Genomic DNA, 71844 nt, shown 5'->3' with positions numbered 1-71844 from the left:
GACAGACGTTTTAACTGCTGAGCCACCCAGGTGTCCCTAGAAGCCTTTTCTAATTTTTATTTGTAAAAGCACCCTATACAACTGGACCCCTTGCCTGCCTCGCCAGCCCACCTCCCCACCCCCCACTCTGTGCAAGAGCCACAGAGGCCAGGCTCTCTTTCTTCTCTTCCTTCTTCCCAGAACTCCTCCTCCCTTGGGCAGGTTGGCTCCTACTCCCTTATCCCTCAGGCCTCAGGTGAGGTAATCCTGCCTCCAGGAGTCTTCTCTGACCACCATTCCTCCAGAGCTGTGACCCAGACCTGCCAAGCCTCACAGCATCTGGGCCCACCTTCTGCACAGCCCCACCATTCGGAGACGGAAATGCCTGTTTCTCTGTCTGCTGCTACCAGTCTGTGAACTCCTTGAAGGCAGGGACTGTGCTTTGTAATTCCTACTTCCAAGCACCCAGCTCAGCAGAGGCTCAGCAAGTGTTTCTGGATCAAAGAAGGAATGAATCAACTCCCTACCCACCTTCCAGTAGGGTTTGTTTTACTCTTTGCTTGAAACTCTGCTTTTTCAGCTGTGTACTCTGTCCCTTTGCCTATTCTGAAATTCCAGGGTGGGGAGCACTGTAGTGGGTTGAACTGTGTCCTCCAAAAAGACCTATCCAAATCCTCAGTACTTGGAAGTGTGGCCATATTTGGAAATAGGGTCTTTGCAGACATAACTAAGGATCTCAAGATGAGATCATTTTGGATATAGAGCATGCCCTACATCAGCCATGTGAAGATGGAGAAGGGGTAGGAGGGATGCTGCCATAAACTATTGGAGGCAAAGAATGGATTCTCCCTTAGAACCTTCCATGGGACTGTGGCCCCATCTACATTTTGATTTCAGGGTTTTCGGCCTCCAGACCTGTGTGAGAATAAATTTCTGTTGTTTGAAGCTACCAAGCTTATGGCACTTGTTACAGCAGCCATAGAAACTAGTATTAGCAGTAACTGTGTGTGTCTCTCATGGCTGTGATGTCCCACCCACCCACCTGCCCCAGCATCTTTAGAAACCTCACCATGCAAACAGTAGGGCCCCCATGAAAGCCTTATGAGGTACTGAATCCCAAAGGCCTTGTGTGTATTTTCAGCTGGGTTGCCTATTCTAAAGGTTGACTGAAGCCAGCACAAGGTTGTCTGGACCCCGTAGTCATGTAAATCAGCCCACATGGAATGAACTAGCATCTATGCATGCTCACTGCAAGCTAGGCGCTCCATGCTGGCACCACATTTAGTCACCTTCTACTCAAGACGTGTTCTTATGTTCTCAAGGCCCAACTTAGAGAAGAGGGAATTGAGGCTCAGGGAGGTGGGATAACCTGCTTGAGATCTCATGGTGCTCTCACTTTGGGTACTGGGTCTGGGGCCCAGGGCTCGCATTGCTTTTCTTCAAGTCGCTAGGCTACCACGCTTTGTGACAGGAACAGAATCGGGACAGGAATGAGAAAGGGGAGGGAGAGACCAGTGGAGGAGAGTGGTTCAGTTAGCAGACTTTGTGCTTTTGCTTTCATAGGCTGGGAACAATTAGGCATCATACTTCTAACTTTCCATTTGTTGTGGTGGTGCCAAATTTAAACCTTGAGTGATCCTTATCTATGATCGGTATGCATCTGTATGAGCAAAATTAATCATATTGTAAAGCTGCCACGGGAATTCCAGACAACCCTGCAACTATGGCACGAAACACAAGTGTGAGAGCAGGCGTGTCACTGCCGCACACAAAACAGCACTGGTCCCCGGGGGTGAGTGTGTGAAGGGAGTGGGCCCCTAATCCTCCTCCTTGCTGCTTGTCGCCTTGGTCTGGGTAAGATAAATGCTGATCAGTGAGCCATCCAGGCCTGGAATCACCTGCAGCATCAATGAAGGTTCTTCCCTGACATTTCAGAGAGAGGTCACACATATCCATGCATTCGGCAACTATTTATGTAGTGCCTACTATATGTCGGGCTCTGGGGCCACAGCAGAAAGCAGTCATACGGGAATAACATGGTATGGTGACAAATGGCAACTGCACTTACCATGATGAGCATTTCATAATGTATGTAACTGTAGAATCACTACGTTCTACTCCTGAAACTAATATAACATTGTATGTCAACTATCATTCAATTAAAAAAAAATAGAGAAGGGGGAGGGGGAAAACCAAATGTATTCTTATGAAGCTTACATTCTACTGGGTGGGGGGAGGAGACAATAAAAAGTAAATAAATAAATATATAATATTTCACTGAGAAGTGAAAAGGAAAATAAAATGGAGGACTGGAAGAAGCCGGAGATGCCATTTTATGCAGCTCATCTAGGAAGGCCTTCCTGATAAAGTGACATGTGGGCAGAGTCCTGAGGGGTGACAGTGAAATCTGTGGATACTTGGAGGAGGAGGGAACTGCAAGTATAAAAGACCCAAAGGTAGAATGTGCTTGTAGAGCTCTAATAACAGCCAGGAGACCTTTGAGGCTCTAGCAGAGAGAGCTGAGATAGGGCAGGAGGAAGCCAGTCCAAGAATTTGCCAGAACACAGTCCATACAGAGTCTGCAAGCCATGGTGAGAGCCCTGGACTACTCCAGGTGTGGTGAAAAACCACCAAGGGGGTGGCTTAGAGGGGGTAGTGAGGTCTGGTACAAGGCTCTGGAAAGTTAAACAACAGAAGGCTGGCTGGAGGCAAGGAGGCCAGGGAGAAGGCTACTTTCAGAGTCCAAGGGATGGAGCATCCTTGATGGAGCATCCTTGATGGCCTTGAGTCATGGTGATTGGAGCAGGCTGAAAAAAGACAAAGAAAAGGAAGGGGAACAAAGGTGAGGAGAAGACAGGAAACAAGTGAAAGGGATAAAATACAAATGGAGTATGAGAGAAAAGGCTATTTTACATACCCAACAAGAACTCAGTAATCAATTATTGAATGTCAGACTCCAGGACAGGCAAAAGGGAAATGGATACCTCCTACATGCTAGCCTCTGTACTAGGGCTTCATATTTCCTACATCATCATATCACCATCAATCATTCAAGGGAAGGATTGTGAGCCCCTATTCACAGGAGGAATCTGAGGAACAGAGAAGTTAAGCAATTTCTCCAAGGCACACAGCCAATATGCAAGTGCTAGAATCAGTTGAGAGACTGTCTAAGGCCAAAGCCTATTCTTCCAAACTTATTCGGGCTGGGTGCTGAGAAGATTATCAACATAGTCCTTGCCCTCAAAAACCTCCCTGACTTACAACAACTCCATAAGGTCAGAACTGTTATTGTCTCTATTTTTAGAAATGAGAAAAAGGATGCCCAGAGAGGTTAAGTGACTTGCCCAAGTCACAACATCTGGTATGTGGCAGAGCCAAGATTCAATGCTGGTCTACCTCCTCATATCTTAACCCCAACTCTGTGTCATTATAGAACACCACTGTTTTGAACTTTAGTAAAATATAGTTTTGAATTTTACTTACAGATAGGTGGCAGGTAAGAAAAGAACCAAGTCATTTAAGGTGACCAGTATGCCAAGACTTCTTGAGGAACACACACACACACGCACGCACGCACATTTCTTGACATGCATACATACACATACGGATATGGACACACCCATAAAGTGCAGGCATACACAACATTCCAAAGTCAATTACTTCCTAAATTAACCTCTCTTATCTGGGTCTCGGGGGAAGTTAAGTCATTTGCCCAATTATGATGAACTGCCAAAGCCATCTTGTCCATTCCCAAGAAGTACACGGATATAGTATTCAGATTACGTCTTAAAAAGTCAACTGAAAGGATGCCTGGGTGGCTCAGCGATTAAGCGTCTGCCTTCGACTCAGGGTGTGATCCTGGGGTCCCAGGATCGAGTCCCACATCGGGCTCCCTGCATGGAGCCTGCTTCTCCCTCTGCCTATGTCTCTGCCTCTCTCTCTCTGTCTCTCATGAATAAATAAAATCTTTAAAAAAAAAACTTTGCTTAAGAAAAAAGTCAACTGGAATACTCTTAACATTTCCTTGAGAAGCTCAGCAGATGGATGGTAGTTGGAAGGTTGAAATGGCAACTATACATCCCTCAGCAATAGAGGACCTCACAAAACATGGATTCCTAGTGCTCTGCTCCTTCTCCGGAAATGCCAACTCAACTACTCTGGTAATTGAGTTTGGAGCATCAGAAGGAAAAAGACTCCTGTGGAAAGGTGCTGTGGTGTCGTGTAGGGAAATGAGTGGGAGCTCAGTCCGTTTTCTGATAGTCCTGAGTTCTAAGCCAGTTTCCAGCTCTTCCTGGCTATATGATCCCAAAGAGGTGGCTGGATTTCCCAATAAGCAAAACAAGGAAAATATAGTACTTACTTCTGAGCTATCATGAGGATTATAAAAGATCCCTTAAATAAAGCGTCAAGCACACAGCTGATGTTGATGGAGGCCAAAGTTCGAAGTCTTGACCTCTCCCCTACAAAGTAGAGAGTCACTAACTTCCAACCAATAGAACCTGTAATTACTATCTCTGGCCACCATGGGAAGGAGTTTAAAAGAGAGAAGGGGTGGGGGGGGTGGGGGGGAAGTCAGATGTTTTCACGCAGAAAGGCAGGCCCAGGCATCATTACCATGTTGCTAGGTATTGTTAAGCCACCCACCTAGCCCCAGAGTGGGCAGCAATTAATGTAATTAGTGCAGTGATGAGTGTCCTCTGCAACGATAAACAGCTCAGTCCTGCAGAACTTGACAGACCTGCTGGTCCCATGGGGCTCCTGACCTTGAACGTCCACTTGGGGAGTGGTGTAGTACGGTTTAGTGGAGAGAGGCAGGCTTTGAGTCAGATGGAACCAGGAATAAATTCAGTCTTTGCTAATTCCTAGCTGTGTGTCTTAAGTCAAGTTGTGTCACCTCTCGGAGTCTTTGTCTCCTCATTTATAATATGGGGTTAATAATATTTTCACAGGGTTGTTATAGTTACCTCCATCATCATTATCGTCGTCATGGAAAACCCCAAACCAGGCTGATGTTGAACTGGCAAAAGGGTGGACACACACATTTCTGGTACCTAGAGCTGGAGCAGCCCAATTCTTTTTCTCTGGCTAAAGTCAGAGCAGGCAACGCTGATCTGATTAGCTTTAGGGAAACTACTGGAGTTTGGAATGCAAGGTATATTGAAACCCAGAATAAAAAGGGAGAGAAAGTACCCCCTTGATTTGATCATTTAAGATAAGGTCATAAATAATTACCACTACCATTATCAGCAATATCACCATTTACGTAAAACAAAAGCACAATGACAATCTGGCAGTTGGTAATAAAAGCACAAAACCTGCTTATATCTTTGTATCTAGCAATTCCATCTTCAGGATTAATACCCTCACAAAAGAAGTCAAATAATCCAAAGGTTATTACATGTCAGTAAATGTATGGTGAGGTTCTGATAATCATTAAGAATTCACTAACTTGTTCAATGATTACCAAGTGCCTACTGCTACCAGGATAAAGGCCTTGAGTGCGGGGACACACACACACACACACACACACACATTTAGGATTCATTGAAGTGAAGGTTTTGAAAAGGTCTGTGAAATAGAGTAAATCAACAGAGAGGGTTCTATAGTGAAACAACTAAGCAAAATTGAAGCATAATCCCTGAGACTGATATGGGAGGAGAACCACATGGCTTCTTGGAAACACACATATGAAATGGTGTTAAATGAAGGAGCCAAAGAAAAAAAGAGAAATAATCACGGACTCAGAGAATGTCAAAACTAGGAAGGGCCCCAAAGAACACCCAGTTCAGCAGTTCTCAACCCTTTCCATGGCATCTTTGGGACAGGTGAGGCTCACATATCCTAACAGTTTAGGCAAAGAAAACAATTTCTGGGTAATAATAGACATTTCCAGCTGCTAGCTGTCATGTCACTGTTTTCTCCCCCACTAGAGAAAGCTTTTCAGTATACTAGGGAGTAATCTGAAGCTCTTAAAGGAATAAACTTGAATCCACTCTAATTTGTTTAATAAAATGGAGGTTGGGATTCAACACTGCAGTTGAGAACCAATGATCTGGTCCAGGCCTTCATGCTACTGATGGAGAAGCTGAGGCCCCAAGTGACCCATCTAGCCTGTCATGCTAGCACATACTTCTTACTCAATCAGTATTCGCTGAATGAATATTCGTGAATGAGTAGGCAAATGAGATGACATGACCAAGGTTACCCAAACTGTATGTGGCTAGTAATAACACATACTGATTAAAACTTAGAGATTGGGGATGAATTCATTCATTCATTCATTCATTCATTCATTCATAATATGGAATGCTTCATGAATTTGTGTGTCATCCTTGTGCAGGGGCCAAGCTAAACTTCTCCGTGTTGTTCCAATTTTAGTATACGTGCTGCCAAAGTGAACATGGGGTGAATTTGGAATGTGGTACCTAGAAATGCATATTTATTATATTTCTTTTCTTTATTTTGCTCAAGGGCACCCTGAGAAATAGAACAACTGCCTGATAGACACGGCGGTATAGAGGGAGCTGCAGTAATAGCTCGAAAAGACACGGAGTTCTCGAATCTTCAGATATGGATGATGCTAGAGGCACCTGGGTGGCTCAGTCAGTTAAGAGACTGACTCTTGGGCTGCCTGGGTGGCTCAATTGTTGAGTGTATGCCTTCAGCTCAGGGCGTGATCCCGGGGTCCTGGGATCGAGTTCCACACCAGGCTCCCTGCAGGGAGCCTGTTTCTCCCTCTGCCCATCTCTCTTCCTTTCTCTCTTTGTGTCTCTCATGAATAAATAAATAAAATCTTAAGGAAGAAGAAGAAGAAGAAGAAGAAGAAGAAGAAGAAGAAGAAGAAGAAGGAGGAGGAGGAGGAGGAGGAGGAGGAGGAGGAGGAGGAGGAGGAGGAGGAGGAGACCAACTCTTCATTTTGGCTCAGGTCATGGTCTCAGGGTCATGGGATCAAGCCCTGTGTCAGGCTCTCTGCTCAGCAGGGAGTCTGCTTGAAGTTCTCTTTCTCTCTTTCTGTCTCCGCCCCTCTCAACCCATTGTTTAAATAGATCTTAAAAAAAAGATATGGATGATGCCAGTGTCCAGTCTCCAGTGCTTAAAAGCCACAAGAGAGCTTCCCATACAGTAGACACTTCAACTGACCAATGGAGAACAGAAGATCTTTTAATGGAATTGACCTAGTACAGAGCCCATAGAAAAAGTTCTCAATAACTGATCACTGGTGATGGTTCTTCCCTGCCCTTCCTCTGCCCAGAATGCCCTTCCCAAACCACCCTCTTCTCCCAGTATCAGCATTTATATCCTTTGTATTATAGTCTCTCTTTACAGCAGCCCTTTCTGATCATCCCCTTTAAGAAGACCCTCCATTTTTCTTCTTTAAAACCAGAAGTGTATAGATATCTCCTGGTCTCTATACAGTCTATAGAAGATTGTCTCCCAACTCCTCCATCAGGTATCATTCACATATTCTGCAAGCTACACCACAGGAAAAACATAGTTTCAGGCTACAGGCAATTCCCACCTGCTTGTTTTTTTTTTTTTTTTCACTCATAACACATAACACTTGCTGATTATGGTGAGTTCATATTAATTTAATTACTATCTATATAGAGCCACTACAATACTAGTTGATATTTATTGGGCACATACTGGGTTAGGTACTTATCAATTCATTTAACATCCATAACAAGCCTCTGAAACAGGTTCTATTGTGAACCTTATTTTACAGATGAGGAAACAGATTCAGAGAGGAATTTGACCAAGTTCACATAGCGTGTCAAGGACAGATCCAGATATCAGAGCCAGACAATCTGGCTTCAGAGGTTAAGTGCTTAATCTCTAGGCAATCTAGAAGCACCATGAGGGCAGATTCCATGTCAGTTTTGCCCACCGCTTCATTCCCAAGACCTTGTATAATGGGTGGTATGGGATAGTGCTTCAATCAATATTTGCCAAAAGAATGAAAAGAAGGGAGGGAGGAGGGGGAAAGAGGGAGAGAAGGAGGAGCACTGAGGAAGAAGATATGCCACTAGCCCATACATGTTCTCCCATATGTAAAGTAGGGCTGGGACCCACTGAGGAGTCCTTGCCTCACTTGGGAGCAACAGAGATACTGGAGGTAGAGCTGAATGAGACACTGTCCCTGTCCTGGTAGAGTGCCTGCATCCTCATCTCAAGGTCATTGGTCCCTTGGTTCTGATGCTCTCAGGAGAGCCCAGGAACCGCCTCCATGGGTCCAAGGCCCTTCCATAAAAGGGGATTCAGCTCCAATGCAACCATTCTGCTCCAAGGCTCCTGTGCAGGCCCTCAGAGCTCATCAGTGAATATGACAGATCCCTCTCTCCAGGAGTCACTGGCTAGTGAGGAAGAGGAACCCTAGAACCAAGAAGAGGAGGGGGAAGTACACCAGTCAGACTGGGAAAGGAGGGAAGTCTTCTGCCTCTAGGAGGCTCTGCTTGTTCAGCTCATGAAGTCCAGGACTCGGACAGGCTCTTGGTGGAGAACTGCATTTCTTGCCCTCCACATCAGTGTATGGGGGCTGCCCATACATGATAGAGTGACATGTATGACTTGAAGACAAGCTAAGACTGATCACTAGAAGAATGAGAGTGGTATAACATGGAGAACATATAAGCCTCCTTTCACACTGATTTTTCCCAGGATTCTTAGCATTTTGTTCCAATGAGGAACAGCAGCAGAGCAGAAACTGTCCTACACGGGGGAATGTGATTGCCTCAGAGGCATACAGAACTGGGGGTACTGGGCATAGAGCCCTTTCACCCTCCTGCTGGGCTATTTGCCTATATCCTCTTTCTCAAAGGAGCTTATTGCACGGTATGCTCCCATCTTCAAGCACCTGCCCTTACCGCCATAACTCGGCAGCCTCCTCTCCCCCTCATGCCTTCCATCAAGCAACCTTCACCCATTTAAAATTGGTCAAGTCCTATATTTGCCATATTTGCCTAGTGTGTGGGTGTGTATTTATTTGTTTAGTCAAAATTTAACAGGTCTTTTTAGCTCTATCATTGCTATTAGGATACTTAGCGTTTTATCTTAGCATTGTGGTTACAATACTGCCCAGGTTTTCCATTGTCTGCCTCAACCTTATTTTTGCAAAAAGCCCTGCTATTTTTTAATGTACAATTCTACAGAACACAAAGCTTTGCAGGAACTTAATGCCACACTGTAGCAGAAATGCCCCTAGCAGAGCACCAAAGGCTTTTCTACCTGTTACTATGGCATTCCTTACCCAAGTTCTATAAAGTAGGGGTAAATGGCAATTACCACCCTCATTTTCAGAAGAGAGAACTGAGGCTCAGAGATGTTTAGTGACTCATCCAAAAGTGATGAAACAGTTCTTGAATCCAAGTCTTGAAGTTCATTTACCCAGTTTTCACTGTACCCACAACATTTAGCACATTTCCCAGTGATATGGTAAACAATTGATCAGTAAGCTATTCAGGGAACAATTAATTCTGCCAACTGATCATTCAACTATCCAACAATATAGTCCATGAATGCCATTTTGGGGGGAAAAATGAGGGAAAGAAGAAGGTAGCTAAATTTTTTTGACTTCTACTATGAGCCAGGAATGACATGTGATGCTTTTTTAACATGAACACACATACACACACATTATGAGATAGCTGTTGTCATTCCATCTTATAGACAAGAAACTGATGTTCGACAATTTAAGAAAATTGCCCAAGATCATACTACTGGGAAAGGAATCTGTTGAGATTTGAATCCAAGTCCTCCTAATTCCAAAGCCCATACTTTTCCACTATATCAGTGGAGAACACCTCCTATAGAATAAGAGAATACTTGCAGTGGCACATGGATAAATATATTCATATTAATGACTATGTATTTATTTTTACAGTGGTCTAAATGTTTATGGCAAGGAATATTTGTTATCAACTTCTGATTGTAAGACATCATCTCCTATAAAAATATCTTTAACGTTTAAGAAAATAAATCTCTTTAACGAAAAATATTAAGAAAATTAATTTTAGATCTGTAAGCAGACATAGCAAAATGGAAAAAGCAGTGGGTAAATAACTGAAACTTGAACACAACTCCTAATCCTAACAAAACCCTTAATAAAACATTTTCTTTATGCACTTGATTCCCATGAGCTAGATCAGCAGATATTGTCTAAATTACCTTGAGTAGAAAGGAAATTAAAATAGGTGTGATTCCCTGGCCAGTGTATTCAGGAATTTAACATGGTACTCTTTATTTCAGTGTCTATGCCAATTGGTGTTTTCTTCACAGGACTCAGAGGTAGGTGGTCTAAGAAGTGCCTGGGTTCTCATATGACAGAGGAAGCAGGAGAGAAAGAAGACAATATATATTTTAAAGAGAGTAATGGCAGTTTCAGGGCCAAGTGAATATTCCCAAATGATCCATACACTTGATGTTTGTGTTATACAGAGATAAAAGTAAAAGGCCCCGGGTCCACTCTAGACACCTGGGTTTCAATCCCATCTTAGCCACTAATCTAATATGACACTCAGGTAAGTGACAGCTGAGAGGTCCACTGTCCCCACTGGCTAAATGAAGGAATTTTGATTTCCATAACCACTTTCCAGCAATGTGAGACACACCCAATCAAGAATAACTATAATTGGCAAAAGCAGCTGTCCCTGTAAGTTAGAAGGCACCTGCCTACCACGGGCAGCAGAACCCTTCCTGCTCTAAGAATCTATGATTTCATGATTTAAGCTCCTTGCACTGCAGATGGCCACACAAGTAGCAGGGATGCATACAGAGGGCCATTAAAGTCTCTGAATTATGCTTTGTCTGTCACACCAAAGGCCACATAAGCCAGGTTGGTGTAAACGCCTACCTGTCCTTCTAGGCAATGAGTATCCTGGTTAATTAAATGTCCTTGTTACTATCACTATGCTCATTATAATTGTAAATATAGAGTTTGTATTCTTAAGAAATTCTTAATGCAACTTTGTAATATATTGAACACAATTTAAACTATCCTGGCTAAGAAACTGTGGAAGGAGCCATGATGTCCTTTGACAGAAGAATGGATAAAGAAGATGTGTGTGTGTGTGTGTGTGTGTGTGTGTGTATATATATATATATACACACACACACACACAATAGAATATTACTCAATCATCAGAAAGGATGAATACTACCATTTACATCGATATGGATAGAACTGGAGGGTATTATGCTAAGTGAAATAAGTCAATCAGAGAAAGGCAATTATCATATGGTCTCAATCATTTATGGAATATAACATATAGTGAAAGAGACCATAAGGGAGAGGAGGGCAACTGAGTGGGGAAAAATTAGAGATGAGAGGCTCCTAACTCTTGGAAACAAATAAAGGGTTGCAGAAGGGGAAGAAGGTGGGGGGGATGGAGAACTGGGTGATGGGCATTAAGGAGGGCTCCTGATGGGATAAGCACTGGGTGCTTGCTATACTATATGTTGGCAAATTGAATTTAAGTAAAATTTTTAAAAATAATAAATAAAAATTTTTAAAAAATAAACTATCCTGGCTAAGCACTCTCTTTTCCTCACCTTATTGTTATTTTTATGACTTACAAAGCAACGAATGTGGGTTGTAGTAGATGACTATACAGCAAACTTTCCCCATCTCCTTCCACACCCTCTCGGACCTCCCCACTCCACTGATATTGGACTTGGCCATGTGACTTGCTTTCACTAATAGAAGGTAGGCAAAAATGACAGTATACCGGTTATAAGCCTAGGCTTTAAAAAGCTTCCCACGTTTCCATTTGCCCCAACCTTTGCCATGAGAAGAACAGATCTCTGGTAGATCCTCCCTCTACAGGATGCATTCCAGAAAAAGACACATCAAGTGGACCTGTATTTGACCCTCAACCTTATTTCTTCAGGATGTATATGAACACACGTGACACAGCACTCATGTCAGCAGTTCCAGGAAAAGCCACCATCACCACTCAGAAAACTGCAGGGGAGGCACGTGTGGTGGCAAGAAAAAACCATGACCAGGACCTTAGGAAGTGTATGCTGCCTCAACCAACCTGCAAACCAATAAGCAGAAAAGGCAATACTTAACCTTATATAGCATTCTGATCTTGTGGTAGTTTTTTTTTTTTTTTTTCATGACAAAAGCTGATTAACCCACCTATTGTGCCCAGTAAAAGTTTACAGAAATCACATACTTTTAAAAGTAAGGACAATCTCTTTATCCCACCCCCAATGAAAGTAGCTGATGATAATCATTCAATACGTAACTTTCTACTCCTTTCTCTGGTTTCTCCAAGGATTAAGTGAGCAAATGCATGTAAAAAGCACTTAGCACAGTGATGGGCATATGATGTAGGCACTCATTAAACATTAGGTGTTGTTATTATATTCTAGTGCAAACAAATATACTCAGGTATAGGGTTTTTAAAAACATATGCACAAATGAGACCATGCTATCCACATTACTCTGCAACTTGCTTTCTTCATGTAACATACGTATTTTTTTCTTTATGTCCACTCATCTTTTTAAGGGCATTTAACTTACTTTTTAAATTAGCTATATGATATCCCATGGCTTAACAATACCAGAATATATTTTACCTATTTCCATTTTGTAGATGAAGAAACTAACACTGAGAGAGCTGAAGTGTTTGTCAAAATATTTGCAGCTTCTCCTTGTCAAGCCCTGAGACACACTCTGGCCAATCAAAGGTGAGTGGAAGTGACAGGTGAGTCAAATTTTAAAAGTAATTTCGTGGTATTACCTCTCTCTCTTCCTTATAACACACACACAGCAGCAATATTTCAGACAGGGGAGCTGCTACTTCAGACTGAGTTTCAGAGAAAGAGCTAAGGCCTATATCATGATGAAAATGTAACATGCACATGAAAATTAACTCATTTGTTCTAAGACTCTGAGATTTGGGAGACGGTTTGTTACCACAATATAATTTAGAGAACATTAATACAGTATTTTAAGACTTTCAAGTGTTTGGATGTTCATTGTAAATATTCACCATCCACTGGTTTGGCCAAGCATCAATAAGCTCATTAAACAAGATGTGGGTTGACAGAATAATGGGAAACAATCTCTTCCTTAACTTCATTTTTATTTTATTTTTTTTAAGATTTTATTTATTTATTCATAGAGATGCAGAGAGAGAGAGAGAGAGAGTGAGAGGCAGAGACACAGGCAGAGGGAGAAGCAGGCTCCATGCAGAGAGCCTGACGTGGGACTCGATCCAGGGTCTCCAGATCACGCCCTGGGCTGCAGGCAGCGCTAAACCGCTGCGCCACCGGGGCTGCCCCCAACTTCATTTTTAAAAATTATCAGTAGCCTTCTCCCCTACTGCCAAATCGTTAGGCAAAGAACATGATGGTATCACAGAAAAAACAAGTCTAATGATGTAGTCCAGTAGGTTGAGGACATCCTTTGTGTGTGGGAAGGCTCTTAGGTAGGTCAGCATCATGAAAGCATTGACCCATTTTCTCCAGGTTGCAAACTACATAGACACAAACACGCAACATGGCACTCATGTCAGCAGTTCCAAGAAAAGCCATCATCACTACCTAGTAAACAGCAGGGAAGGCAGGTGCAAGGAAGAGAAAGTAGACTGAATGGGATCTTAAGAAGGCTAATTCCAGACTCCCTGGGTACCAGCTCGGGACCTCTATTTGCTCAGAGGACTACTGTGAGGATCCAATGCGGGATAGCAGATATAGTCACAATGAATAAGGAAAAAAAAGCATTTATTTATTTTTTATTACACGTGTAATATATGTTTATTGTAGAACGTTTTAAATCAAAAAGAGAAACATAAGGAGGAAAATGGAAAATTACCCAAATATCACAACCGTTGGTATCTTGATGGTTAATAGAACATACTTCCTCCTAGGTAAATGTACACACACATAGCACAAGGCCTTCTGTATGCGTTTAAGTGTGTGCGTAATTTATTACAAGTTCTTCTTCTCATGCTCATCCTCTCCATTCTTCCTTTCTAGTTTTCCTTTTGGTCCTTCCAAACATGTCCCACAGTCATACCCCATAGGCAGACCTTTGTTCATGCATTCTCTCGTCCTATAGTGCTCTTTCTCTCTCCACTGACCCCTCTTCTCCTGGCTACTCCTACTCATCGTCCTTCGGGTTTCCAATTTATTCATCACTTCCTTAGAGGACAATTCTCTGGCCACTTCCCTTGTTAGATGTCCCTTCTGTGTGCACCCAGAACATCCTGCTCCTCTTTCTCATAGATCATCGTACTCCACTAGTCTTGTCCCCTTATGGTCTATTTTCCTTGCTTAAACTCCAGCTTGTGGGTAGGTACTGTAGCTTTTGTTCACCAATGTTTACCAGCAGCCAGCTCCTAGTAAATGCTCAAAAACTGATGAATGAGTAACACGGTCAACAAAATGTGCTACCTATATTTCTTCAGAAATCCCCAGAGTACCTGGAATTTCTCAATAAATCTCTAGTGAAAGATTAAATATAGAAGAGGATAGGGCAGCCCAGGTGGCTCAGCAGGTTAGCACCGCCTTCAGTCCAGGGCATGATCCTGGAGACCCAGGATCGAGTCCCACGTCAGGCTCCCTCCATGGAGCCTGTTTCTCCCTTGGCCTGTTTCTCCCTCTGCCTGTCTCTCTCTCTCTCTCTGTCTCTCTCTCTGTGTGTGTGTGTGTGTGTGTGTGTGTGTGCTCTGTGTGTGTGTGTGTCTCATGAGTAAATAAATAAAATCTTAAAACAAAAAAAAAAGAAGAGGCCATAGGACACGGCCTAACTTGAGTTTCACGTTTATTCTCTCACTGAGTATAACCTGCAGCACCAGTTGGAATAAGAAGACACTAGCAACTTGAACATATATGCTCTCAAATCTCAGTGGTTCAACACAATACAGTTGATTTCCCATTCAGGCCAAGTCTAGTGGTCAGTGGGCAATCTTCCATGTGGTCATTCAGAGACCCAGGCTCCTTCCATCTGTGGCTCTATCCTTCTCTATGTCCCTTACACTCAGCCAGGAGATGGAGAGAGATGGTTTTAGGAGCCAGGCCTGTACCTAGCACATGTTACTTTCACCCCCTCTGCATTGGCTAAACCTCAGCCACATAGCTACACTAGTTACAAATGAGGCCAGGAAATGTAATTTAGCTGTCCATACAGAAGGAAAAGGAGTTAGGTGAATGCTTTGCAGTTTTTCTGCCACAAATATTTGTCATATGTCAGAGTACAGAGAGTATCTTAAGTGATCCCAAGTGCAGGTAACTTTGGTTTATGAATACTTGTTGTCTTGACAGAAGAAATGTCCATCTAACCAACCCTGGACATAAGAAAACATTATCTCAGATTTTCACATTTTAAGAGTAATAAAGGGTCAATACCAGAATTGATAAACCACTAAGTTTGGTCACCACCCCCAGACAAATTCTAAAAGAGAATTTTTAAAGATAGTTTTTATGAACTTTGAAACCAAAATGATGATGAGCACAAGTTACTATGAGCTCACTAGGAATTATCGTAAACTAAGCCAGCATAGTGTCTGGCACATAGTAGACAACAAATATGTATTAAATAAATGGCCTTCAATTCTACTTTTAAGATCCAGATCACTAATAAGTATCTGTGACTTCAGAAATTTCTTCCTTAAATATTGCAGTTTTCCTCTCTCACTTCTAAACATTACCCTCGTTCTGACCTATAAATCTATAGAATAGGTCAACTCTCCCATGTGACATTTGCACAACCACTTGAAGACTTCTGTATATGCTCTCACAGCCACTTATTTTCTCCCTGGGTAAATAAATATGCCTGGTTCCTTCAACTCTTCTCCATAGGACATAGTTTTGGGCTTCTCAGTGTCTGACCCTCTCTGAGATTTGATGGGCCAAAACCACGTTCTACATTTTCATGTCCACACTGCTCCTACTGAGGTCCAACCAACAGCATTCAGAACCATTGCCCAGCCCTGAGCATCACTAGTACACAAGTAGTGAAGATGCTGCCAAAGGGATTCCTGCACTGGGAAAGAGGCAGGACTTGAAGATGTCTTCCACTTTATGATCCTGGAAGTTCTGAATGCTGAGAAGACAACACTATAAGGATGATGGTGTGCACAACAATTACACAGTCCTCCTTGATCAAAACCTAGTCTGCGCATACTCTCCAATGACTCAGTTCACTTACTTATATTACAGTTTTCTTCATTTCTGCCTCTTGACTCCAGCTGTGATATGAATGCATATATCCAAGCTGACAATCTGGAGCAGGGAGGGGAAGCAGGTGGAGGGTGAGGAAGAGAGTGAAACATTCCAAAACTGGAAACCAGTCTTAAGCATATAAGAACAAATTTTGTGTGGAGAATTGATCCAAAAGAAGGACTTCCAAAAAAAAAAAAAAAAAGGAGGAGGACTTGCATGGCGGCTCGGATGTGTAACAAAGATTTAATGGGCAGCCTCTATGTGCCAAGTTCTGTACTAAATGGTGTGGATACAGTGAAGACCAAAGGATGCCTATCCTGCCCCTGGTGGGCAAAACAGATCTTCAGATAACACTTACACAAAGAAATATGGAATAGCAAATTTAGGTAAATTCTGTTGTTCACAAGGAAATCTCCATGTCCCTGCCTTCAGCTTTCCAGGAGGGACATTTGCTGGAGTACTTTCTTGTCCACTTTCTCCATGCCTTATTTCTTCCCCATGGGAAAGTTGAGGTTATTTGATTGCTCAAGTCAGAAGAAAGACCCAGCATGCCCACCCCAGCTATTGTTCTGTCTTTTAGAATCAATTTGTCCAGAGGATGTACATACTCACTGTCTATTTGGAAACAGCTTGCAAGGGCTCACCTTTGGCAGGGACCAGCAGATAAGTTCAATTCCAGGTAAAGCATTGGGAAGCCCATTGTGGTCTTGTGACTGCCATACCATGCCATCTACCCTCTATCAGAACAACCCTGTGATCTCCATTCATCTGACTCCTATATCTAACTTCCAGCTGGTTCTGAGCTCAAGAGGGAAAGAAAGGAGTGTTACTTACTACATTTCTGAGTTCCCAACTGCTAGAAAGAAAAAAACGGACTTATGAGAAAGTGTAAGAGGGGAATCTAATTTCGATGGGGGAAGGGAGCAGTATGAAAGAAAGCCTCTTCAAGTGTTATGAAAGCCAACATCCAAAGGAAATAGAAATTGACCAAGGAACAGGGAAGAAGTAGGAGGGTGAGTATAAAGGTTCTTAGGCAAGAAATAGTTTCTCTTGTTCGAGGAGCGAACAAAGTCCAGTGTGGGAGTCATTAGGGCTGGTTGTCACCAAATACTTGTAGCTCTCTGCCTTCCAAGCAAATAAGATTGCACTTTCTGGTCTCCTAGTGGCTGGGGGGTGGGAAGCGGGAGGCAGGAGGGGATGGACGGGACATGAGACTAGTTTGAACCAATGAATTGTGAGAAATGACATGTTACATTCTCTGGCAAAGGTACTTAACTGCCTGGCCAAGACCCTTCAAACTTTGCTTTCTGTCTACCACGAGATCTGTAATGTTCCTGAAAGTAGGTGCTACATTAGGCTGGGTCCCAGAGAAGGCAATGTGATCAGAGTCCCTGCCAACCCTTGATGGATATGGAACAGGAACAAGAAATAATTCTTTTTTTTTTTTTTTTTTTTGTCTTAAGTCACCAAGATTTTTGTTTGTTTCTTTTTACTGTAGTATAACCCAGGCTACCCTGATAGACCAGTATGACTACAAAAGACTTGCTGAGGTATGATAATGTGAGATCTTTTGGCCAAATAAAGAATTTGGGTTTTATCCCAAATCCAATAGGATGCTCTTAAGGAGGCTTCAGGAAAGGAGTCTGACATGTTCCAATTTTTATGTTTTAAAACAAAGTACTATTACTATTTGACTATTAAAATACCCCCTTGAGGGGCAGCCTGGGTGGCTCAGCGGTTTAGCGCCGCCTTCAGCCCAGGACCTGATCCTGGAGACCCAGGATCGAGTTCCACGTCAGGCTCCCTGCATGGAGCCTGCTTCTCCCTCTGCTTGTGTCTCTGCCTCTCTCTCTCTCTCTCTCTCTCTCTCTGTGTGTGTATGTGTCTCATGAATAAATAAAATCCTTTTAAAAATAAATAAAATAAAATAAAATAAAATAAAATAAAATACTCCCTTGGGACACCTGGGTGGCTCAGCAGTTGAGCATCTGCCTTTGGCTCAGGGTGTGATTCCAGGGTCCCGGGATCGAGTCCCACATCAGGCTCCCTTGCATGGAGCCTGCTTCTCCCTCTGTCTCTGCCTTTCTCTGTGTTTCTCATGAATAAATAAATAAAATCTTTAAAAATAAAATGCCCCCCTTAATTTCACTATAGAAAAGGCTATTTTTAAAAAAATCATCAAGCATTTATTGAACACTTTCTATCCTCTCATGTGCCAGGCACTGCATTAAGCATTGGAGATACAAAAATGAATTAGAAAAAAATAACAAAAATATTTTAGAAATGAATTAGACACAGTTCCTGGATCTGGAGTCAGGGATGTAAGAAGATATCTGTGCGATAAACATTCTCTGCTTCAGGTGTGTGCCCAGTAGAGCCAAAGAAAATAATAACTATTTGAGGGTAGGGTGGGAGATGGGATAACAGAAATATGGGTCAGAGGGAGCAATTATTTGAGTGGGGTCCAGGAGCTTTCCAGGTGGCATTTTGATTAAGGATAAAATGAAATGGAAAGATAGAAAAAACACGAGAGGAATTGAAAATGTTTAGGGTAGCTGAGACCCTGTGTAGTTCAGGGTATGGTAGACTGAATTACTCTTTGCAAATACTTGCTGCCCAGTGCCACTGGTGTCAGGTTTGACAGCGCGAACTAATTTTAGCAGAAGCCTTTTGAGTACCATGCTCTTTTCTGTTTGCCATGACAATCAGCAATGTTTCAGAAAGGTTCCTAGAGAAATGATGATATTGTGTGAAACAGAGACACAGTCTACCCATAATGAGCATGCAGTCTGGATGAAAAATAAGTATTTGGTTGTCATCCAGTAAGATTTTTGGATTGCTACCATAGCATAACCTAGCTTATACATAGGTGTGCATTTCCAGCTCTTGACTTCCAGACACATAGTAGGATTGCATTTTCTTGCACCCTTTAAGTAAAACATGGTCATGTGATTTGTTTTTAACCAATAATTCGGACATACAACTAATGTGTGTCATTTCTGGAAGGAACCTTCATTGCCAATGTGAATTCACCATGCTTTCTTTCTCCTATTGAGGTGATTGGGATGATTATGGAAGCATTCATCAAGGGTACTTTCTTCAGACTCAGTCTCTGAATGAGTACATTGAGCAGAGCCCCTCTGACCTTGAACGTGTAGTATGAGCAAGAATAAAGTTTTTTTCTTAAGACACTGAGATTTTAAAGATTTTATTTATTTACTTGAGATAGAGCATGCAATGGAGGGGTGGACAGAGTGAGAGGGAAAAAGAGAGAGGGAGATAAGCAGACTCCCCACTGAGTGTGGAGCCCTACACAGGGCTCGCTTGACATAGGGCTCCACACAGGGCTCCATACCAGGCTTGACATGGGGCTCAATCTCACAGTTGTGTGATCTCACAACCCTGAGATCGTGACCTGAGCCAAAATCAAGTTGGAGGTTTAACCGACTGAGCCACCCAAGCACCCCAAGCCACTGAGATTTTAGAACTGTTCAACATGGTGGCAAACCTAGCCCATCCTGATAGAAAATTAGAACCTAGACACATGGTAATGTAATGACAACAACAAATAAAAGTAAACATTTGTTTAGAAGGCAATAACTAAGAACACTTATCAGAAGCTAAAAGGATGGTGATCTATTTGGTGAATATGTCACCTGTGATAATGTAGAAGGTATATAATGAACTAAGGCAAGAGATTGTAAAAAAAAAAAAAGAAAAGAAAAAAGAAATGTTAGTAGCCTGTGTTGGTAGCTATTGGATACACTTGGAAACTTATTACAAAAAAAGAGATGAGCTCATAGATTTGCCGAGTTGGTAAGCAGAAATGAATGGAAATAGAGACAATCTATACATTCAGAGATTTGTAGGGTTAGAAGAGGCTACTGTTTCTCAGTGTCAACTAGTAAAATATAAAATTAAGATAGTTTTAGCAAAAATAAATAAACACATGCGAATTAAAATTAGCCTTGTAGTATGTATCAAGTCAAGGGTATGGTGTTGGTATGTTTATAACCTCTGGATAAATTAAGATATTATCCAGCATATGCTTTCAATTGGACAAAATGGCTTTGGAAAAAGGAGGAAAAGTGTCACTCTCCTACCAGAGCCCAGAAAACCCAAAGCACACAAAACCAAGTCAGAAGAAATAGGAGGGGAAGGGAAGGACAATGAAAAAGAGAGAGAGAGAGAGAGAGAGAGAGAGAAATACCAGCAGGTAAGAGAGCAAGAAAGCAAAGAAATACAGCAAAACATGAGGGAAAGAATTGGTGTGGCTATTAGTTCATGGAACGCCTGGAATCAAACAGATAAGAAGCCTACATTTTTATGAGAGTTGTACTGCCAAAAGCATATCAGCCTGGATTAAAGGACCATATTCAAGACTTAATATCACCATGTACCTCTCCCTATTTTAAAAAGCTTATTTTAAAACATATTTCAGTATGCCCACTTTAAATGTAGAAAAGGAAGACGTTCTCAGAGAGCAAAGCCAGAGGTTTTGGTTATGAAAAGCAATGGCCAGGGCAGCTACATGCTGGGGATAGAATCAGGGTCTAATCAGGGTGTTGGATGGGGGGATGGGAGTCCTCAACATGTCTGCTCAATGGACTGGTGTCTACTGTGGCTTCCCATCCCTTCACTTTCCAAACAACATGCCCACTGCAGTTAGCCTATCTCGGCCCCACTGCTACATGTGGAGGGTGCACAGGGTAGATGTCTTCCGTTTAGGGAAAGAGTCACATCTGGAGCTGATACAGTCTACTACGAATCACCCAGAACCTGGAAAGTGAGCTTAACACACTGCGACTCGATGGATCTTTAGGATTGTTCCCCCTGAGGAAAGAATGAGAAAATTCTGCCTGTGGGAAGACAGTAAGCCAAACATTTGGTGAACAGAAAGGAGACTGCTAGAGTCATTAGTGTTGTTCTCCAAATATTCCTGGCTCCTTCCCTTCAAGATACTGGGCAGGATTACAGAGATTTAAAATTAGGCATTGCCATGTGACTTGCTTTGGCCAATGATACATGAGAAGTGCAGTGTGTCACTTCCTGGTGGATGCCTCCAGAGCCAGTGAATAGTTTGCTGCCTTCTCTCCCCCCAGCCAAGACAGTAATGAGAAGCACGTGTCAAGGCGAAGCCATCTTCAGCCCAAGTCGTCAAGTGTCCACAGTGAGCAGAACTCCCCTACAGACCCTGAGTGGGGGCATGTAGCATGAGCGCAAAATAGACTTCCCTGAGGTAAGCCACTGAGATGTCGGGCTTGTTTGTTAGAGCAGCATAGCCCAGCCTTTCCTGACTGATCCTGAAAGTGAGAGAGGAGGCAGGAGAGCAGAAGTGAGAGCATGAAAGGCCCTTCTCCCAGGCAGAGGCCTCCAAACTGTTTCCAGGTCATAAGGGGAAACCATGAAAGCTTCCAAGCAGGGGTGTTAACATGAACAGATCTGCTATTTTTTGGATAAAATATGCTATTTCTCAACATAAGGAGAAAATAAGCCTACTAAACCACATAAGGCAAAGAGAAACACACAGAACCCTTAGGCAAAATATATATGTATATATATACATATATATTGTATATATATGTGTGTGTGTGTGTATATATATACACACACACATATTCCTAAGTCTTGAAGTTTCTAAATACAGGAGCTCTGAAAGGAGGCTTGAAAGGAGTTCCAGAAAATCAGGCATGGTAATTTGTTCTATCCCACCATCCAAGTGCCATTCCCCTACAGACAACTAATACTTTACAAGAAAGTCTGCCAGAGCAGAGCAGAAACAAGGGAATGTAACAAACACCTGAGGTCAATTTTCAGCGGTCTGTGTGACCTGAGCAAGATTCTTAAGCTCCCTGGGGCCAGTTCCTCACACGTTTAAATCCAAATAAGAACACATGCAGCTCGAGATGGTCATAGGAAGAAAGAGCATATTTAAATTGCTCAGGTGAATGCCTGATTCGTGGTAGGTGTTTAATACACGACATTTATTTTTATTACCATTAACATTAAAAAAATTTATTAAGAACGTCAGCTCCCTGATTACAAAAGAAAAGGATTCAGGGCAACAGAATAGAGAATGTTCTCTCCTTGAGGAAAGTAACTGGATCTTGTCATCACCGTATTGCCAGTGGGATGGGGGGGGCGGGGCTGGGGGAGCCACTCAGTTTTCCTTTGCTGCGGAAGGGAAAGAGAGGTGAGTGCGTGGGGTGAAGAAAAGTTGTCAAGATTTCCAACACTAGCGGCTGTTGGGCCACTGAGTCTGAACTCCCAAAGCCACAAATACCTTAAAGCTCTGGGCTGTAAACCCAAAGCTGGAGTCCCCAAGTTCAGAAGCTGAAAAGCCAGAATTAGAACCTTAAGAACCCACGTGGCTGCAGGTCCAACTCCAAACCCCAGTCCTCGAGGGATGCAGGGCCCGCGGAGGTGCTGACTCCTGAGCTTTTCCTTCATCTTCCTCCTCTCCCTGCACCTCACTGGAGTAAGTGCACCTGGTCCTGCCGAGTCACACTCAAATCCTGGCGTTCCAACGAGGCTCTGGGACACCCCCCCACACACCCCCCACACCCCCAGGAAGGGTCGGGCTGTTAGGACCACCTCCTGGTGCTGGAGGCGATGCCGCTACCCTAACCGAGCCCAGGGGGGTGGGTCTCCGCCGCGGCACTTGCAGACCTGCAGGAGCTCAGAGCTCAGCCACGTGTTCACTTCACGCCGTGGCAGCGCTGGGCCACGGCAGGAGCCACGATTCCCGGCTTCGGGATTCTTTCCGCCACACACTTCTGTCCCCAAGGCGTGCGGGGTAGTGGGGTGGGGGGGGTGGGGGGGTGGAGGATAAAAGCACCACCGCAGAAAGGGCGCCACTTACATGAGTCTAGCGCTTCCTAGAGGCCACCCGGGATATGGGCCCACCACCCGGCCGGGAGGGCAGCCGGTGTGAAATCCAGGTCCCACCCGGGACTCGCTGCGTGACTTATTCCTGAGTATCTGACACTCTCGGGACTTGTTTTCCTGTAAACAAATCAGGACTCGGAGGGTGTGGGGGTGTGTGCGCGCGCGTGTGGTTGCACGCTGTGCGCGGGCGTGCAGCAGACGATCGCCGGGGTTCCCCAAGTTTCGGATTCCCTACACGCTCATTCACAACTGGAAGCTGAGCTGCCCCCTAATTCCACCCCCTAGGAGAGAAATTTCCCCCGCGGGCAGAACTGTGAACCCTCGCACCCCTTTTCCCTCGGCCTGCAGGGTGCGCTGCGGGTGCGGGGGGTGGGGGGCTGCAGCGCGGACCGAGCTGGGCACCCAGTCTGGAGCAGTGCAGGCCCCTGGGCGGCCGGCGCCGCGGGACAGCAGCGCGGGCGGCCGCTGGTGAACTTGACCGGGACACAAACTTCGCGGCGTCCTCAACGGGGGGCGGGAGGGGGCGCGCTCGCGAGACCGGCCCCAAACGGACGCCCGCTTTCCCCGGCCCGCACAGGGGACTTAAGGGAGCCACCTTAAGGGCGGTGCTCCCGCCCCCCGGAAGTGCGGGGGGGCGGGGGACGCCGGCCCGGAGCTCGGCCTGCAGCCGCGGCAGGCGGCGCGGCGCCCGCGGAGGACCTCGAGCGCCCCGAGTGGTGCACCCCTCCCCGCACCCCGCGCGCCCTCGGCCCCGGGCACCTGGCCGGGTCCCCGCGCCTTCCAAGCGCCAGCGCCCTGAACTGGAGCCCGCCCGGGCCGCGGGAGCCCGCGTCCGCCCGGCTCGCGGCAGCCGCCGTCACCCGACAGTCAAATCCCAAGACGTCAGCCCACAATGCACCGGGCGGGCCGGGAAAGACGCGCGGCGGAGGAGACGGGGGCAGAGCCGGGCGCGAGCCGCGCGGGAGGGGGAGGGGGGAGGGGGAGGGGGAGGGGGAGGAGGAGAAAGAAGGGCCCAACTGTAGGAGGGCAGCGGAGCATTACCTCATCCCGTGAGCCTCCGCGGGGCCGGAGAAGAATCTTCTAGGGTGGGGTCTCCATGGCGACGGGCGGGCCCGCCCCCTGGAGAGCGACGCGAGCCAATGGGAAGGCCTTGGGGTGACATCATGGGCTATTTTTAGGGGTTGACTGGTAGCAGATAAGTGTTGAGCTCCGGCTGGATAAGGGCTCAGAGTTGCACTGAGTGTGGCCGAGGCGGCGAGGTGGGAGTGGAGGAGCGCGGACTCGGGGAGGCGGGCGGCCGCGGGCAGGCGAGACGGCCGGAGAGTCCGGGCTGCAAAATCCGCTTTCCGTTTTGCATTTTCCTCGCCGACTGGCCGGAGCTAGCGCCTGTGGCTCCCGGGCTGGTGTTTCGGGGAGCGCCCGGAGAACCCCCTTCTCCAGCCGCCCCCGGGAGGAGAGCCCCGCCGCCCGGGAGCCGTGACAGCGCGGAGAGCGGCGACAGTCCGTCCGCGCAAGTGCAGAGAGTGGCTGCGGCGGCTCAGAACTTTCCTGGCCGGGAGCACAGGGGACGAGTGGCCCGGGTCCCGGAGCGAACTTTTGCAAAGCTCTGCCGCGCCTGAGGCTGCGGCGGCTGCGGCGGCGGCGGCGGCGGCGGCGGCGGCCGGGACGAGAGAGGCGGCGGCGGAGCGAGGAGACCGCGGAGGGACGTGCGCTCGGCGCCCCTCGCCCCGGTGGCTGAACTTGGGCGAGCGCGAGCCGCGGCTGCCCGGCGCCCCCTCCCCCTGTCGCCGCGGGGGCGGGCCCGCGGGCCCCCGGGAGCCGCCGCGCCCCGAGAGCGCCCCGAGCGCGCCCCGTGGGTGACCGCGACTTTTCCCCGAGGCGGGCAGCGCGCGCGCCAGCTGACCCAGGAGGAGCGCGGCGGCGGCCGGAGCCGGTGAGCGGGGCGCGGGGGGAGGACCGCCGGCGGGAGCGCGCGCCCCTCCAGAAACTTTCCTCTAGCCCAGGGCCGCCCCCCCCCACCCGGGAGGCGCGGGGGTCCCCCGCTCGCCAGCGCGCTGTTGCGGCCCCGAAACTTCTGCGCGCAGCCCAAAGTAACCCCGCGCGAAGTGACGGACTGTTCTATGACTGCAAAGATGGAAACGACCTTCTACGACGATGCCCTCAACGCCTCGTTCCTGCAGTCCGAGAGCGGCGCCTACGGCTACAGTAACCCCAAGATCCTGAAGCAGAGCATGACCCTGAACCTGGCCGACCCGGTGGGCAGCCTGAAGCCGCACCTCCGGGCCAAGAACTCGGACCTGCTCACCTCGCCCGACGTGGGGCTGCTCAAGCTGGCCTCGCCCGAGCTGGAGCGCCTGATCATCCAGTCCAGCAACGGGCACATCACCACCACGCCGACCCCCACGCAGTTCCTGTGCCCCAAGAACGTGACGGACGAGCAGGAGGGCTTCGCCGAGGGCTTCGTGCGCGCCCTGGCCGAGCTGCACAGCCAGAACACGCTGCCCAGCGTCACGTCGGCGGCGCAGCCGGTCAGCGGCGCGGGCATGGTGGCCCCGGCGGTGGCCTCCGCGGCGGGCGGCGGCGGCGGCGGCGGCGGCTTCAGCGCGGGCCTGCACAGCGAGCCGCCGGTCTACGCCAACCTCAGCAACTTCAACCCGGGCGCGCTGAGCAGCGGCGGCGGGGCGCCCTCCTACGGCGCGGCCGGCCTGGCCTTTCCCGCGCAGCCCCAGCAGCAGCAGCAGCAGCAGCAGCCGCAGCAGCCCCCGCAAGCGCCGCACCACCTGCCCCAGCAGCTCCCCGTGCAGCACCCGCGCCTGCAGGCCCTGAAGGAGGAGCCGCAGACGGTGCCCGAGATGCCCGGGGAGACGCCGCCCCTGTCCCCCATCGACATGGAGTCGCAAGAGAGGATCAAGGCCGAGAGGAAGCGCATGAGGAACCGCATAGCTGCCTCCAAGTGCCGGAAAAGGAAGCTGGAGAGGATCGCCCGGCTGGAGGAAAAAGTGAAAACCTTGAAAGCGCAGAACTCGGAGCTGGCGTCCACGGCCAACATGCTCAGGGAACAGGTGGCACAGCTTAAACAGAAAGTCATGAATCACGTTAACAGTGGGTGCCAGCTCATGCTAACGCAGCAGTTGCAAACGTTTTGAGGACAGACTGTCGGGGGCTTGAGGGGCAACCGAGAGAGAGGAGAGAGAGAGAGAGAGAGAGGAGAAAAAAAAAAAAAAACCACACACACACACAGAGAGCGAGAGCGAGAGAACTTGAGAACTTGACAAGTTGCAAGAGAGAGCGAGAGAGACAAGAAGTGTCCAAGGACTAAAGCCAAGGGTATCCAAGTTGGACTGGGCGGCGTCCTGACGGCGCCCCCAGTGTGCACGAGTGGGAAGGACTTGGCGCGCCCTCCCCTGGCACGGGGCCAGGGAGCGGCTGCCCGCGGGCTGCCCCGCTTTGCGGACGGGCTGTCCCCGCGCGAACAGAACGTTAGACTTTTCTTTAACATTGACCAAGAACTGCATGGACCTAACATTCGATCTCATTCAGTATTAAAGGGGTGGGGGGGGGGGAGGGAGGGGGAAGGGTTCCAAACTGCAATAGCGACTGTAGATTGCTTCTGTAGTACTCCTTAAGAACACAAAGGGGAGGAGGGGGGGTGTTGGGGGAGGGGAGGCGGGAGGGAGGTTTGTGAGAGCGAGGCTGAGCCTGCAGATGAACTCTTTTCTGGCCTGCCTTCCTTAACTGTGTATGTACATATATATATTTTTTAATTTGATGAAAGCTGATTACTGTCAATAAACAGCTTCATGCCTTTGTAAGTTATTTCATGTTTGTTTGTTTGGGTGTCCCGCCCAGTGTTGTTTGTAAATAAGAGATTTGGAGCACTCTGAGTTTACCATTTGTAATAAAGTATATAATTTTTTTATGTTTTGTTCCTGAGAATTCCAGAAAGGATATTTAAGAAAATACAATAAAATATTGGAAAAGTACCCCTCCCACAACCTCTTTTCTGCATCATCTGCGGATTAACCTATCTAGGTGGAGTTGAAAGAGTGAAGAGTGTCAACTAAGACCACTCTCAGTGCTGCTTACTGATGTATAGCAGTGAAAACTATTCTCTACTGGACTGGAGAATTAACTGTAGCTGATGCTCTCCTCAGCTTCTACTCTTCCCTCCCCCCCCAACCATCCATATAGAGTCACTTACAAAAGGTAGTGTGGCCCTTCAGAAGGCTGAGGGAAGGGAGGTTATGGTGGACGGGGAAGACAGTCCACGGGGAAGTCAAACCATTTAAAGTCCGGATTATACCAAGTGGCATGTGCTGTGACCATTTACGACATTAGCAGAAATTTTAAGAGTAGTTGTATCATCCTCAAATCAGGAAGGGTGGCAGATTTTTACAAAAGATGTATCCTTCCAATTTGGAATCTTTTAACAATCCCTAGATAAAAAAGATGGTCTTTGCTTATGAATATTTATAACAGCATTCTTGTCACAATAAACGTATTCAAATACCAATAACAGATCTTGAATTCCTTTCCCTTTACTACTTTTTTCTTCCCAAGCTCTACACTGAAGCTTTTCTTTTCAGTTGCTGGGGTTAACATTACTGCCATCTGAAGTTACTGGGTAATTAAGAAGCAAAGAATTTAGGAAGAGTCAACACAGAATTTGCAATCTGGATGAAAGATTCTCCCCGTTTCATTAATATTCTCTCTCTCTCTCTCTCTCTCTCTCTCTCTCTCTCTCTCTCTCTTCCCCCCCCCACCCCCTTCATTCCCATCTTCTCTCTCTCTGAAATAATCACCCATACTTAGACAAATTACCACTATAGCAATTTACCATTTGGGATTCTTCTATAGTTTATTTCTTAATTTGTTTCTAAAATAATCAACCTTGTTTAAGTTATTATTACAGAAAGAGCCTTGAAAGATAGTAATCTATGTAACATGGAAAAGATTCATAAGAGAAACCATGAACACACCAACACAATGATTACATCTGTAAATCAAACCTTAGCTCTGGGGAAATGGCAACCTTAAATTCTGTCTACAGATATAACTCGGGAGATCAACAAGGTAGTATGCAACAAGGGAACAATTTTTGCCTCGTCGCTTTTCATCCCAGGAGCAAGTATGATTATCAAGCAGCAAAAGCAATTTGATATCCAGGAATATTTCACAAACCACTAATTGAGGCAGGGCTGTTTGCTCATTAGCAGTGCTCTGGTACCCAACAGGTCTGAGAGTGCTAATACCCTGCCTGTGGCTGTAAATCCAAAGACACAAAGAGTTTCTCCTTAGGAGTGTACCTAGGAGTGGAAGAGATCGGACAGACTTGTTAGCTATCAGATCCACTCCGTTGTAATAACACTACCAAAGGGTTACTGGGAGCAGAGCAGAGTTTGCCAAACAGTGAATTTGCCGATGTCAGCAACCCGGAAGGTGAGTTGATTTTGACCATATGTAGGAATAGTCAGCAGAGGGACAATAAAGCACTTTGGGGTGGGGCTCTATGGAAGCTAAACAAGAGCCAACTAGAAAAAATAAGCAGGCTGGGGAATTAATTACCTGCAAAGGTAGACTAAGCCCAGACAACAGAGCAGCACAGAAAAGCCACACCACTCCCCAGCTTTATTTAGACTCCAAGTGTTAAAAAAAAAAAAAAAGCCTGAAACTCAGGCCTACCCCCACACTTGTTTGTTTCAACTAACATTCTAAATATGTATCCCTGAAATTCTAACCATTCTAACAAAGGGGTTAGAAAAATCGCTGTGGTGAAAGAAATTAACCGATGATCTTTGGACACAGAAAATCAGCTAATTTTGTAGAAACACAAAAGTTAATTTTATTTTGCCATTGAATGAGTTATTCTTTGGGTAGCACTAGTAGTTGGAGAAGATGAAGCCAGTGACACATAAAGCCGTTAATTCTAATTTGTCTTATGTATGTATATTTCAAACAGAGATTCTTAACCCTCTGTGTCCACTGGGGCAGGGGGTTCATGAACTCAATGAAAAAGCCTACAAAACTCTATGTCTGTGTACGTGCATGCACACATGGGCACATCCTTGCTCCCCTGAGGAAAGAAATCATTAGCTTTTATTTGGTTTTCACAGAGTTCCATGACTCAAAAATGGTTAATAAATTCCTAAGCTTAATAGCTACACACTCACTATGAGAAATTTACCTTTGTGCGAATCTAAATGTCGTACCTTTTCACCCTTCCATGCTTCTGCTTGAGCTCATCCGCCTACCTGGAATACCTTTCCTTTCCAGTTCAGCCATCCTTCAAGGCTTGGCATACATAGCACCTTCTCTATGAACCCGTCCTCGCTAACTCTATTTTCAGGTGGAATGAATATTCCCGTTGAGCATTCATAACATTCCATCAAAACTTCTAAAATAGCACTTACCAAAGTATTATCATTGTCAACTTCTGTGTCTCTTGGCTAGAGCCCTCTCCTACTCATCTGAGGACCCCAGACTCCTAGTACAGTGCCTGGTACTAGGAGGTGTTTTTAAAATAAATGTGCAATGACTGAACAAGGAACTGAACTTAAACCATCCTCCAAAATAATTCCAGGTCTTAATTTCTTCTAGTGAAATATATCCCATCCATTTCCAGGTGTACAAGTCAAGATGAGTTGAAGACCCCCAAGAAAATTCAAGCCCAGCCAAGTTTTGATGAGTGTTCTGAAGTGCTATCTTCAATGGATGTTCTTAAAATAACTAAGCTGTTAACACATCTTTCCAGCCAAATGGTGTCCCTTCCCCCCACTCTGCTAATGCAAGTGTGCATCTCTTTATATAAAATGGATCTGCCTGAAACATTAAGCTTGGAGGTGGAGATGGGCAAGGGGATAATGTGTGACCATTAGGCAAGCATAAAAAATAGTTCCAGATGTGGATTTATTAAAAACAACCACTTTGTTGGTAATGGCAGAGAGAGCTTTCTGTTTGTAAAGTTAATGTATCTCAGGGGTCTAGAAGTTAGTGCTCAGTATATCTCGGGTACAGATAAGGATCATGCTAAAGTATCTATTCCCCATGTCCTTTTATTGCTTGAGGAAATGTGTCTTGGTGGAACAAAGGGGGGAAAAAAAAAACAATGCCTTTTACTTTGCCCTATCCTTGCCTCCACAGGTCTTCTATATGGGTCAAGTGAAATGTCATGGAAGATGGGAAAAGGTTAGAATATGGGACAGTCCCAGAAAGTGACATTATTCCTTCCTAACTCTTGAACCTGATCCCGTTTATTTGATTTTGCACTTCTGACATCCCAGAGAAAGGCATTCCCCAGGGTCCGGGTCTCATTGAGACCCTATGCTAAGCGCAGGGATTCAATGATGAGCAAGACACAATCCCTAGTCTCCAGGAACTCACAGTCTGGTGGGGAGGAGAATAGAGATGAACCACAGAGAGGTGCCAGATTTGGGGAGGAGGAGCCATTATCAGGAGAGACTTTACAGGAGAGGTGACATCTGAGCTGAGCCAGTGGCACTCACCAGGAAGGGAAAGTTGGAAGAGGAACTTGTGTGCAAGGAAAACATAGTGCTTTCAGAGAGCTGTAAGCTGTTTGGAGAGGCTGGGAATGAAGATATGGAAAGAAAAATGAAGGGAGATGAAGCAAGAAAGTTTAGGTGTCAGGTTGTGAAGTAGTATCTGTTCCATGCTAAGAGTTTGGGTGTTATTCTGCAGGTGATAGGAAATGTAGAAGACGGCAGAGGAAGAAAACAGCCTCTCTCAACTTGAGAAAGATTCATACAGGTTAACAGTTTGGATGATGGACTAGTGGGGAAGACACAAGGTGAGGAAAGCAATGTCAAAGACAGGATTTAGTTAATTTAGAATGCCCATGGTCTTTAAAGCTATCCTGGAGTTGGGGGAGAAATGGGGAGAAGATGGCTTAGGCTGAGCCCCATTATGCCACATTTCTTCCTACACAACTCCCTGGCAAGCTAGGCCTAAGGAGGGATATTGGGAAGTTTGTGCTTCACCTCAGCTACTTGTCCTGAACTTCAGATCTCACGTGTTGACTTGACATCTGAAGGGAAATCATCTTATAAAATAGTCCACAGTCTACCTGCCTGGTGTCAAGATGCTCAAATAAACAGATATAAAAGAAAAGGGATTGTGAGCTCACACTGCAGGACCCAAACCTGATTTTATGTTGTCCCTCAGAATTGACCAAGCTCAGTAGGACCAACTGAACCAAACTATGCAAACCTTTTGATGCCAGTGAAGAGACCAATGTTTTTACTTTTGTTGGGAGAATTGAATAATAACACCTCACATTCATGCAACACTCATTTTATTCATCGAGCGACATTGTATTCCTATTTTGTGCCATGCACTTAGAAATGCAATGAGGAGAGTGAAATCCACAGGATGCCTCCCCTCAAGGAGTTTTTATTCTGGTAAGAGATACTGTAAAGAGAGAACACACCAATAAATGGATGAGTCTACACCTTGACGAGCACAGTTAAGAACTGGGCACTGTGAAAGAGAAAAACCATCTAAACTGGACCAGGAGAGTTGGGATGCCTGGGTGGCTCAGTGGTTGAGCATCTGCCTTTGGCTCAGGGTGTGATCCCAGAGTCCTGGAATTGAGTCCCATGTCAGGTTCTCCGAAGGGAGCCTGCTTCTCCTTCTGCCTTCTGCCTATGTCTCTGCCTCTCTCTGTGTGTCTCTCATGAGTAAATAAATAAAATCTTAAAAACAAACAAACAAACAAAACAGGACCAGGAGAAAAAAAGGCCTTTCTGCCAGAATGCCTGAATTGAGGCTTTCTCCATGACTGGAATTCATTGAGTGAAAAGCAGGAGAAGGGGCAGCAGTTGGAGGAGCAGCATGAAGGAAAGCTTGGGAAAGACTTTGGGGCACCCTAAGGGTTTAGAGACAGGCTGCTGTCCTGGAGTGCAGTGAGCAAAGGAAGTGTGATGAGCAATGCGATAGGTCCTCACCAGGTCACGCTCTTGTCTCTCCTGTCCGCTTCCATTTTCACCACTACCCAGGCTGTGTCATTGTTGGTAGCTGTATCTCACAGAGACAGCAACTGATGCACCCAGGGAGTCTTAAGAGCTTTTGTCCATGCTCTTCATCCACTGGCTTGTGGGGCCACAATTAAGCTTCAAGAACCATATTCTTCTCCTATTTTGTTCCAGGAATCACATGCCCTGGTCATCCTGGGTTCCTTACCCGGAGCACATCCCCACTTCCACATCAAGCACCCTAAGGAACTGAATTAGTCATCAGAAGGTTCTTTGATGTGTACACCATCTGAGCAAAGGTAATCAGATAGTCTCCTGGGATATGTCATCTATGCCATAGCAGCAAGTAGTGAACTCTCCTTGCCCTGCTACAAACTCCTCCTCTCTAGAGGGCCCAGAATACTTAGTGCTGAGAACCCCTGACACTCTCTTGCCATACAGACTTCCTCCATGTACATCCACTGAAAAATAGTGCCTGATGGTGGACTCATTGTTGCTTCAGAAAATTGGATTACCAGATCACTAAGTTACTGCCTACTGCTACCTACAGCTACCTGCACAGAATTTGTGTATTTCTCAGTTCTCCTTCAGACTGTCAGTCCAACAGATTCCGCTAATGGCTACTCTCTTCCAGAATGTTGATTCATCTAGGTTCATGCTCAGAGGGAGGATTTTTCCCTGGCCTTATCACAAGTCCAAGAAAAAGGTGGGCAGGAACCTGGGCTGTTATATAATCGACCACACTAACAGAATGTTTACAGTTGCCACTAACAAAAGACACAATTTAAAGAAGAAGTCCAGACATGAACCAAGTCCAAAGCTCAGTGACCTCGTTCATTGACATCATCATGGGCTTAGGAGCTTTGAATCTTTCCACGTCACCATTCTTGGTGTGTCCAGGAAGTTTCTCGTGTGGCCTCAAGATAACTTTGGCAGTTCCTGGCATCATAGGTAAACGCAATAATCACTAGTAATGCAAAGATATTTACTTTAATATTTCCCTTTTTTATTAGCAAGATGCTTTTCTAGATGCTCCCCACCTCCACCCCAGTAGACATCCCCTCAGGTCCCGGAGGCCAGGAGTTGGTCACATACATATACGCAGACAGGGAATGAGACTTCCATAATTGGCCTACAATCATGATTCACTCTTTTGGATCACCTTTTTCTAAGCACATGGGAAAGTGAACACAGAAAATTGTTTTTAAAATAAATAAAAAATCAAGGCTCTGATGGCAAGAAAGAAGTGAGAGAGAGGATGGCTTTGGGGTTGGTGGATGTTCCCTAATGCTCTACACCAAATATTTCCAGTTCTTCTCTTGGGTACAAGGTAGGGTAATACTTTCCCATCTCCTACCTCCTTGAAGGAAGGAGTAAGAAGGCTTCTTACATGGGTAAGAAGCCATATGACTTGTGTCAGCCAATGAAATGTGAGCAAGGGTGACATCTGTCACATCCAGGTGGAAAGAAGCCTAAGAGCAAGTGAGAGATTCAACATGCTTCCTTTTCCCAGCTTTGGCAACCATGGAACCACAGAGAAGGAGTGTCCATTAACCTGGGTCTTTAAATAATGATGATGTAGATCTGAGTCCCTCCCCATGCCCAGCATATCTACAATAGACATTTAACATGAAAAAAATAAAAAATAAAAAAATAAATAACATGAGCAAGAACAAAACCTTTGTTGTTTTGGGACACAGAGATTTGAGAGCTGCTTGTTTCTGTAGCCTTACCTAGCCTTTCTCAACTCCAGGAGAAAACAACAGTATCTTCACAAATATCACCTGTATAATGTTCATAATAGATACCATTTACCAAGTTTCCACCATGTAGCAGGCACTGTCCTGGGTCTCATAAGGTAAAGATAGGGCTGTATTTTGCATACGAGAAAATGGAGGTTTGCATCTTGTTTGGGTTCGTGGAATAAGTGATTGGTGGAAGCCCAAGTTGAGTCCAGGTCTTTCTGACTGCAAAGAGCTTGCACTGCATACACATGTCCTTATTCCCAAGTAGAACTGCCACATGAATTTATATCTAGTTGAGCCTCACAACTTTCCTGCTGTCATTCTGCACTTCACAGATCTAGGAAGACACCAGAGCCTCTCCCTTTCCACTCTTCCTCTGTATCCTCCTGGTGACATGAAGCTCAAGGTGTCATGAGCTAGAGGAGGCACAAGGATTTTGGAACCAAATGGTCCAGAGGATCAATCCAGGCTCTGCAGTTGTACGTGGGGGAGTGTGGAGAGAGTACCTTAATATTGCTAAAGCCTCAATCTCTTCCTTTGTAAAAAATGAGGACAGCTATGGATACCTCAGAAGATTGTCAGGAGGATCATATATATAAAGCCCTTGTATGGAGCAGACAAGCAAGAATTAGTCATTTTTCATGATGGACTATTTCATCGTAATTTAAAATGAAATAATCAGGAATCTCCCACCCCATGGCCCCAAGCCAGTGTGCATGCATGCACATACAAACCATCCTCGCTGAAATGCAAACGTTTCCCACTAAGATTCAACAAGGTCTCACAGAGTCTGCTTCTTGGTCATATAAGGGCTGGCAGGTCCTGTCTACGGGCTGGAGAAAAGTTTTGTTTCCCCAGCTGCACTCACAGGGGAATGCTCTGCAGGCACGGCATTGGGAACCTGTTTGACTTGGCTCAGAGGCCTGTCAGCACATTCAGGAAGTGAAGTCAGAGAGAAGCAGGATTTCAAACAGAGCCAGCTGCACACGAATGCCCAGGCAGTGACATGCCTTATCTAGGCAGGGTGCCTATCAGCCTGGGTTGCCCTGGGTGCTGTCAAAGAAGCCTCTGAGAATGGCTCTGAGCCAGAAAAGGAAGAAGCAGTGTCTGGCACCCAGAGAAGGGCTGTGACTTCCATAACAAAGCAGCTAGAAGGGCTACGCAGGGTTCATCTAAGCCAGCCCCCTGTCTTGGGCAGCAGAATGACTAAGGCCGGACTCCCAGAGCTTGCTGGGTCAAGAGGCTAATGTTTATCTCTCTGGAGACTTGAACTCAAGTGTTGGGAATGGAACGAAGGAGAGGGGGAGGATAGCAAAAAGAAGGAATAGGTTAGGAAGGCTGGGCAGGGGAGACAGAAAATTGGATGGTGTTCCACAGCATGTGGATCCCTGAGAAGTAACACGCTACCATTCTCCAGCCACGTCCGGGACCAAGTACAGTGAGTAACTAAGACCTTCATGAACCATAATCCCAACTAGAACATCTCCTAGCTGTGAGTAGGAAGATAGTTAATTTCCCTAAGCCTCAATTTCATTAGCTAGGAAATAGAGATGGTAATACCTACCCCCACAGGGTTGTTGTAAGGATTGAATAAGCTGACATAGCTTAGTGCTGGCAAATCAGAAAGGTATCAGCTTAGAACTCTATGGTTGCAAGCGATAGAAAATTCAGTTTATGTAAAAAAAAAAAAAAAAAAAGAGGCAATTTTATTGAAATATATCATTGAAAAGCCATCAGTAGAAGTCATTCTAGACCTGGCTATATGCAGGGCTCAAGTGATATTAATTAATAAATTAATTAATGGAAATTGATTTCCCTCCATCACTCAGCTTGCTATGGGAAGTATTAGCTTCTTGCTCAGGCTCCATATGAAAGTGTCCAGCAGATCCCGCTCTCTGTCCATGGGAATAAGTAAGATGGCAACAGCAGTTACTTCCCTTCTCCCAGGACGGTGTTTCATTGATCTGATTGGGTCTCATATCCATTCCTGAACCACCTGAACCAGTCACCATGACTGAGGGATGGCATGTGACATACTGATTGGCTTAGGTGTAGGTCAGCTTTCAATACTAGGGTTTGGGAGTCCCATCAAACCACATGGTCAGAGAAGAGAGAGAGGGGGAAGAAAAGATCCTCAAAGCAATGTCAGGACCTATAAAAGAGTAGATGCTGCTCCATCTATTTTGTGATTATTGTTGTTACTATTATCACATTTTATAAGTCAGGATAGAGGGGCAACTAGTCCCCTTCAAAAGCTGGGTCAAAATTCATGATACATTCTTCAATCTCTTATAACAAGTTTGAAGCTCAAGGTAAAAATCATCAAAACATATTGCACTGGATGGAAAATGTTTGGGAGGACTGTATTAAACAATATAACGTGAAAATACTCTGTAAAAAAGAGTTACTTATTAATATTAGTCGCTTTTGTAATGTTTATCGTAAAAAATTAACTCATGCAGGCCAGCTGAAATAAAGTCAAAGATACTCCAGGCAAGACTATGAAATGTCAGGACCCCACCAATCTATTCTGGTCTGTATTTTTCTCTACTTTCCTGCTCACTGAACTCTATCAGTATCAGTATCTACAACTAGTATTTCCACAATTCAAATGCTGAAGTAGTAAAGGTCAGAAAAAAAAGAAGTAGACAGTCATCATGACTGAATTCTAAAAAGGAGAATCCGAGGAGGGCACTTGATGGGATGAGCACTGGGTGTCACACTGTAGGTTGACAAGTTGAATTTAAATTTTAAAAATGAAAGTCAGCCCTCGACACAAGGGTTTGTAAAATAAAAAATAATCCAAAAAATAATCCAAAAAAATAAACAATAAAAGAATAAATTTTAAAAATGTAAAAAAATGAAGGAAGGAAGGAAGGAAGGAAGGAAGGAAGGAAGGAAGGAAGGAAGGAAGGAAGGAAGGAAGGAAGGAAAGAAGGAAGGAGAAAAAAATTAAAAATAAAAAGGAGAATCCAATACACAAAGAAATATTCTTTTCTTCTACTCACATCAAAGATCTTTACATGAAAGATCTCTGAAAATTTCTAGAAGTGGTTATTAGCATAAGAAATGAATGAAAAATCCAGTGTTTCAAGAACAGCATACCAAGAAAGGTTGATGGTCTACTGCATGGTTTAAGACATTTCCAGGAGGTGATATGGTGACCAATTCTTGGCATAAATAGTCAAAATCTTTCCACCTTAGGATACCAACATGGGATTGAATGATCATGACTCTCTCAGAAGGTAGTGTTACCATGTTTATTCACCAAATGTTGAACACCTCCTCCGTGCCAGACACTGAGCACTGGAAGTGAGAACTTATGTAAGATATCAATCCTACCATCAAAAGCTGATGGTGGGGCACCTGGGTGGCTCAGTCAGTTAAGCAGCTGGCTCTTGATTTCAGCTCAGGTCATGATCTCAGGGTCCTGGGATCAAGCCCTGCATTGGGCTCCTGGCTCAACAGGGCATCTGATTCAGGATTCAGCTTTCTGTCTCTCTCTCTCTCTCTCTCTCTCTCTCCCCCTCTGCCTCTCTCCCTGTCACTCTTGCTCACATTCTCACTCACTCTCTCTCAAATAAATAAGTCTTTAAAAAAAAAAAAAAAAAGCTGATGGCATTCAATATATTAGTTGCTGTGAGAGAGGTAAATACAATATACTTTGGAAACAATATCCCACCTAAGGGAGTTGAACAATGGCCTCACTGGGAAGCCAACTTGGAATTGTATCTTTAAAAAGATGAAAAATGGGGTGATGGTGTTCCAGAGAGAGAGAGACCAAGGCCCATCAGTCAAGCATCAACTATTCATGGACAAAAATAGATGGAGTTTCTGCCCAGTGACTGTCAGGTAAGGAAAAGAGACATTTAACGGATTCTTAAACACATGATCAAAATTACTTACCAAGCCCAGCACTTTGCAAAGTGTTACAAAGATGTACAAGCAGTACTACTGCAGCCCGCTCCCAGAGCATTCAGTGGAAGGGTGGGGAGGAGCCTGACTCAGTCTGATCATTAGGGAAGGCCTCTCCAAGGAAATGACCTTTAAACTGAGACCTGATGGAATCAGTCAGGCAGATGGGAGTGGGTGGGGACAGCATTCCTGTCTTGGGCAAAAGCATGTGTTAGAAGTAGCCAGAAGACCAGTGTGGTTAGAATGTAAGGTTCCCTCCAGGAGAATCAAGGGAGGAGATGGGAAGAGAAGGAGGCCATGGGGGCAGGTGAATCCAGATGGTGAGCAATTTTAATGCAGGATGTCCAAACAGAGCACCTCAATGACCCTCAAGTCTCAAACAACCCGAGAGGCTAGATGACAGTGAGCAAAGAGAACTTACGCATGTTCTAAAAGTCACACATTTCATGCTTAGGGCAGAAGCTCTGATTCCTGGCTACAAGACATGGATCATGACATTAGCTGTTTGTGAAGCTCTTGGGGCCCAGACTTGGGGCCAATGCCTTCTGTGCTACCTTGTTCAACCTCGCAACGGCTCTATCAGCTAGCTATCACAGGCTTGCTCCTCAGTCTGCAAGCTCGACTGGTCCCAGAAAATGGTTGCATCCTCCGACTGTACAAGTGAGGAGCGGGGTTTGGCTCTAAAGTCCGGCCCTTGATCATTCCATCAGGCTACCTCTGAAGGAATCAAAATCTTTAAGAATCTTGAAAATTCAACAGCTCAGCAATATCACCCTCCTCGAGCAGTACTTCAGCAGACAGTAGGTTTACAAGAAACGCTAATTCCTTTTTTTAACGTGAAAGGTGAATGGGAACTCCAGGGACCTTTTAATTTTCTCTCCCTTCCATATCTGGGCTTTAAGCCCCTGCTGTTTTGAATTCCATTTCAAATGAAAAAATAACCAAAAACCACTCTCTGCCAAGCCATTTGGATTTAAAACAGACTGGCAGAAACCTGGAAAGAGTCAAGATTCTCCTTAATATATCAAATACAGCAGCCAGACCCAATCTGAGAGGCTTTGCTCCATTTTGTAGAGAACAGGCCGTATTTTGAAAATGGATGAGTAAGGTTCACTGTTGCGACTTGTTTCAAGGTCTGGAGGCCAGGCCTGGTTTTGATCTGACAGGCCTGGGTCTCCAAATGTGGGTTATTCCTTCGCAGAGACTCAGAGAGGCAGCTTGCTCGCCAGGCACAGCCCTGGAACAGTGTCCCTTTGAAGACTTCCTCTGTGGGTCTTAAGTGGGATTTGGTGCCCATTGTGGAATCACAGTAATGAGCTCAAAACTAATGTTTTTCATTACGCCAGCAAATCAGTCAGCCCCTCTGTTTGCTCAGGTGTGTGGCTGTGTGCCCCATGCCCCAATCTCTATATAAGAACAAAATAAATATTTTCAAAAGGAAGAAAGAATTGAAGACGAAGGAATGTCACAACTGGTGGGATAGGAAAAAATGAGAGAAAGGAGGCTCTGGTCTCCTTAAAGTAAGATATAATTGCCATCTACTTTCTTTACTAATTGGTCACCCTCCAGTCTGTGAAGGAAAAAACAAACAAACAAACAACAATCTGCTAATGATGTGGCAAGATCCTTCCAATTAATTGGGGCTCATTCAGAGGCTTGAGCAGCGCCAGTAGATGGCACCAGAGGGCAGACACAGCGCTCCCTGCTTCTCAGGGTGTAAAAGATTTGAAAAAGCCCAGTCAACAAATTCAGCTGGGACAAGAAGAGCAGGGGAGGCGTCCTCCTTCAGAGAGGACCAAGCATAAACACATTTTTTACAGAATAGGGAAACATGCTCTGGAAATGTTCTTGCTCTACCAGCCAGAGGTCAGGAAGTGAGCACCAGATACTGTTTACAGGGCAGCTTGTATTTCAGAATGAAGTAGAAGGCTCAGCAGGTAGGGAGGCCTAGAGGAGAACCAAACTTGCCAGAAGCCCACGCTGCGACGGAACTGTGGAGGGCTGGGCTCAGGAAACTCGCTGGATAAGGCGATGGAGCCTAATGGTATCGGAATAAACCCACCTGCCTCCACAGAGGGACCAGCTGGGGGAAATACAAAGTGCTAGAGCTAGGTTAAGATCCTACATATGTGACCTTGACCAATTCTCGTCCCTTCTGAGCAACAGTTGACTCATCCATGAAAGAGATGCAATAATTGTAAGCGAGAGACAAAATCTGATTTATAGAGAATGCTTAGCACAACATTCAACATCCAGCAATCTCTGAAAAACTCCTCCAGCTATGGCACTAAAAGCCCTTTCTCTGGGAATGGGTACAATCAGAAAAGACAACTTTCTCATCTGTGTCACCACTGCGTCTGATACACACTGATTCTCTCTGGGATTGTCACATTATTTTACATTTTATTTACTTATACAGGTGCTCAGGTTGGGCGCTCCTTTAAAGTAAGGGCTGTGATGGTAAAGTTCTCCTTACATTCCCAGAGTCTATCAGGGCCCCTCAAACATAACATCTGTCGAATACAGGAGCTTTGCTTGTAAGCAAGTTGTACCAACCTACCAAGCTAAATGATTCAGATACAGAATTATGGCCACATCTCACTTTCTTTTTCTTCACTGTGCTCAGGAAAGAAAATAGAAAATACTGCAAACCTGGTGATGAAAATCAATTTTGAATTTTTTGTTTTAGCTGAAGACCAAATAGGAGCCAGATGCTAAGCAGCCATTTTCAATATTAGCCAGCTTACCCAGCCAAGATTCTAAATAAATTCCAAGACACACCTGCAAGAGTAGACATTGGTCTATGATCTTAGTGTCACAGGTTAAGATTTGGGCATGTGGCATTCTAGTCTACGCAGGCCTAAGAGAGATGCTAAAGGAAAGAAGAATGATCTGAATGGAAGCAAATAACAGGAGAGCAACAGAACCAGGGATGCCAATGTAGCCAATTTTAAACAGGGAATTGGAGACCACAAAACTTGGCTATTGTGGTCAGATAGACTTGGTTACTAAGTAGCCCCTTTGGGGCAAGTTACTTAATTGCTGAAAGACTTAACCTCTTTGTTTAGAAAATAAGGCATATTAGTCAGAATAGGTTAACCTATGCTATGGTAATGTTTAAACTCTGAACTCTCAGTGATTTAGCAAAACAGAAGTGAATTTCTCACCCACCCAAGGTCTCACCCAAAGGCAGGTTAGTGGGAGCTCTTGTACACTCAGGAACTCAGGGATCCCATTTCCTTCTATCTTGTGTCACTGTCATCTCATCATGTGGCTTCCAGTATTACTGCAACAGGGAAGAGAGAGGTGGAGAAGGCACACTGCCTCTTAAGTGCCTTAGTACAGAAGTGACATATGTAATTCCTGCTCAGAGTCCATTGTTCAAAATAAGACACAGTCCGAGTTTAACTGCAGGGGAGACTGAGAAATGTGGAGGGGCATAGAGATATTTGGGGAGCATTATGTATTATATGCCCCCACTATATTTTAATATTTAGTTAAAATAATTGAATCGGGATTAGACCCTGCTGCATGAACTAGAACAGCCAAATAACAGTGGCTTTAAAAAGTTAGAGGTTTATTTCCTCTATTGTAAAAGAAGCCTGAAGAGGTGGGCAGCTCCACAATCCTCAGCAGCAAAGGCTTCTTCTCTACCTCTCTGTTCCACCACTATTTGCATATGGCTTCCATCCTCAAGTCACTTCATGGTTTCAAGGTGCCCTCTAGGTGCAATGGCCACATTTCAGCCAAGATGAAAGGGAAAAAAGATCAAGGCAATAAAAGGCACCCTACCCGCTTTAAAGAGCTTTCTTAGAAACTCACTCAGCAACTTTCATGTAGATCCCCTTGGCCACTCCTAGCTACAAGACAGTGGATGATGTGCAGTCTTTGACATTTGTGAATGGGAGAGTGAACGTTGGGAAGGCTACTAACAGTCCATGCCAAAATAATCACACCCAATTCATGGGGTTATGGTGAGCACTTTACAAAGGTAAAAAAATAGCTTTGCCCAGGAGCTATTATATGTGTCCAATAAATGTTAGATATTGTCATTACTGTTTTTATTAACCAAGTCATCATTTTGGAAGCCTGATCTTGGTGGCAACACCTTAGGGATCTGTCAAGAAAGTGGAGCTAGTCTTTGGTCTCAGTGAGGAAGATTTGGAAGAGCAAGGCAGGGTACAAGAGCCCCAGACCCTGAGCTAGGGATTAGCAGTAGCACTCCAGAGGAGGCACCGAGGCACATCGTTGTTCTGGTGGGCTTGGCCAAGTCATCAGGGAGCTGAGAGTGTGGAAAGGAAGAAGCTGACTGTGGTAGCACGAGGGTTTTCTGAGGCTGACTCTGGTTAAGAGATGTAATTAGCAGAGAGAAGAACACAAGAAAAAATGGTGGAAAACCAGAAAGCATCACAGTGACTGCCTTCATTGGTACCTTTAGAATCCAATCTTTCTGTACCCTCAATTCCACGTATGTATTCTCTTGCTTATTGACCTCTTTCCACCTCTCTGAGATCACCTCACCCCTTCACTTGGTTTCTGCCACCACAAATCTCAGCCCTTCCTAATGCTACTGCTTTTTCACCCTTTTCTTCAGGATGCCATGGCCAGGCATAGCTTTTAGTACTAGAGATAGAGTGGGAAATAATACAGGCAATGCTCCTTGTTTGTAAAATCTATATAGCATGTTGGCTTTTTCCTTCCTTGGATTGGTGCCTTCTAGGTAATTCCTCAGCCTCACCGCTGGGACATCCTCTCTGGTAGGCCACAGTCTTAACAGTCCCAGTAGTCACTAAAACCCAGATATAAGAGGGGTAACTTAAATCTACATCCCACCCTCAGAGCCCACTTCAATGTTGGCTCAGAATCAGAGCAGGGCTGTCTGTGGCTGGAAGCATTAGTGGCCTCATGAGGAGATGCTACAGAAGAAAGAGCTAGAGTTAACAATAGTGTGACCAGCCTATACAACTCCAAATCTTCAGGTAGAACAATGAATAACTGCTTGTATCAATTATGGTTCTTGGGTTGCAAGCAACAGAAACAGACTCCAATTAACTTAAGTAAGAGACGTTTCCTGAAAGGATATGGGATATCACCAACAAAATTGAAAAGAATAGCTGAAGAGTCAGACTTCTGTCCAGAGTCTGGGGCAGCTCAAGGACTTTGTTTGAAACCCATGCCTCTGTTGGAAAGAATGGTTCCCGATCATATTTCTGTGCTTTTTCTTTCTCTACTCAAGGACATATTCCTGAGAGAAAGGGAGGCTGTAGTTCTGGCCTGAGTTACATTTCTACTCCTTCTCAACTAAAGTCCACAATTAATAGTTTCTATCAAATCTACAAGTAATAGGGTCTGGTAGTTCCCCAAAGCAAAATTCGGGTGTGACTACTAGAATGGAGAATGAATGCTGGGTAGGCAAATACACAGATGTCTACCTCCCCACTCTGGGTAATTATCCTATTCCCAAGCCTATGGCTTTAGGAGCATTTCATGAAGATGCATAAGAATGTGTCCTCCGGGAAACATTTTCAGTTGCAGAGAGCAAGACCATGGCTGAGTTATAATAATAATTATATATAGTTTATATAATAAAATGGATGCTCATGTTGGGAATTTGGAGTGGTATTAAAGGAAATAACAATTGACGAGTGATTTAAAATCTGAAAAATACAGGATTTTATTTTTGTATTACTTGGATTTTTTGAAGTCTGGTATAGATTTTTGTAATTATAACTTTATGGATTTTTAAAATTAGTAATGTGTTCACATGGTTCATGCACCTTCCTCCATCCTGCCACCTAGAGCATGGATGCCTTCACCTTGAAACTTGGAGGCTGCCCTTTTGGATCATGAGGACGAAAACACAGGAAAGGCAGGATAGTGTGCAGAAGAAACCTAGATTCTGATGACTTTATGGAAAAGAGACATTATGTTAGCCCTGCTCTGTGTTGCCTTATATTTTTATGTATTAGAAAAAAAAAAAAAGACCCCACCTGTTAAAGCCACCCCTGTTTGAGGTTTTTCTGTTATAATCAAGCCTAATCCCAATTGCTTCTCTGAAGTTACACCACCAGTAAGTGACAGAGCACTGATTCTAACTCAATTCCGGAGTCTAGACTAGGTGAGGCAAGAGAAGCATGGAAGGTACAAAATTTAAGAAGGCACTCACTCTCAGGGTAATTCAAGTGCTGACCATGCACTTGTAGGACTCTAAGAGTAGGTGCCTCCTATAATTTTGCACCTTGGGTGCTTCTCTTGCCTTACCCTGCTCAGCTTCATCAGCTCCCAGAGCCTGTGCTTTCTGACATCACACTCATAGGACAGGGCCTAAGATCGAATCAACCTGTCGATATACCATGACCATGTGAAAGCAACTGGTCTTACTCTGAGATTTAAGAAATACCTTCTTTGATATTAACTATGAGATGCAAGATTTTAAAACTTTCTTACATCTCCATTCCATAGCCCCCTGCTATTACAAGAGCTAGCTTTTCTCATTAGCTGGCACGGGAGTGAAAAGCCCTTCTGAAATACCTCGCCCTCCCATCCGCTTTCCAAGCAGGCAGCCTTGTTTATATATCACTTCTCCTGGATGAATCATTTGTAGCAAGAGTACAGCTCCACTTGTCCATGAGAAACTGTTCAAAACAATCCTTTCTATTCTGCAAAAAACCTCAGGAATAACAATAGATATTCAAAATAAGACTGCTACTTGTCAGCCTCTCAAAGTCAGGGAACAAATAAAAGTAACTGTGTGCCATCGAAAATCATTTTGAAAGAAAAAACAAAACCTCCTCGTGACTGCTTATTTTTTTGAGCTCCCACTCTCCACCTTCTTTATATTCTGCTTCCTGCAGAAGCCTTTCCAGTTCCTTTTGCTTCTAGTTTCAAGGCATTATTTTCATATGATGCTTCCTGAAGTCCATGCAGAGTCAATGTGGGGGAAAGGGGAGGAGAGGGCTGGTATAGGGGCCAGAGTTCAATTGCCATTGGCATTTTAGGAATTAGATCCCTTGAATCAGGGGATCCCTGGGTGGTTCAGCGGTTTAGCGCCTGCCTTTGGCCCAGGGTGTGATCCTTGAGTCCCAGGATCGAGCCCCACATTGGGCTCCTGGCATGGAGCCTGCTTCTCCCTCTGCCTCTCTCTCTCTCTCATGAATAAATAAATAAATCTTTTTAAAAAAGAACCCCTAAATCAAGGTTAGAGGGAAATGTAGTCATATCTCAATAAGGTATATATTTAATATGCTGAATTTATGTAGTACTACAGAAAGATTTCCAAAGAAATCCATTTTCTGTAGATCTCTGCCAAACTCTCAGGAACAGAGAAAAGGTAGGCAAAGAAACAGGGGCTGGAGAAGCTAATAGAAGAGGAAAGTGGGGTCTGGATCATAGCTTGTGAAGACACTGTTCCAGAGTCTTAACATCAATTCACAAAGCCTTGCCTCCCTTCAAAGAGAGTGCTTTTATCTCCATTTTACAGGTAGAAACAATAAGTTCAGAGAGATTAAGTAACTTGTCCAAGATCACACAACAAAACATTGCTAATAAGGACCCAAATCCAGGCTGACTAGACTCAATACATATGCTCTTCCAAGCGTGCTTTGCTGCTTGCAAAAAGCTCAATCTATTTCTTATTAGAGGGAAGATCAAGAAGGGAAGGCAAGAAACTGAGGATCTAGTCCCAGCATGGGGATATGGGACAAAACATTCCATTTCCCCCTGGGATTCTGTGCTCTTACCGATGGAACAAGAAAGTAGAACTAGGTGATTCTTCAACTGCTTCTGCTTTCTGACAGTCTGGATTTCCACATCTACTCCCATCAAAGGCATCCAACAAAAGCATAAAATAACAGGAAGGGTGAGCCACAGGCAGGATCCCTCCCTGTGGGTCAGGAGTCCAGGAAAGGCCAGAGACAGCCACTGCAGGATAAATAAACTGAACTTGGTGTTCTTTGCACTCTCCCATTTTCTCATCAACCTTTCCAGTACCTGCCTCCATCAGTCAGGTACTCTGCTCCTGGCCTTGCCACCTCCAGCCCGCCTCAACTTGTAGCACCCCATCCAGGCTTGCCCGGATTCCTGCAGTGTTGAGTTAAAAGGCCTAATTGTTTTTGTTTTGTTTTGTTTTGTTTTTTGTTTTGTTTTGTTTTGTTTTATCCAGCCAACTGGATGGTTCCTTTTTGCACATTTTAAGAAGGTACTACTCAGACTTGGGTAGGCATGGTCCCGAATCAGGATGTATGGCTTGGCAAGCAGAAGTATGGACTGCCTTTCAGCTCCTGCCTTCCCCGCTCAGCCAGATGTCCTGTGCAATACACAACTGACACGACTGTATGTGGCAGCCCTGGGATGAGGCCAACTGTTGATTCATTTCAGTGAGTGGTACTTCATTCATCCAATTATGCATGGCGGAGAGGGACCTAGGCAATATCTTGACCCCTTTCTCACCTTCATTTCCCATGTTCTACTCACCATACTGTTGATTTAGCTTCTATTTACCTCTTAGATTTTCCAGTGCTCTCCATCACCACCACTGCCCTGATCAAAAGAGCATCTTTCTTCTGAACTACAGCACTAGCATTCTAACTGGCTTCCTTCCATCTACTCTGTCCTGTCTTGCGTTTATTCCTATTGTTGCAGCCAGAAGGTATGTGAACTCAATGAGTTTAGCACTGAGAGCTAGCAAATTGGAGGATCTTTTCAAGATATAAATATGGCCATTCCTTTTCCTTGCTTGAACTTCTGAGTGGCTTCTCATGACTTGTTTGTTGTTGTTTTAAGGTTTTACTTATTTATTTGTGAGAGATGCAGAGAGAGGAAAAGACATAGGCAGAGGGAGAAGCAGGCTCCCCGCAGGGAGCCCAAAGCAAGACTCGATCCCAGGACCCCAGGATCACGACCTGAGCCAAAGGCAGATGCTCAACCACTGAGTCACCCAGACATCCCTTCTTATGACTTTTAAACTAAAGACAGAACTCTTGACCAGGCCTCCTGTACCATCAGTCACCTCCCTACACTTCCAGATTCACCTGACATTGTTTTCTTTTCAGGTCTTTTCTCCCCAGCTCTTCAGAAAAGTCTCCCATGAGCAAATTCTTCTTTCTAGCTAGGGCACTGATCCTCCTTCTTTGCCTGTTAACTCCTACTCACACTCTTAGTGTGTCAAGGGTCAAGCATTATACCTCAGCAAGGCCTCCCCTGGTCCCCCTGACTGGTCAGCCTCCTGTATGCTATCCCTCAGAAGCAAGGGCCTTCTTCCCTTTGCGGCACTCGTCAGAGTTCCACATGTATTTGTAAGAGTGTCTGACACTATCTCTCTCTCCACCTGGCTTGTAAACTGCATCACACAGCGCCTAGGCTCATCGCTGTATAGTGTCGGGCACACAGTATCTACCTGATAAATATATGTTGGATGAATGCAGGCTTGTCTGGCTTGGAGAAACCAACACTTAGCTATGACCACTTCTGATAATCCCCCCAAGTCATCTACTAGTTTAACGTCCCCCAACTGAGGGTGTAAAAGAAAGAGGAAGAAAAAAAACACAGAAATTAACAATAGACAAACCATCCCTTCATAGGTAACCAACTCTGAAGGCATCTTCTATGAAGCATTGTAGTTAACTGGTTCCTGGCAATTATTTGTTGAATCAGTGAATAAAACCCAATCATTCAAGACCCAGATTGGATGCTATATCTGCTAGAAAGACTCAGAAATAATCTCTGTCCAGTACATGTCCAAAGCATTTCATCGTTCCCTCTTTGCTGATAGCTTATATCTTGTGTTAGAGTTATGTGGGTAGATGCCTCATCTCATAGAGCACATTGTAATTGTCTAATTGATTCCTGCTCTGATCTTCCATCCCCCAACATCTAGCACAATGTCTGCTGTATAGTGCTCAAATAAGGTTTGGCAAAGGAATGAAGGCACAAAGAAATGATAAATCATGCTTGTTTAGCTCTCTCTCAGGGGTACAAACTGTTAGTTTGAATGTATTTCTGATTTTCCCGATCCTACATTATCTTCAAAAAGGCTACAGGAAAGGACTACTTGGGATATCTTCAACTACTTTAAATTAATTAATTGTCCGTCATTTAGTAAGGCTCCCTTGTGGGAAGCCAGGTTTTTGTTTTCTCTCCTGGTCAAGCATTTTCCAGTCTACATGATCTCGACAGCTTTCTAATTCACATCAGAGACCTTCCAGTACCACATATGTGCCCCCAAGCACACCAGAGGTCAAAATCCAGTTTTGGTGATCTCAGTACCCACCGTATAATCATTTAGGCAAGTGCTCTCATGCTATTTAATTAAACTGCCAACATTTTCATTGAGTCCCTCGTTTGTACCAATGGAAAACAAGCATTAATACATAGAAAATCTATCCCTCTTATTAGTTTCTGATTAAAAGACAGTTTAGATATTGTGTCAGGACGGTGGGAGTATCAACTCTTATCTGACCATGAGCTACCATTAGGATTCATATATGTGTGCTGAAATATGCTTACGAGTTGCCAAGTTTTAGAGCAGAGAGAGATCTCGGAGGTTATTTGACCTAAATGCCCATTTTACAGATGATGAAACTTAAGTTCCAGAAGAGAAGAGACTGGCCAAGTGGGTCATGGAATTGAGATGCACACTCAGCTAAAGAAATCTTTTTTTTTTTTTTTTTTTTTTTTCAGCTAAAGAAATCTTGAGAGTTGAAGTACTTATTGTATCTCCTGGGATATGACAGGCTTTTAAAATATTTTATCACTCCTATCTAATAACACTTCAGAAAAGTTGCATTGTCCACATTTTGTAAGTGAGAAAACTGAGCTCAGAAAGTTGAAATAATTTGTTTCAGTGTCTCCTGTCTACCAAATCTTCCAGATAACAAAATTGGGGTTGAAACCCATATCCACCTGAATCTGAAGATGGAGCTTCTCCTACCACACCAGGGTGGTGAAGGTCACTGGAGCTTTGTGAAGAGCACATTGCTACTGAGTGATGGGTTTGAGACCAAAAGAATGCAAATTCCAGACTAGAGAATTCCAGAGCAGAGATGTCATTATGATCCTGGCCCCCATGCCTCCCACACAACCACCACTAGCATCCTGAGTAGTCAGACCAATACCTTCTCAAACTTTACAGTGCATACAAATCACCTGGAGATCTATTAAAAGTGCAAATTCTGGTTGAATAAGTCTTGAGTAGAGCCTGAGATTCTCTGGATTCTGAGATTCTGAGGTAATACAAATTCTCCTAGTTTGGGACTACATTTTCTGTAGCAAGGCTACTGAAGATGTAACTGGATCTTCAGCAGCCCTATCCCCAGACTGTCAAGAAGCAAAATTTATAGGGGTGAGGGAGGGCAGCTATGCTTGAATAGCTGGAGGAAGCAAAATATTGTATAGATATCATTTGATGAACATCTTACTATGTGCTGGCATAACACTAAGGACTTTATTGTACAATCATATTTAATCCTCCCTATAACCCTTCTAGTAGCTATTGGTGTCCACACTTTACAGATGAGGAAACAAACTCAGAGTTTAGGCAACTTCTCCAAATTCACATGGTTCTGTCTGATTCCAAAACTCATGCTCTTAACCACAATGCCAACTTCCTCCACAACAAGCATCTCCTTTACACTCAGCGATTCTGAATGGCACTTTCAAGGGGGAACGAGTCTTTGACTAACTGAGGGGGGCATCCCAAACTTAACACCAGAATGCTAGTGAATATCTTAGACCAGATGTTGATCAACTTGCTAGAGAAATGTACAAAGGATTCATTCACACCAAGACAGAAATAAGCATAAAAAGCTTAAGTGAAAAATTAGAAATAACTTACATGCTCCACAATAGAGGAATGGTTAAATAAAACATAGTATATTAAGCAATGGAAATACTAATTAAGCAATGAGAGTACCTATTTCAGTAATATATTTGCTAGGATAGCATAATATGTCTTGTGTTAGAAAAGACTGTGTGTGTGTGTGTGTGTGTGTGTGTGTGTGTGTAGGTATTCACTCATAGGAAAAGATTGGAATGAGGTGTTCCCAAGAAATTAATATGAGTAACCTTTTAGGTGGTATTATTATTCATTTTTTTCCTTTCATTTTCTTTTCTTTCCTTTCTATACCTATCTGTACTTCTTATTTTTCTATAACAAGGGTAAATCATTTGTACAATTAAAAAAGTAAATAAATATGCAAGTTAAGCTAAGGAAAAGTTTTTCCAAAAGGGGCAATGAATGTAGACATGCATTACCAGAGAGTAAAATACATTATAAAGCTGTAAATATGCAGTTGGGCGCCTGCCTTTGGCCCAGGGCACGATCCTGGAGACCCGGGATCGAATCCCACGTCGGGCTCCCGGTGCATGGAGCCTGCTTCTCCCTCTGCCTGTGTCTCTGCCTCTCTCTCTTTCTCTCTCTGTGACTATCATAAATAAATAAAAATTTAAAAAAAATAAAATAAAGCTGTAAATATTATAACAACTAGGGTTGGGAAATACTAGACTGACAAGTCAGTGGAAGAGAATAAAGTAAAATATAAGATTTGGATACCTAAATAATTTATTATCTCTCTTTACATGAGAAGGCTTTTCTAGAAATCATATAAAACTATTGTATGGCCCTCTAAAATGCTACATACGCAGCCAGTAGATCATTGACAAAGTAGGGGGAAATATTTCTAATATATATGACAAATAATCAGGACTAGTCTTCTTAATAGATAAAGGGTTCTTATAACTCAATAGAAAAATTGTCAGAAAACATAAACAACTATTCAAAAAAGGGGCAGGGGTTAACGGGCAAGAGAATGAATCCTAGCTTTGGTAACATTTAGAAAGGGGGCACTGTTTTTTTGCCACGGTCCATCCTGATCATCAGAGTTTTTATGTAACTCTCAAGGTAGAAATTCAAATCAAACTAGAACAGGAACAATCTCATGAGTCACATCTGACCACTGAGGTTCATCAGCAGCTTAGTGAGAGAGGGATCAGAAATGAATACCAGTAAACTAGCGTGCACAATTCACAGTTTGGGGAGGTTTTTTGGCATGCAATTAGGCTTAAGCTAACTGCAGAATGAAGCAAAGAGGGAAAGGAAGTGACATGGCATCAAGAATGAAAAGGTGTAGCTAAAGGGGCTTAAATCCCAGCTCTTCCTCTGACTGTGTGTATCCTCAGGCACCTCACTAAATTTTCATTTCCTCATCTGTAAAATGGATTCAAGGAATCCTCTCCACAGTGGTTTTCTGTGGTAAAAATAAGATCTCCTTTGTAAAGCATGTAGCATCACTTAGTGAGTGCTCCATACATAGTAACTATTATGACATCCCCAGAATTATTGTTATCACCCATGTGAGGGCAGGAACAGGGACAGGAGCTGCATCTCCCTCTCCTCACCCCAGTACTGAGCCTATAGAGCAGAGCCCTATAATGACTGGGTTGGGGAGGGCAGCACAGCACTGTGGCTGCATGGATAGAGTGTGGCTTTATCTCATATCCAGAGCCCTGTGCCAGGGTTGACTCCCACAGATGGGGAACCTCTCAGGACCTCTGATTCCTCATGCAGAGAGACCATTGGCGGTGCAAGCTGGAGAGATCAAACTAAAGGGGTAAGCCTTTGGGGACATACTCTCTGAGCTGTAAAGCTGTCAGCCTCAGCCCTGCCTTCTCTCGCTCTCGGATGTCAGTCCTTGAAGCAAGTCTATGCAGCAAAGTTTACCTCTAAGTCACTTCAGGAGCCTCATCATCCCATCCAGCAGGATTTAGAAGATGTTGCCAGACCAGGAATCTGCTAATTAGCCAGGATCAAGCAGTTCCTAGCCTCGTCCAGGACATTAAGATCCAGCTGATTGGAAAACTCTGGGAGACCCTAGAATATCCCCTTAATGGCCATCATTACCCAAACACATGCCACATAGCCCTCTTTCCTGCACCTGCACTGCCAACCAGACCATGACCTGACATCCCGGGACCGACCAATAGCCGACATTTATGGAAGGGTGTCTGTGTTCTGAGCCTAATGCTAAGTGTCTTACCTGCATTGTTTCAATGAATCCTCGCAGATCTAGGAGATAAGTATTCTCACATCTTACCTACGGATCAGGAAATGGAGGTTTACAGAAGTTTTAAGCACAGAAATTAATTAATTGAGGGTTATAGGTCAGGGCCTCAAAGCCAAGTCTGTCTGACTATGAACTCATTATGCTGCTTCTCTAGGAATTATTTTGCAAACGTCCCCAAGAAGAGAAGGGACCCACCCAAGATCACACAGCTAGTAGGTACCAAAACTAGGATTCAAATCTATAGCTCTCCAATTCCAAAGCCATGCCCTCCCCATGACACCATGCTGTGCTCCCTGGTCCAGCCTCTAAAGTATCCCTTCCCTGAGCCTAGAGCCTGCTTTTGTCCCAACTCATTGGTTGATGGCCTGGAACCATGCCTGACATTTCTCATCTCCTTTCCCTGGGGGCTGTTTCTAGAGTCTGTTCTTGTCAATGGGACACCTGCTGTGCATGGACAGATCTTGCCCAAAGGTGACAAATCCCGGCTGGGTTCCAGAGAATGCAAAGAGAGAGTTCCCACTGCTGGTGCCACATCTACTTTTGAGAATGAGAAGCTAACTAACCTATCCTCTTGGTTGCTACATTGGGTCTTCAAAGTTACCCTGCTCCTAAGCTGACTTGGAAGAGGCCAAGACATCAGTGCCCCATCCCACCTTCTCCCACTTCCTCATCCTACTGCTCAGGTAGGCATGTTAAGAACCCATAATGCCTTGTACTCAAGACCCATGACAACCGTGCGCTGCTACTTTTTACTATGTTTGTTCATTTCCAGTTGTAAAAGCAACAGGCTCATTGTGTTATTTCCCACTGCTGTGACAAACCCGCCTCTCCGCAGCAGTGCTGTGGGAGCATAAAGGGAGTCAGAGTTGCAGATGAAGTATTACAACTGGCCTAAGTACAAATTAAAATTCCCCCAAGGTGTTCAAAGGATGCCACAACCGGATCAGTTTGCACATAAAGGCTCCCATTCAAATGGAGGGGTTCAATAGAGGAAGAGGCAGACTAAGAAAGAGAATATTTAAACACTTCCAATCATTTTCTCAGAAAGGCTTTCCACATCTCGTTGGAGGAGCGAGTCATCTTCCTGTGTGAAGTGTTCTAACTCACTTCCGGTGAGTAATGAAAGGGGCATTCAGGCCTGGACGCAGCCACCGTGCACGAGGTGGAGCCCACGGCGCTGCAACTTCCCCTTCAGAAAACAGAGGTGCCGCCTCTTGGGCCCCGTAGCTCGCAGGCCACCAAACAGCGGGGTTCCTGAGGGGCTTCTGCCCACAGCCTGCGCCAGCTCTCCGTCCAGTGTATCCGTGATGTCTGTGACTCACAGGGAGCTCACGCCGGAAGCCGTTTGCCGGTGCAGGCTCTGCTGCCTGAAATTCTCCAGCCCCAAGGCAGGTCTGTGGTACTGGCAGGCGGCAGGCGTGCACCAGAAAGCAGCAAGGATCCAGCCTTACCTCGGACTGCAGCAGCATAAAGAGCAAAAATCCAAACCAGCACAAGCAGGTGGGTGTGACGCATGGGCTCGTCTGTGCAGTAGGCTGGAAACCACACATGGTAGGTATGGTGGAGAGTGCAAATGCGTGCCCTACGTGCAGAAAGCTATGTGTTATCTAGGTCAAACGTGGCCCTTCCGAAGAGAAAAGATAGGAAAAGAACCCATTGCTCCGAAAACAAATCAAGCAGGACAATGAGAGACTTGGTGTGTCCGAAACCCCCATCCTACCTCTAAGTTGGACTAATCAGAAGGCCTTCAAATGATCCCCACAGACACAGCCTGCAAGGGGGGTGTTGGAGGTGTTGTCTCTTCTCCTTTACACAAACCGAACTTCAGAGAGGTTGAGCTGCCACAGACCACACCAGTAGTCAGTGGTCCAGTGGCATTTGAACCCACATCTCTCAGACTTCCGCACTCTTAGCTTCTTCAGAATTCATTTCCTTCTGATAGAAATTTTTTGAAACCACCTGTGGGCACTGCCATAGCTTGGAGCCAGACACACTCATGACACGGTGTTGAATGGAAGGGGGAAAAAAAGGAGAAAGAGGGCAGAAGTTCTAGATGTGTTGCTAACTATGTGACCCTGTCACCAATAACTTTAGTCACCTTAATGTTTAACTCTGTGATTGCCTTGAGAAGTTGTTCAGGGGAGGTTCTATGATGCCATCTCCCATATAGACCCTTAAAAATTAGAGTTTTCTCATTCATTCATCCTTTGTTTATTTATTCCACCACTCAGTAAACATGCATTGATTACTCAGTAACAAGCATTGGAGCAAAGGGATGAATAAGGCCCAGTCCCTGCCATCAAGGTAGTCATGGTCTGGTGGAGAAGAAAGGCCTCCAAAGGGAGTCATCCTGCAGTAAGATTGATGGGCGTCACAGGGAGAAAACGTTACAGCAGTAGGAACAGAACAACTAATTCTGCCCAAAGGGCTGGGGGAAATTACAGAGAAGGTGACAGTTGATCCAGGCTTTGAAGAACAAGTCATGATTAGCTAGGATGGGTGTGCTTCATGTCCTGTCCTGTCTAGGCACAGTCTGTGCCTTCACCCCAGGTGACGTGGACACCGCCATCTTGAATAAACAAGCAAACACATGGAAGGATGGTGTAGGGGTAGGAGAATCAGGCAGTCCTGGGTTGGAACTGGAGCCCTGCCACTTACTAGCTCTGCCCTAAGTCTAAGTCTCTATCATGGCAAACTTTTGAAGTGCTTCTCCTTTTTTCTTTTTTTGGCAGCTTTAAAAAAGAATCCTTTTCCGAACCTCCTTCTTCTCAATTGAAGGCCCTTCTACAAACATATGAAGTGCCTACCATTGCCAGGTAGTTGGCAGGTACTGGGTAGGGGAAGAGATGCAGAGGCAAGTGGGACAGTCCTTGTCCCCCTAGGAGCACAAATATTTTGGGAGGCATGGACACTGACAGCCATTCAGTAGACACAGTGGGATGTGCCCCACGGTGGTCCCTTCCAGCAGGACTATGGGGACACAGAGGAGGGGCAGTTAATGCTCAAGGCTCCATCCTCAAGCCATGGCCACTTCCTGAAGCTCCATTTGGGGTCCTCCAGGCTTGCGTGGCACGGTTGGGTGATTTATTGTAACATTTAGAGCTGGAGTGGAATTTTGAGATAATTTTACAAGTGGGAAAACTGAAGCCCAGGAAAGTGGAAAGCATGGGTAGCAAGGGACAGAATCTGATTCAGGACCCAGACCTCTGGGCTTCTGTGTCTTACTAATTTTCAGCAGTGATGAGATATGAATCTTCTGCCTCTTTTTATCCTCCCACCTGCCGCCATTCCCTGTGGTCTCAGTCAGCTGGGTGTAATAAGGCGGGACAGGTACTCGGAATAAATATAACATTTCTCAGTGGGATATTTGAAATTAGGGAAACCATTTTTGGACTCATTTCCAAAAGTTTCTCTAGCGAGGATGTTTATTTTTCGAGCCAAAGTATCAAGGATGAATTTGGTGCAGATGAATGTCTTTGGTGAAAGGTAGTAGATGGAAAACATCCTGGCATAGGGTGTTGGAAGCCCAGCTTCCAAGATCAGCTTTGCCAGTTGGTTGCCTTGGGGCCTCAGGCAGATCACTCTCCTCTCACGGCCTCCAGTGTCCCCTCAGCTGAAAAGATGGCTGAACCCATGAGATCCAAGACCTTGTCTACTGTGGTCTCTCCAGGGCCCACAGCCATGTACACAGTAGGGACTCAACACATGTTTCTTTTACAAGCAAAATACCTTCAAAGTCACCAGCATTCACTGAATAAGAGTCCATGAAATCATTTCCAAAATCTAAAGTTTGTCTCTGTTCATTTTTTCCCCTCTCTCTCAGAAGCATGGTTACCTCCCCACCTCCCCGTCTCTTAGCAACAACATGGAAGGGTTGACTGTTCTGAAGCACTTCTCAAGTTGCGTGACCTGGCAGCTGTGAATTATTCTGTGTACTCTAATATTATCGTTTCAGCATTGCTCCCCCTCCGCTGTCACTCCCCGGGCCTCCTGCTCAAAACCACCCGCTCAGCGCCTCACCTCACTTGTTGCTGAAAACACACCCTGATTCCACCTACCTTCACCCAGCTTGTTTGTTCAATTGTTCAGACACCAGAAAACTGGATGGAGCGATGTATTTTAGCAGGGGCACAAGAGTGCAGTGAGGCAAGGTAAACACTGCAATACTTGCAAATCCCAGATCTGAAACCCATTCAGATGTGAAAACCACATTTTTCTAGAGTCTTCCATTTGTTATTTTGTTGTACAATGGATTAAGCAAACAAACAAAAACTTTAAAACAAACAATAATGACTACCATTAATTGAGCACCTACTATGTGTCAAGCAACTGCACACACTCTTCCCTGCTTTATCTTCTCGAAAGTCCAAGGAGCACCCACTTTTACAAATGAGGGAACTGGAGCACAGAAATGCTGATGAACTTCTCAGGGTCACACAACTGGTGAATAAATGCTGCTGTGGCACTGAATCTGGATCTGCTATCTGATTCTCAAAACTAGGGTTATAAAATTGAGAATAATCTGAAAAATGTTGGCCCGCAAGAATGACCTAGCAAAAAGAGAACAGAATGGCAGTTATAGACCATCCAGTTCTTTCTCCACCCACTTTATTTCAACTCCTAAAACTGAAATAACTTGTTTTCTGTTGCTCCAATATAGAGAGCTGACTAAAAAAGGGCCTACGGAGGAGATGCCTAGCAATTATTAGGCCAAAGAAAGTTCAGGTTAGCCCTGGTAGTTTATAGATGAGAAACTGAAACTCAGAGAGTTGAAGAAGGCCACCCAAGTTCACCCATCTTAGCAGTAAGTAGCAAAGCCAGCCTTATGGCTATCAAATTCTATGCTGTGAGCGGCATCTGAGCACATGTGTGTGAACCCACGGCTCAGAGGCCTAAATGAGATACTATCCCAAAAGTATCTGCCTGGCCTTGCCTTACACATACGTAAGTAGCTGCTGCTGACCCAAATCCTCTTTTGAACCTCAGTCTCTTTGTCAGTAAATGGGGTTGGCGAGGGCTCTCCACTCATACCTTTGTTAAGAAATTCCACTGAGTTCTGAGATGCAGCAGAGCTTTGTAGTCTTTGCTTCCCAAACACGAGCTCTAATCTTTTGGGGCCCTCAGGAAGGGCCTTTCATGTTCCTGCATGATTTCCCAGGTGGGTAACATTAGAATAAGGTTGTAGCCACTGCCCCGGGCTTCTTATGATTATGGATGATTATGAACCAAGAGAAAGAAAAGAAGACAGGAAAAATATTAGAACTTCTGTCCACATGTCTATTTTACCTTCTCGACCTTCTTCCCATCTTGGCACTAGCTTTGACATCACTGAAGCCATTGGCAAGGAAGACTGTTGGTTAGAAGGTCGTAGAGGAATTCGTGCAGGGTGGGCCAGCCTAGTTTAGAAGTCAGGTGCTGCCAGGTAGAGGGCTCAGAACATGGGAGGCAACGGCACCACATATGTCATGAGGCTTGAGGACTGTGGGTTCTCTCCATGTGCCTGAGCCTGGATTGCACACGAGGCAGTGAAAGCCAACAGAGGCCAGGGCGATTCCATTCTTGGTTCACCAGAGTTCCTATCACCTCCTCTTTCCTCTCTACCCTCTCTCGAGGCCCTCTTTGCAAGATGAAAACAAATCCTGACCTCGTGTCTTTGATCTTGCTTCCTCTAGACTCCAGATAGTCACCTTCTTTCTTACGGGTGACACCACCCCAAGTAGTGAGTTATGGGGGAGCAGGTCAAGGAAGTAGAGCCAGGTGGTGCAGAGAAATACTGCAACGAGTCTGCCTGGGGGAGGATGGAAAGAGAAGGAAAGGTACTAGGGGGACAGCTGGGTTTAAGCTGGTCACACGCACGTGTATGTGTGTATGCGTGTGTTGAGACCGAAGCCCAATTACATGCCTTTGGGAAGAAGCCAATAGAAAAGAAAAGGCTGAAAGGACAGGGGCCAAGGCAATAGCACAGGGTTTCTGAGAAGGTGAGAAGGTGGCCCAGAGCTCAGAGGCAGTGATTGGCCTCACTCAGGAGGAGGGACCACTCTTCCATTGTGGTAGGAAGGGAGGAGGGTACCAAGGAGCAGAGGTAAGAGCACCAGTGTGCCCACTCTGGCAGACATGCCAGCAACCAGAGGTCAGTACTGTCTCTCCTTCTTCTGCGCACAGCTATGGCCTCTCGCCAAGTGCTGTCTCCAGCCTCTGTGTCTGTGAATTGCCATCCTTACCACAACCTGCAAGGCAGGCATTTCTAAAACCCCCATTTTATAGATTGCCCCACTGAATCTCAGAAAGCATGTGAAATTACCAAAGGTTGCACAACCAATATTATTAATGAAAATAGTGCTGACACAAATACAGCTCTTAGTCTGTGTCAGTCTTTATTCTGAGTACCTTTCTTCATTAACCTATTGAACCCTATGAGGTAGGTGCTATTACTCTCCTGACTTTACAGATGAAGAAACTAAGAAACTGGATGATTAGATTATTTGCCTAAGGACAAACACTTTTAAAAGCACTTGAACCCAGGGACACTTGGGTGGCTTAGTGGTTGAGCGTATGCCTTTGGCTTAGGTTGTGATCCTGGGGTCCTGGGATGAGTCCTGTATCTGGCTCCCTGCATGGAGCCTGCTTCTCCCTCTGCCTGTGTCTCTGTGTCTCTCATGAATAAATAAATAAGATCTTAAAAAAAAAAAAAGCACTTGATACCAGACTGTCTGCCTCCCAGGTTAGTATTTGGAACACTTCTGTCATTTTGGTCGTAGGAAACAAAGTGACACAGATCAAACTCATTTGTCTGATTCTAAGGGCCATACTTTGCTCACATGTCAAGGGATGAGGCTGCATAAAGGCAAATCAGCTTTGAGAGTTGAATGCTCTGTACCACGATCTAGTTAGGATGTCTAAGAACAAGTAATCAGTATCCCCAAAAGGCTTCCTTCTCCTTTGCTAAAACTAGTGGCAGGGCTCTCCTAAGTTCCCTAACAGCTGGGGTGTCTCTATAGTGGGGGCGAGCAGGTGGGGAAAAGTTAAAACATGGTACAAATTTAACTGATCAACAGCATCTGTCACATACACTCAAAGTGAGAAGTCTTCATTTCTTCAGGAAGTCATTTATGGTTCAGTAGTGCTGGTGGTCATGCCAGCATGAGACTCATGGGAGAGAAAGCCCATGGCTCTTGCTCTCTAAGGAGCTTAGACACTGGGACTTGGAACAACCTCTTTTTTTTTTTTAAGATTGTATTTATTTATTCATGACAGACACACAGAGAGAGAGGCAGAGACAGACAGAGGGAGAAGCAGGCTCCATGCAGGGACCCTGACGTGGGACTCAATCCCGGGTCTCCAGGATCACACCCCCGGCTGAAGGTGGCACTAAACCGCTGGGCCACCGGGACTGCCCTGGAACAACCTCTTAAGCGGACAAGTCCCTCTTGGTGTGTGGCAATGTCGTCCAAAGGGTGTTGGAAACAGAGGGGGATGCTGTGTCTGCCCAGGGAAGGAACTGAGGCACAAGTTTGACAGAGGAACCATCACTTTTAAGGAAAGAAGTTTGCCAGAAGAACAAGGGAAGTGAGGGCATGTGACTCAGGCTGAGAGGACACAGGTGCCAAGTCAGAAAAGCATGGAGAATATGTCACATTCTGTGGAAGTGTTGTTCAGTATGACTGCCCCAGAGATGCCAGCTGTGGGAGTGGGTGGGTGATGCAGCTGGAGAGGTAGGCAGGGGCCAGGTCCTGTTGCCATGGGTGCTGTACGCCATACACCTCAATGTAACCTCTAATCCTCGGGCACTGAGCGGGGCACTCGATGGGGTGAGCACTGGGTGTTATTCTATATGTTGGCAAATTGAACACCAATAAAAAATAAATTTATATAAAAAATAAAAATAAAAAATAAAAGAACAAAAATAAAAATGCAAAAATAAATGTTCTTTGCAAGAACAAAGAAAAAATAATAAAATAATAATAATAATAATAAACCTCTAATCCTTCCTACCACCCTGGGCAGCTGTGCTATGACTGCAGGTTTCCCCCAGCCAATAATGCTCCCAGATAGTTCAAAGCTCTGGTGGCTTGCTGCTGTGGTCCTGAGTGTAGTTCCCAGGAGAGGGGCTTGGTGCCCCTCTGGCTGTTAGGGCTGCAAAACCAATGCTGAATGCTATTTTTGCTTTTTGTCTTCCCCCCCCCCCCCCATAAAAGTGAAAAATTCCTCTTTGGGTTTCTTTCAGTTAGCAGAAACAAGTACTAATGTAGGTCTTTCATGAAGGCAAGGTGGTGTAACACGAACTTTGGAAAAGCAAGGGATGCCTGTATTTCTAATTTACAGATAAGAAAACAGAGGCTCATAAGAATTAGCATGCCAGAGCTGATAAGATGCAGATCCAAGGTTTGAACTCAGGCTGGCCCGAGGCCAGAGCCTACACTCTTTCCACTCCACCACAATGAGTGCCTCAACTAGGCCTCTAAAGCTATCGCTCCCTATTATGTAACCAAAAAAATAAAAAATAAATAAATAAAAAGCCTTTCTTTCTATGGTGGCAGTGGCGATGTCTTCCAGAAACTAAGATTTGCTCCCTTTATAAATGAGGGGTCAGTGCATTTTTTCCCCCTGCTCATTAGAAAGGCCTGCTTCCTACCAGAATGAATAATGAGGTTGTAGCTGTCTGCATTCAGCCATAGGAAGACGCATAATTGTATTTCTTCCATGATGGAAGAACCAGCTGTGGCACTAATAAAAATGACTGCTTTTCAATTCTTTCAACAGAGTAAATAAAACTCCCTTGTGATGAACAGCAAATTGGTTTCCTACAGAGTTGTCACATCTGAAAGGGTGCAATGAGGGGGTTGGGAGAGAAGGTGGGGTGAGAGCTTAGCCAGTGGTTCTACTCAAGCAGCGTGCTTTCTCCAAGTATGCAATCCTAAGGTGCTCTAGGGAGGAGAGATATTTTTAACTCCTTTCAGGAAATTCCCAAGTCTGGCAAAATAATACACCAGTATCCTGGCATATCCCGGTGGAAAGGGGGTCTCACTTATTAACAACAGCAGTCCATGAGCCTTCCAAATTTGGGGCACCAATTCTTTTCCAATTTACGTATTCCACAGATATGTATTCAGTGCTGGCTAGTGGTTTATTCATTAATTGACTATTTATCGAGTGTCTACTATGTTCCGACACAGAGCTGTGCCTTGGGGAAGGGGCTCACAGTCTAACAGAGTGAGACACACGGTTTGTTACAATTCCTGCGGTAAGTCCTATAGACTGGAAATAAAAGCTGAGAATGTTTATAGTCTTTTCATTGTTTTGACAAATAGGATAGAAAAGCTGTTTTGGGGATCCTTGGGTGGCGCAGCAGTTTGGCGCCTGCCTTTGGCCCAGGGCGCGATCCTGAAGACCCGGGATCGAATCCCACGTCGGGCTCCCGGTGCATGGAGCCTGCTTCTCCCTCTGCCTGTGTCTCTGCGCCTCTCTCTCTCTCTGTGACTATCATAAATAAATAAAAATTTAAAAAAAAAAGTAAAAAAAAAAAAGAAAAGCTGTTTTGCCCATAGCTTTAAGCCAAAGAGTTACAAACCAAGTCTAATAAAAGAGTAAAGATAATGTAGTTGGAAACAATAACAGAGGGAGACGTGATTCTGAAATTTGCAAAAGATTGGTGGATAAGACAGGATTCCCATAGGAAACAGGTGGATGTCCAAATTAGGAGAGTTCGAGGAGAGTTTACTTACAAAGGAATCCTTTGTGTGCAAGGATGTGGGCAGGATGTAGGGGACCCCTGAGGCTGTGCAAGAACCCGGGAGTAGAAGAAGTGGTGCTGTTAGCACCGCAGATCCAAAAGAACAGGGAAGGACATTGGCTACAGGAACCTGGAAGGGAAGAGTTGTATAGGGAAGATCACCTTGAAAAGTGTAGTGATGGATAACTGAGGATCATAGCCAGGGTGACCACACAGAAGGTGTCAGAGAAATAAATTGCTAATCTCACTGTCCTCTGCCCCAAGATTTTTTCCATCTTGGGGTCAAGGAAGTCTTCCTGTAGTGGAGATAGTATCTGAGCTAGATCTTGACAGACGAATGGAAGTTTGCTAGTTGATGAAGCAAGGGGAAAAGTCTCTAGGCAGAAAAAATAGAGCAAAAGCAAGAAGGTGGGAGGTGTACAGAAAACAAATCCTGAGAGACCTTTTTGATAGGCTTAGAAGTTTGACTTTTGTAACCTGGGCACTGGTCAGCCATTGAATGATTTCTAAGCAGGTGAATCTCATGACCATATGTGCAATTATGAAAATCTTGTTGGCTGAAGCATGAGAGATGGGTGAGAGAGGGGTGCAGCTCGGAGAAGAGACAGGCTGGTGCAGTAAGTAGCAGATAAAGAAGGGAGCCGCAGTCTTGGAGATGGAGAGAAGGGAAGATTTTGAAATAGTTGAAAGAAGTAGAAATGGGGCAGCCCAGGTGGCCCAGCGGTTTAGTGCCACCTTCGGCCCGGGGTGTGACCCTGGAGACCTGGGATCGAATCCCACGTCGGGCTCCCTGTGTGGAGCCTGCTTCTCCCTCTGCCTGTGTCTCTGTCTCTCTCTGTGTGTGTCTCTCATGAATAAATAAATAAAATCTTAAAAAAAAAAAAAAGAAGTAGAAATGATGGTTGATTGAATGGGAGAAGGGTGTGCAGGGGAGGCAGGCAGCCAGGCTGATTCTCAGCATTCCGGCTAGGGTGTCAGTGGACCACACCATTTGCCAGGACTTGGAAAGGAAAGAGGTAGCATAGGTTTGAGGAACAAAACTGAGATGGCTTTGTTCTGAGGCAGACTGAGTTCCCCATGCCTGCAGGACCTCTAGGTGGAGATGCCCACTGTGACTTGGGTAAGACTCTCAAGTTCAGAGCTGGACTGAGAGAGAGGTACAGGACACTGGAGCCCACTGGAGGTTAAGACACGGTAGCACACAGGAAGAGCACAGACAGAGGGAGGGGACTCACTGGCTGGGCCACCTCCATGCCCTCATTGCAGGATAAAAATGGGAGAGCCTCCTTCGCTGGGTTGTTGTGAGCAGTTGACAGAAGAGACACATGTGAAAGTGCCTGGTGCATAGCAGATCCTAAAAATACTTGCAGAAATAGAGAATAGGTACAAAATGCTAAGAAACTTGGTTTTATGCTGTGTTCAGAAAAGAAAGAGCAGCTGCTTTACAACAAACACCACAGTACTATCTCCCTGCCTATTTCCTTACACATCTGTCTCTTCTTGGTCCTTGGGCTGAAAGGGGATGGGAATTAGATCCCGGACGGACTTGTCTGTGTTTCACATTCCCTTACATATTTGAAAAACAATTAGCACATAATAGGTGTCCACTAAACATATAGATATGGCTAATTGATTGTCTGGTGGGGGAAAAAATGAGAAAAACCCCAAGCTATAGATAGTCCCAATTACCCTAGTACTTCTCTAAAACTCACAAACCGCTCACTCTCTGGGTCCTGTCCGTCTCCCACTGGAGAGACATGATTAATGTCCTTTCCCTGTTTGAGAGTGGTGGTCCAAAGATTAATGAAGCCAGAATCCCTTGGAGATAACTTGAGTAAGAAATGGGCCGTATTGTTGTCTCACTTTAATTAATTTGAAAATTATCCTATATTGTTCAAATGGCAACTGACTCATCAAAAGTGGGTGTTTGGAAGTGATAGATGGAAAGTCTGAGGATTTTCTCATTAATTAATTTGGCTGTGAAAATAAGCACTGGTCCACAATCCCCAGTGAAATCAAAACAGACCAAGAGGTAACCAAAGAAATCGGACTAGTGGGGAATGGTATAAGTTCTCCCCTCAGGCATAGACTCAGACTTTTAGCAGCCACGTAATAATTTTATATAGGTGACATGTACTATGTGATTTTCTGTGTTTTCCCAATTTTCTACAATGGGTACATGGTATCTTACAATAAAAAGTTAATTTTTAAAAAGTAAAATAAAAATATTTGTCATACATACATACCATATAGAATAAATACAGCACGTACAATTAGTACAATAATATAGAGTAAATTCTATATTTTTCTCTTTATCTATGTCTTGAGACTTTAATTAGTATTCCATAATATTATTTGCCCCCTTATTCCATTACTGCGTGAACCAGGGGCCTTCACTTGTAAGCAACAGAAACTGCATCTGGCTAATTAATAGATGCCAGGAAGGAGTTTTTTGGAAAATACAAGAGAATTCAAAATTTCAAAAGGAATGTGGGGAAATAGATTTAGAAAGACAGGAAGAGGAAGCGAGCTGCTCCAGGGGTTTTGCAGGAACTACACACCGGCTTGTCCAAGAGCCCCTGTGACGACCAGTGGCTCAAACCACTCACATGCTCGATTAGGAAGGGAAGTTCTGGACAGCTCAGTGAGGGCCATGTTTCTGCCACGCGAAGGGGGAATAGGGCACCTTGCTAAGTGTCCTGACCAGACTGTACCCAAAGGATGATTTACCCAAGCGAACTTTAATCCTAGCCCCATGGAGGTAGTATGGATGTTGGACAAACAAAAACAATAGATGCCCATCCCATGAAGTAATTGTTTCCCCTTCACCCAGAGTCTTTTTAGGTATAATTTCCATACAAGCAATAACGTTCAAATCAACCACTGATCCATTGCCGAACAGCTCTGACAGGTAATTATTCCCTGAGTGTGGATTCCACTTCTGTCTCCCTATATCAAAAGAGGGGTCAGACTGGCAGTTGGACTGGAAACAACTGGAACAGTTAGAGGATCAGTTGAGAAAGCTGGGGTGGGGAAGCTTGGCGGTGAGGAGACGACTCAGGTGAATGAGCTGTCATCACCACATTTCCAAAGGGCTGTCTGCTGCGTAGCAAAAGAATGAGTTCTAAAACAATCAACAGAGGCTCCAGGGAGGTAAGAATTGTCTCAACAAGCTGTAGAATTAAAACGGCCCCACTCTGGAAAGTAGGAAGCCCCCATTTCAAGGGGTTAGCAATTAGGAATTCCAGCGTGGGGTGGGCTTGGGTTATTTGATCGTTAAAGGATTCTTTGAACCCTGATAGTCTATGGTCCTTTCTTATTTGCAAACCTACTAAGTGTTGAGCTGAAGGGCTCCTTGACTTTCAGTTACTCAGTCACATGCATACCTCAGGGCTCAGCTTCTCCTTTTTACTTGGTTTGCCAGCAAACCTGTATTTGTGGAAGAGTTCACCAGGCCACTACTCGCTCCTGCGAGAGGATGTTGGGATTTCCTCAGCTGAGCATGACAAGCAGAGACAGAGGAAAGGAACAAGAGACAGGTTCAGAGTAAGAACTCTAGAATTTAAACCTCAGCTTTGCCTACATACTTGGGACCTTAGGCAAGTCAATGGGCTTTGCAATTCTCATTTTATCCATACGTAAAGAGTGGATGATGAGAAGAGTAAAAGTAGCAATAACCTGCTTTACAGAGTTAATTTTTAAAAAAATGTAACTTGGCTTTTATCGAGTCTTAATGGTGTGTTAGATTATTTACATGGATTATTTGTTTCATTCATTGACTCATCCTGCCAACAATCCCATGATGTGTAGATTCCATTATTCCCACTTCACAGATAAGAAAACTGAGGTTTAGAGAGTTTAAATCATTTGCCTAAAAGATGGAGCTAAAATTAAAATCAACAGATCTAACCCCTTCAGCTGAGTACTTTATAATGCCAGACCACTGCTGTCACATGGGTGAGCACATATCATACTGGACTTAATAGACAATCTGGAACATGATAGGGACTCAGTAAATATTAACTTTCTGCTCATCATCCTTCTGATTTAATCTTCTAAAAATTCTAGTTAAAATTCATCTTTAAATGTTGTGCCCCTATGCTGCCTCAATCCTCCACCTGGTCACAAAATGGATGCAGGAGCTTCAAGTGTCAAATCAAGATACCACACACAGCACCTTTATTGTTCTTTTGCAGGAGCAAAGAAAAGCTTTTCCTAGAAAACTCCTCTCACATCTTATCTAACAGATTTGTGTCCACAGTCTCATCCCTAAACCAATCATTGGAAAACAAGGATGATTGAATAACCCCAAGGCCAACCAGTCCTACCCCTGGAGCTGGTCCAAAATCAGCCTCTTCTTGGAGAGTAAAGGGATGCAGGTAGGTTACCAGCTCTCCCCTCTACAGCCCTGTTATTCTGTTAAGAAAAAGAAGGCTCAGAGGGGTTTAATTAATCTATCCAAGGGCAAGGGCAGGGCTGGGAGGAAAGTGTATACCTAGGGTGGTTCTTTGGTAAGGAAGAGAGTTGGAGCTGTGGCAGGGTAAGGAAGGGATTTAGGACAGTGGTCCTGACCTGTGCTGCACCCTGGAGTGACACAAGCCACTTTAAACAGCACCGGTGACTGGATCCCAGCCCTAGGGATTCTGACTTGCTTGGTCTGGGAGGTGGTCTAGATATCAAGATTTGTAAAAGCACCCAGGACATTTTAATATGCAGCCAAGGTGACAGCCACTGATTTAGGAAAAGCACTAATGGAGCATAGAGGGCTTGAGGCCCAAAGGTATAGAGTAGAGTCTGCACTAAGTAACAGAGATCCTGTCTCTCTTGTTTCTCCTCAATAATTGCTTCCATTTACTGAGGACTCCCCCCATTTCAGGCATGGCTGCACCCCCAGTACTTGCCATCTAGTAGGCAGACAGTAATTGAAGGGATCACAGACGCTTTACTCATAGAATGAATAATTTTCATGCAACCTCCGCAAAGTAATAGTGCTTCCATTTTACAGATGAGGAAAAAAAGGCCCAGGCATTTTGAGGAACTAAGTCTTTTTAACTCTGCTCTCCAAGTCCTGTCCCATCTGCAGAAGAGATCAGGAGTCTGAGAAGCAAAACTGAGACTCTCCTCTCTCTTTCTGTTCTCTTCCACTTTGCATCTGACACTGTCTGGAACCTCCTTCTGGTCCCTCCCACCTGCTGGGGAGCACCAGCCTTCTGGGAGTCAAGGGCTGAAGCTTCCTCCCTAAGGCATGGGCCAGCATCAAGACCAATCTTCAGTTTTAAGAAACCCCATGGAAGCCTGATGTCTAACCTGGTCTTGACACCTCCTTGTGGTGTGAACTTGAGTACAGGCCTTCCGGTTTCTGGGCTTCATTTTCCTCACCTGTAGCATGAAGAGGTTGGACTAGAATCTGCAGGTCATAAACTCAAGTACTTTTGTGTCTGGATAGATGATGTAAACCCATGGGGCAGGCTGAATGGAGTCGAGGGAAGGAACAAAACTATGCCCTGTCCAAAAGGGTGGAATTTATTGAACTCCACTAATTGTCATCATGGTGACCTGTGGGCTCAGGGATATGAGAGTTTCTGATTTATTTTCAAAGAAATGCTAAGAAATCTTTATTTTTTTATTCAATCTCCTGCTTAAACTAATGTTCATCTAGTAATATAATTAATAATAATAATAATAATAATAATAATAATAATAATACAGGGGGAAAACCGTGAATGTGGACTGAATGTAGCCCACAGGCTATTTCTTTGTGACTTGTGGGCTAAATGGGCTGTAAGGCTCTAATCACATTCTGTGATTTCTAAATGAGGGGGACTGACCCAATATTAGAAAACACACATTGGCACTTCTGCACTAATTGAAAATTAGGGAAGTTGACCCAAATGGCATCTTTCCTATTTTCATTCCTGGTAGTTTGCTATGCATTTATTTCTGGGGTCCCAGATAAATTGTACCCCCTCCAAAATCTGAGGATCCCATTTGAAAGATCCCCTGCTTTATAGAGAAATAGTGCCCTCTGCTGGAAGAGTAGTGCAGAAAGCGGCCTTTGGGGCTGAGATCCTTTAACACTTGGAAAGAGTGGATTTGTTTGTTTTCACTTGAAATAGATTTCATGAAGAATAATAAATAAAATATAAACGCATATTTATGGATGGCTTGATGTATGTTAGGCATAAACTGGACTTTCATGTATCCATTTGGGAGTAATTACTCTTAATCTACGAAAAGGCCAGGATTCAAGAAAGGAAGAAAACATTTGTTACATCAAGTGACAGCAATCTGGAAAGCACAGACAAGGAGAGGAAATTGGAGTCTAGGTCTCCAGACTGCGTGCTGGAAAGTCAGAGCCTTTATAATAATGTATTGCAAATCTGTGGGTTTTAATAGTTACTTTCACTGCATCCTTTCAATAAATCCTCCCAATAACACTCCAAGGCAGGTATTATTTTCATTTGGCAGATAAGGAAAATGAAGCAAAGTGTCTGAGTGACCAGCTCAAGATTCCTTGGCAATGAAATGATGGAGACAAGCTTAGGTAAGTTGCTTAGCCTCCCTAAGCCTCAGTCCCCCTATTTGTAAGACATGGATGAAAATAGCAGCTATGTTTTCAACAAGGATGGAATGCAAATACATGTGTGAGGCACTTAACACCACACCTGGTACAGAGTGAGCCTGGTACCTAGCATTGGCTAGAACCACTGAAATGGTCAGAGTCCAGGTCTTTCAACTCCTGGTCCTATGCCTTTTCCACTATCTTACTTGGGTCTTGAATGGTCTAAATAGGGACCCCAGTGCTGCTGGAATTTATAACCATGGCCCAAAACCCTAAAAATATAGCCCAGTTGTTTTTTTTTTTTTAACATAAGTGGCTTTGTCTACAGGTATTAAGATCTTGAGCTGCATTATAAAGACAGATTTTTCTAAATGAGGGAAGTTACAGTTCCTGGGACTATTGTGCAGATCGCTGACTCTACATTCAAGTAGGAGCACTGCCACATTGGATGGTATCCAAAAGAAAGTGGTGTGGGATCCAGGAACCACATCAGAGAAGACTTGTTGAAGGAACTGCTGATATTTGGCCTGAAGAAGACAAGACTCGTGGACCATATTCATTCATTCACTCATTCACTTGTTCATTCATTCTACATTTATTAAGTACTTGCTATATGTGACATGCTGCAGATACAGCCAGCAGCCAAACAGACAGAATTTCTGGTCTCATGAACCCAAATCCAGAGAGGATTCACATGCAGTAATAAAGGGTGTCATGCGAAGAATTAGCTTTCTGTTGAGTGAACCAGGACCAGGGCCAGAAGAGGAATATACCTAGGCAGAACTCTTTAGGTGCAGGTGAGGGGGCAGAGATGGCTGGCTCAAATGCATGAACCCCTTGTATTTTAAGTCTAGAAGGCTACTGGGAAGCTATGAGAGGGGATCCAAGAAGGGGCCAGGTTGGGCCAGGGCTTAGCAGCTTTAGTTCCCTTCAAACCAAGGCACTGTGGATGCACCAAGGCTGCAGACCAGGCTGCTCTGGAAAGGCCCTCAGAAGTTGCCACTTAACTGGTGGAAGAGAAAAACAAGGACCTGAAGCTCCTTGGTCTTTGGTTTCCTTTCTTGAGCCTCCATGTTCTCGATGCTTCGGTGATACTATGGCCCTTTCTCTCCCCACCACCGAGAATTCTTTTCAACAGTGTCCCTCCGCAGAGGATAAGGGAATTAGCAGCAAAATATTTTAGAACAGGATTCAGATTTTTCGAAAACCCATTATAAAAAAAAATTCATTTCAATTGTAGCTGATTCTGAAGCAAAACACAAGCAATAAGGCTGAGGAAACAAAAATCACCCTAAGATAATCATGGCTAAGAATATTTCCTTCTATTTTGTCTTTGTTTAGGATTTTGTTTTATTTTTTAAGTACATATGATCACACCAAATTCTGCTTTTTCACTTAGGATTGTTCAAAACAAGTCTGTCGTGAAAATTATGATAAGCTCTTCATTACAATCATATATTGACTTATATAATTATATTATTATTATGTAACATTATATTAAGTAAATAGACCATAGTTTACTTATTCATTGGCCATTCCCAATCTTTGATACTATTTGGTACAACGTAGAAGACCATACATGATACCAGTGTTGGGGAATAAAGGAGGGAATGGTGTGCTGTGGGGAGGAAAGAGGTTAGCACTGGGTGGGGAGTGTATGGTCACTGATTAGAAAAAGAATGGAGCAAGTGACATAGACTTAAAGACCTGTAGATGTTTCCCGGTTAGACCAGTGAGGAAAGCACATTTTCAGTGACTGAGAGGTCCTCTGCAGGGGTCAATGCCAGGTTCCCACTACCAGGGACTAGCTGGGTGACCATGGAAAAGTAACTTCTCTGAGCCTCATTCTCCTACCTGTGTTTCACAGTGTGGCTGAGAGAATTACTTCAAATTGGTAGAGAGGAGGATCAAATTGAGATAACATGTGCAAAGCGCTTCATGCCATGCCTGATTCTCAGCATGCGCCCAACACCGGCCAGCTGTGCCAGATTGTCTTTTGGCAACTCAGGGCCATTTTTGCCCTTCTAAGTTCTCCTTATAACATGGGGGTTGAAAGCCTAGCAACTATGTCTTATAAAATTCCTACTCCCAGAATGTGTTAGTTTACTAGGGCTGTCCAAACAGCCATAACAAAGTACCCCAGGCTGGGTGCTTTAAACAACAGAAATTTAGGGGCACCTGGGTGGCTCAGTGGTTGAGAATCTGCCTCTGCTTAGGGCATGATCCTGGGGTTCTGGGATTGAGTCCCGCATTGGGCTCCCCACAGGCTCCTCTGCCTGTGTCTCTGCCTCTCTCTGTGTCTCTCATGAATAAATAAATAAAATCTTCAAAGAAAAAAAAAAAAGAACAACAGAAATTTATTTCCTCAAAGTCCTGGAAGCTGAAAGACTGAACTCAAGGTATCAGTAGAGTTGGCTTCTTCCAAGGCCTCTGTTCTTGGCTTGTGGATGGCCACCTTCTCACTGTGTCTTCACATGGCCTTCCCTGTGTGTGTGTGTGTGTGTGTGTGTCCTAATGTCTTCTTATAAAAGGACACCAATCATATTGGATTAAATTAGCACCCGTGAGACCTCATTTTATGTTAATTATAATTCCTCTTTAAAGACCCTATCTCCAAATACAGCCACATTCTGAGGTAATGGAAGTTAGGACCTCAGCAAGTGATTTGGATGGGTGTTGGTGTCATAGCTTAGCCTGAAACATAGATTCTGAATTAGAGGCGTAGCTGCAATATTTGAAAGTCAGAAAAGAAGCAAAGCCATTGTCTTAGTCTTTGGCAGATGATAGACACAAGGTTTTTCTAGTGCCTGCAGCTTCTAGGCATCCTCTTGAAAATCACCCACTTTGCTGCTGCAGACAAATTAGGGATATTTTCCTGCAATTCTTGTACTTCCTGCTGCCATGAACACTGGCAGTGGTTTTCCCAACCTTTTTCTCCCAGATCTTCTAACAGAGCTTTGCAAGCATCTAATTTCCTGTGTAAAATGCTTTCCTGTTTGAGATACCTACAGTAGTTTTTGATTCTGACTGAACCCTGAAGACTACAGTAGCTATCATTTTCAGTGGTGTGGGATAGTTGGTGAGTAGAGTTGCAAGAGACCCATTGTAGAAAACAGGGTGGCAAGCCACAAATTAAAAGATCCTGGAAAAATCAAGGATAGGACACTTGGAATTTATCCTATGGTCTAAGACATTATAGACTTCTTGCTAAAACATCCCTAATGGCAGAAAAGAATACAATTTTACTCTAATGGGTTCTGACAGCAGCTGCTACAAGAAAATTCTCTGAAGTGTTCTCAGGTCACCCAAACTTCTTGATCTATAATATATTCATTTGTTTTCATGTAAGGTAACATTTGTAATTATTAGCCATCAAGTAAAGTGAACATTCTAGAGTGATGCTGTTTATCCTACGATTTCGAGCACTGTCTGGACCGCATCACAAACCACAGTTTGAGAAGCAGAGCCCAAGGCAATATGGAAACACTGAATGGTTTTGAGGAACAAAGTAAAATGGCAATTGCTTTTCTGAATGATCTCTGGGCTGCTGTGCAGAGGGTGGAAGGAGACAAGATGTATGCAGGGAGATCTACTAGAAGGCTATCGGAATAATCCAGGTAAAAAATGATGAGACATTGAAGTAAGACTCCGGCAGTGAGAAAGAAAGACAGGAGCCAATACAGGTGACTAAGAGAATTTGAGTGGTCATTTTCATCAGAATAAACAGGTTGAATCAGCAGACCACCAAGATCCATCCCAAGCCAAAGATGTAAGTGTAGGTACAGAGGCATGGGGGAAGGGAGGTGCC

General features: G+C 44.6%; 1 protein-coding gene, 2 long non-coding RNA genes and 1 other non-coding gene across 5 annotated transcripts; 2 read left to right on the top strand and 2 right to left on the bottom strand.

Annotated features, from left to right (window-relative positions):
• Window positions 1–6274: 6274 nt before the first annotated feature.
• Window positions 6275–6379, bottom strand: LOC140631360 (U6 spliceosomal RNA). The gene has a single exon (XR_012028986.1). It is a non-coding gene; the product is annotated as a U6 spliceosomal RNA (small nuclear RNA).
• Window positions 6380–22135: 15756 nt separating this feature from the next.
• Window positions 22136–23971, bottom strand: LOC140630387 (uncharacterized). 2 transcript variants are annotated; one of them, XR_012028158.1, is made up of 3 exons: window positions 23800–23971; window positions 23015–23157; window positions 22136–22646 (listed from the first exon to the last, which is right to left on the bottom strand). It is a non-coding gene; the product is annotated as an uncharacterized lncRNA (long non-coding RNA). The 2 variants fall into 2 exon arrangements; XR_012028157.1 differs by lacking the exon at window positions 23800–23971 and having other exon boundaries at window positions 23015–23763.
• A 69-nt stretch (window positions 23972–24040) lies between these two features.
• Window positions 24041–27023, top strand: JUN (Jun proto-oncogene, AP-1 transcription factor subunit). The gene has a single exon (XM_072820436.1). It carries the CDS (start codon window positions 25161–25163, stop codon window positions 26184–26186), a length of 1026 nt encoding a protein of 341 aa, XP_072676537.1. The 5' UTR covers window positions 24041–25160; the 3' UTR covers window positions 26187–27023.
• Window positions 27024–52775: 25752 nt separating this feature from the next.
• On the top strand, window positions 52776–70329 carry LOC140624719 (uncharacterized). Its single transcript, XR_012024201.1, has 4 exons — window positions 52776–53244; window positions 65736–65853; window positions 67943–68018; window positions 68365–70329. It is a non-coding gene; the product is annotated as an uncharacterized lncRNA (long non-coding RNA).
• Window positions 70330–71844: the final 1515 nt, after the last annotated feature.

This window comes from Canis lupus, chromosome 3 (assembly GCF_048164855.1).
Source record: "Canis lupus baileyi chromosome 3, mCanLup2.hap1, whole genome shotgun sequence".
NCBI classification, from domain to species: Eukaryota; Metazoa; Chordata; class Mammalia; order Carnivora; family Canidae; genus Canis; species Canis lupus.
The sequence above is the reverse complement of the archived record's forward strand: the minus strand, read 5'-3'. Positions and strand labels throughout refer to the sequence as shown.

Coding starts and splice junctions, on each gene's coding strand:
- JUN (XM_072820436.1), top strand. CDS start 25,161: ATGACTGCAAAGATGGAAACGACCTTCTACGACGATGCCCTCAACGCC.